At 40.4% G+C, this 56,241-nt stretch overlaps 2 protein-coding genes across 2 annotated transcripts; both read right to left on the reverse strand.

Annotated features, from left to right (window-relative positions):
• Positions 1-11,534: 11,534 nt before the first annotated feature.
• Positions 11,535-17,608, reverse strand: LOC107801645 (COMPASS-like H3K4 histone methylase component WDR5A). Its single transcript, XM_016625002.2, has 2 exons — positions 16,400-17,608; positions 11,535-12,123 (listed from the first exon to the last, which is right to left on the reverse strand). The coding sequence occupies exons 1-2, from the start codon at positions 17,048-17,050 to the stop codon at positions 11,797-11,799; spliced, it is 978 nt and encodes a 325-aa protein (XP_016480488.1). The 5' UTR covers positions 17,051-17,608; the 3' UTR covers positions 11,535-11,796.
• Positions 17,609-40,604: 22,996 nt separating this feature from the next.
• LOC107801848 (kinesin-like protein KIN-8B) lies at positions 40,605-48,490 on the reverse strand. Its single transcript, XM_016625249.2, has 16 exons — positions 47,813-48,490; positions 47,635-47,706; positions 47,335-47,451; positions 47,118-47,206; positions 46,313-46,457; positions 46,131-46,226; positions 45,599-45,690; positions 45,149-45,250; positions 44,917-45,063; positions 44,692-44,842; positions 43,453-43,515; positions 43,137-43,373; positions 42,596-42,700; positions 42,402-42,515; positions 41,548-42,147; positions 40,605-41,102 (listed from the first exon to the last, which is right to left on the reverse strand). Exons 1-16 carry the CDS (start codon positions 47,858-47,860, stop codon positions 40,809-40,811), a joined length of 2,472 nt encoding a protein of 823 aa, XP_016480735.1. The 5' UTR covers positions 47,861-48,490; the 3' UTR covers positions 40,605-40,808.
• Positions 48,491-56,241: the final 7,751 nt, after the last annotated feature.

Here is a 56,241-nt window from a genome sequence, read left to right on the forward strand (position 1 = left end):
CTTCGCTAATAATCTCGCTGGCGGGACCTTTAGGCTGAAAAACTCGGTCGAGGAGAAAGAGCTCGACGGGTCCTGCAGAGGCCTCAGTTCTCTGAGTGGAGTTTAGAATTTCTAAATGCCTTGGCTGACCGCCTGCATATAGGTTAGTAAAAGGAAAGAAGCAACAAAAGGAGCGGAGTAGTTCTTCCCTGATCCCGGGTATGTTAGGCGATGTTTTTGAGGTCAGGTATGTTCCTGCTATTTCAAGGCGCGAGCCCTAATGCGGCCTTCTGACGCGTTAAACCAGGCTCGACCGAAGATGTGGTTCTGCTTACCCTCTGATCACTTCGAGGGCGGAGTTGTCGATGCCGGCGACGGGTTACATGGTGAGGGATTTCCTCTCGTCGCGTGTACCTTTTTGTCGAATGCCTCAGTCCCACCTTTGTCGGGGAGTTTCACCCTTTTGGCGGAGTGGAGTCGAAATCGCCTCTAGGCAGTGCGCCCATTGTCATCCGAATAAAAACGTTCGCGCTTCGCAAACTCGGCGTTCCAGTCCAAGCTCAAGCGAGCTATGTAGAGGGAGTGGCCTTCCTGATTGTTGTGGCGATCGGCGTCTGGAATCCATCAAGGATTTGAGGTGTAGGAGTGATTTGGTTCGTTAGTCTGAACTGCCTTATCGGCTTTGGCCTGACGCCGTTGGTGTAGTTGGTCGAAACACATGCATTCATGAACACATGCTTTACTTGGAATAGGTTAAATGAGGGAGGGGGTTACCAACGCGTGAATATGAGGCCGAGGCGAAGTCTCGACGTCCCTTTCCCTGGATGCAAGGGTATCCTTCGGGTATATTCCCCGAACCCGCCTTTTCTTGGCGATGAGCGCTTTCTCTCTGTATTTTACGGACCTTTGAAGGGTGCCACCGCCCCTCTACTATCGTGGCCATACGTTGTGGCTTGTCGGCTTCGTTTTTCCCGATATCCTTCCTCCCTTGGAGTTGGATTCGAGCCTGACTGCTCGATGATACTTGGTGGCGACCTCTATTGAATAGCATAGTTGTTGTTCTTTTGGGCTGGTGATCCCGCGCGCCCTGTGGTTCTTGCGCTGGGCCATAGTTCTCTCGGAGGAGTCTTGGTCGAACAGGTCTGAGCCACCTGGCGCTTCCGGATTCGCTTATGGTGATCACGATGTTCGGTACAGCAATGCTGAAATCGCGTTCGGCTGGGCGGGGTTTCCCTACCAGTTGTGCCTTGTTGAATCTGGTTCCTTTGGAGGTTCCTCGAGGGTGTTGTCCTCGGGCCATCCCCCTGCTGTTGCGAGGTGAGTTGCTTCTCAAGTCGTTCCTTCCATTCGCCACGCATGGATGATACCTCCATCTGCTTTGTATCAGCTCCTTTGTCGGGGGTCTGCTTGGATATACCGAACCCGATGGGGTTCTTGGAGGGTTGTCCATGGCCCCAATTCGGGACTAGTGTCGGGTGTGAGTATCCAACCGGACCTCGGCTGGGTACATGATCGGGTTCCGCTCGAAATGCCCCGGAGTCGTTGGGCATGCTTTGCTTAGGCTTCGGGTGAGGGCCTGTGTTGGCCAGTCATCCGAGACCAGGAGCGATCTCATTTGTCTTATCAGGGGATAGGGTGCGGCTTCCCGCGGCATTTCGTTTCTTCATCTTTCGGCCTCAGGTGTATCGGGCCTTCTCGATACTGCTTTGGTGGCACCGGCACGCGCTTCCGCGGAGGACCACGCTGGTATAGTAAGCGAGTCTGTGAGGTCAGGTGCCCAGCAATGGCGTTGCGTCATGGTTCCTCTCGAAAGAGTTTCTTCGAACTTTCTCAACAAGACGGGCTTGAACCCATCGTCTCGGGTATCGCTGCCTCTGAACTAGCACGCGCAAGCGGTGGTGCGCCCGTAGGGATCCAAGGTCCTGTCTCACCTAGGGAGTTTCGACGTTCCGGGTTTCTACGAAGCGAGTTCCAGGACTGTTTCCTCGGGAGACGGTTTCTATAAGAGCTTCCACGAACCTGATTCGATCCTTTTGAAGAGGTTCCCAAGCATCCTCGCTGCGGCGGGGTCGGTTACCGACCCGTCGTTACTTGATCTCTCGGGTACTAGCTCATCGTACAGGGGTGTCTCCGTCGCTATTGCGTTGGGGGTCCCTGGGCGGCTTTGCAGTTGAGCGATAGCCAACTGTCGTACCTGCAACATTTCAAAAATAACATGAAGACTAACTTCATGTCCTACCCGGGCCGGGGTTTTTTGTGCTTCTTGTTGGCCGTTGTGTCGTACGCTCCTATCGGTGTGAGAAGTTTCGTCGACTCGTTGTGCGTCCTATGAATCTGCGTCCCCTAGGATTGGTCCGGGAGCGATATCAGGACTACGCTGTGGTGCTCCAGTTGGGATAGCCACGCCATTTTCCCCGTGATTTTTGAGGTTGTCGTTCTCAACTCCGTTTATTGAGCCGTACATTTTGGCCTGAAATGAAATGATCTTGGACAAGAATAAGTGTGAAAGATAATGTATGTTTGTGTGACGAAACCAACAAGAAAATAATCACTATTATTTTTAGCCCCACGATGGGCGCCAAACTGTTTACCGTGAAAATGGTAACAACAATTAAATTTGTAAATGGGACTCTAAAAAACGTGATCTATTCTCGAGCTAGTTGTTAAAGCAGTTAATGCTAAGAGCGCGAAGTATAAAGATAAAATACGAGTTAAGGCAAGGCAGTAATCAAACCAAAGGGGCATGTTGCCCGAGCTCGGAGATGGTCGATGGGACCTCGAGGTCGGCGTTGGTATCGATCTCGGACTATCGGGGATGGATGGGGATGGGATAACAGTTAGAGGTATGATTAAGCAAGGCTCTATATTGCCAATACTAAACGATACAGTGAAGAACAAGTAAGGAAATAACAAACACGAAGGAGGTCTCGAGCCTGCGAGGATGAACCACTAAGAAGAAAAGAGAGAGATATTATTGCACTTGTGGAGAAATGGAGCAACATCACCCCTTTACAAGATGGTATGGGTTCCTTTTATATAGGCGAGGGAACCCGGCATAGTACAGAGTGCATTAAATGTAAAGATACGGGGATGGGACGGCTAGACAAGACACCAGGACCTATTGATTCTAGCTGCTTGCCTCGGGAGTCCCCCGTCTTTGTAAACTTTGCTGGACCGCGGACGGATCCTTTAACCTCGGAGCCACTGCGGGACCGCAGATGATCCTCGAGATAAGGAGCCCGATCACGATCCCACAGCCTCGAGGTCCTGCCACGACATTCCGAATATACCTCCAGGGTGGGAGATGGGTTCCCCCGATTTCACCATACACAAGATGGGAGATTCTGATCTTAAAGATGATTTCGGAAGTGGAAAAATTGGTTCCAAGGTTTATGGTCTAGGATGGATTGTGGAATTTCAGTTTGCATTATGTTATCGGACCTATATGAGATAGGGTGACGGGGGATCACCCCCGGGTATGTGCATGGTAAGGTTACATAGCGATTTGATGGCTTTCGGAACAACTCGGGGCACGTTCGAGGACGAATGTATGTTTAAGTGGGGGAGGATGTAACGACCCGACCGATCGTTTTGAGCTTTTGCACTTCACTCGCCAGTTCTCGGGCATGACTAGCCCCGTGTGGCATATTATGACTTATGTAAGTCATCGATTTTGGTTTTCATGGTAATCGGAATGAATTTGGAAGAACACTTCTCAGTTTAAAGCTTAAAATTTGAAATGTTTGACCAAGTTTTGACTTGTTAGTATATGATCTCTAATTGAAATTTTTATGACTTGGTTAGCTCCGTTAGGTGATTTGGGACTTAGGAGCGTGCTCGGAATGTATTTTGGAGGTCCGTGGAAGGTTTAGGCTTGAATTGGCAAAATTGAAATTTTGGCATTTTCCGGTTGATAGGTGAGATTTTGATATAGGGGTCGGAATGGAATTCCGAAAGTTGGAGTAGGTCCGTTGTGTCATTTGTGACATGTGTGCAAAATTTCAGGTCATTCGGACGAGGTTAGATAGACTTTTTGATCGAAAGCGAAATTTGAAAATTTTTGGAATTCTTAAGCTTGAATTAGATGATGATTTGGTGTTTTGATGTTGTTTTGAGCGTTCCGAAGGTTGGAACAAGTTTGAACAATGTTATGGGATGTGTTGGCATATTTGGTTAAGGTCCTAAGGGCCTCGGGTGAGTTTCAGGTGGTTAACGGACCAATCCTTGGTTTTGAGTGTTAGCAGATTTTTGTTGGTTTTGTGTTGCAGAAGGTTTGTTCATCGCGTTCGCGGAAGGGCTTCGCGTTCGCGAAGAGTGTTCTCTGAGATGGTAAATTTTGTTCTTCGCGAACGTGAAGGTTGAGCTGAGTATTCATCGCGTTCGCGAGGGGACTATCGCGTTCGCGGTGGTTGAGCTAGTAAAGGTTCGCGTTCGCGAGTGGGTCATCGCGATCGCGTAGAAGGATTTCTGGGTCTGAGGCAATTGTGCTTCGCGAACGTGAGGGAGCTACCGCGTTCGCGAAGGGTTAAACCTGGGCAGTCAGTTTATATTTTTAAAAACGAGGGCTCAAGTCCAATATCACAAAAGCCATTGGAGAGCCCGGGAGAAGGTGAAATTTGAGGAGATTTTCAGTGGAGCAATTGGGGTAAGTATTCTTCACTCATATTTGGTTTAATTCCATGATTTAGTCTTGAATTTCATCATTTAATTTGAGGACTTAGAGTGAAAATTGGAAAAAAAATGGAAGAAAAGTTTGAGAATTCTTTTGGGGATTTGAATGGGCAATTGAGGTTGGATTTTGATGAATTTGTTATGGGTAGACTCGTGAGAGTGTAAGGATTCTATTGATGTGATTTTTATCGGATTTCGAGACGTGGGCTCGGGGGTCGGGTTTGACCAATTTCGGGATTTTCGATGTAAATTGATTATTTTCGGGTGGGCTTTGTTCCCTTAGCATATTTTGATGGTATGAATCTGATTTTGGTTAGATTTGGAGTAATTGGAGGCCAATTCAAGGGGCAAAAGCATTGCGGGCTAGAGTTTAGACCGGATTGAGGTAAGTAATGATTGTAAATATTGTCCTGAGGGTATGAAACCCCGGATTTCACATCATTGTGCTACTTTGAGGTGACGCTAATGCTAGATGACGAGTGTGGAGTCGTGCACCGTTGGGGATTGTGACTTGGTCCATCCTGTACGACTCTTAAGTTGCGTATTTAATTGAAATCTGTTTAATAGCATTGTGTTTCGAAAAGTATTGCTATGTTTTGGGCGGATTACCATATTTGGGCCTTGTGACAACTGTTTTGGACCCTTATGGGGCTTTTTAACAATTGTTCCTCACTGTTTTGACTTAATTATTGTACTCAGTCATGCTGTGTTTTATTGATTTCTTGACTCAACCTTATTTACTAAATTTTGATACTTTAAATGATATTTTGAGTTGAACGCCTTATTTTACTAATAGTCCAAGTGGCTTGTGAGGTTGATGGCTGAGAGAGGCCAAAGGCCTGATTGTGAGGTTGATGACTGAGATAGACCGAGGGTCTGATTGTGAGGTTAATAACTGAGAGAGGCCGAGGGCCTGGTTGTGAGAATTATATATTTATGGATCGGGCTGCACGCCGCAGCAATATATATATATATATATATATATATATATATATATATATATATGGATCAGGTTGCATGCCGCAGTGATATGTTGGATCGGGCTGCACGCCGCAGCGATATAGTGCTTGGGCTGTAGGAGCCCCTCCGGAGTCTGCACACCCCCAGCGAGCATAGTCGACTATATATATGGATCAGGCTGCATGCCGCAGCGATATATGGATCGGGTTGTGCGCCATAGCGGTTATTATATGCTACCTATTGAGCGTGAGTGTTGAGTGTGAGCACTGATTGCTGAGAGTTGAGTCATGAGTGACTGAGTGGCTTACCTGGGGGGCTATATATATATATATATACACATACGCATATGCGAGTGAAGCTTTGCCTGAGGGGCCTGTTTATGAACTTACTGTTTTTCACTCCTTCTGAAAGTGAGTTTCTGTTGATTATGTTGATTAAATTACTGCTTTCACTCATCTTCAGACCGAGCCTCTATTGAAAATATTGAACAAATGCTTTAAACAACTTTCATTTAAACTGAAGTTTTTACGAGGTGTTCGGAATTTAGTCACTGATTTGGCTTTGTTACTTCCTCCGAGATTTTTAAGTCATGAGATGGTTATGAATTTCTGTTTGTCGAAGGGTTGTACACGAACTATGTTTTACCCGAGGGGCCGATTATGATTTTCATCACTTTCACTGTATATATTTCATTAAACCTCTATTGAAAAGGTTGGAAAGATATTTTGTAAAGGATTTTACTGAAGTTGGAAATTTAACGAAATGATTTGTATGGTATCCTATTTTGGGAATATACTGTAACCGCTGTGGTGCTATGACGTGGTTTACGTGCTTTCTTACTACTCAGTCTTCATTTACTTTTATTACTTACTGAGTTGGCGTACTCACATTACTCCCTGCACCTTATGTGCAGATTAGGTATTTCTGATCTTGGTGGCAGATTCATCGGAGTGAGCAAGGTAGCTGTCTGGCGATCGCAGCCCTGCTTTTCTCCCTCCTTAATCTTCCTTAATGTATTCTTGTGATTTTTCCCGGTCATGTTGGCCTTTATGTTGTTAGACAGTTATAGTAGATGCTCATGACTAGTGACACCCTGATGTCGGGCTTGTGTATTTATTCTGCACTGTTCATTTAGACTTACATCATGAGACTATTGGTAAATAAATGGTATAAAAATGACGTTTATTGAATAATGGTTGATTCGGGAGTTGTGTCGACTGGCCTAGTTTTATGATAGGGGCCATCACGACCGAGTCGATTTTTGGGTCGTGACAAGTTGGTATCAGAGCCTAGGTTACATAGGTCTCACGAGTCATGAGCAGGTTTAGTAGTCTCTCGCGGATCAGTAAGGAGATGTTTGTACTTATCCTCGGGAGGCTGCAGAACCTTTAGGAAAAACTTCACATTCTTAAATTCTTGTCGTGCCTCCTTGATTCAGCTTGAAATGTAACTCTTGAATTTCCTTCCACGCGTTCGTATGCGCGCATGAGCACTCAGTATCAGATGTGCATCGATGGCTTGTGATTCCCTGATTAAGGGGCGAGATATGATTTATGTATGTTGATGTTGGGCCAGTCTGGAGGACTTGAGGTCGGGCCTTGCCGATAGCTTGAGCCATGAGCTGTTGATTTTGTAAGAGCGTGTTTCTGGATTTATATGCTCGATAGTGTCCCTATTAAGGGAAGTGGTAACGGGTAGTTACGTGATGGGTGTGATGTGACTGCGAGATGTGTTCGTATGATTTGAATGAGGCGAGAAGGGTTTGCTAGGGGGTAGTAAGAACTGTCTGGTGCTTGATTTTCATCGTGAGTTGATGTATAGCCCATGTTGTGGGCATGATGAAGGATCTTGTTCATGTTGTCTAGTTGGGAAATGGAGTAAATTTCATGTCGTGATATGAGTTCAGACTCAGGGAGGGTAAGCGACCAGGTAATAGTTATGATTATGGAGGAATATAGAGAGATACCAATTTGAGGTTAAGCAAGTGGATTATCTTCTGCGGAGTGTTCTGAAGTAGCGTGGTCCCTATGATGTTTGCTGTGAGTCCTCTCTTATTAGTGAAATTATACGTGTTGCAGTTTGAGTTTGGATCGCGTAGAAAAGTTGTCTTGACCGTTACAAGGGTGAACGCGAGGTTTGCAAATGATTTAAAGTACTAGAGGATCGGTGTTGCACGAGCTTATGAAGGACCGAGTTTAATCTCACTATGGTATTATGGCAGTAATAGAGTATATGCATTGTGAGTTATGATGTGTTTTGATCTATGGCTTTGAGCCAAGTGGCGGAGTCTACGATTGATCAGTTGATTGCACGGTTACATGCTATGATGGTTCCAGTTTGGGACATACTGGTGAATCAGTGATGGCTTACAGAGGTTGAGATCGAGGATGACCTGAATAAAGGAAATTTTTGATAAGGGTTATGATATGCTTCATGGGCGTATAAGAATCTATGGAATGACTTGAGTTGTTATTGGTGAAGGATGTAATGTACATGGAGCAGGAATCTATCTGGATGCATTAAGGTAGGGTTACTTTCTGCGGTATTGGAGTGCTAATGGAGCACAGATTGTCCGGTCTGTCTGATCAGTCTAGGTGAGGTTTGAGCAGAGTGGATGACTCTCGAGAATGGGTCTAATGGGTTCAAGATTTTTACATGTAATAATTGGAGATTTTCAAGTTGTATATTTGGCTAGAAATTGAGGTTTGCATTTGAGGGTGTCAAGACTCGTGGTATTTCTATATCATTTATAGATTCTACACATCAGTATCAAGAAGGTGAAGGTAATGGCTTAGATTCGCAGAAGGTCTCTTTAGAGTGGGTATCTTGGTTGTGGTACTTTTGGGGTGATTAAGAGAGCATTCAACGGCTTATGAGCCTTAGGGCGATGTGATTTTAAGCTAAAGTTTGTGAGGCAAGTTTTAGTTAAGGATAGTGGTGTACTAGCAAGGAAACGTATCAATTTAAAGGTAATTCGGAAGGAACACAGAGAATTAGGACAGCTTGGTAGTAGGTTGGATCGGCAGGGTAATGGATATGATCGGTTCTTGGGTGCTTATGATGCATTGGGTTCCTAAAGGTGTTTCGTGGCAATGCTCTTAGGTTTTGATGGTTTGAGTAGCTTGGTTGAAGTTAGAATGAGCCAATCCTGATAGTTCGGTTTTGTGCAAAGGGGGTTCGTAGAGTTCTTGATGATTTCTACCACGGTTAGAGATATATATTTTCTACTGGCATGAGGAGCATGAGATGTATAATGATTTTCTTCTATATGGGATCAAATGGAAAAGTCCTTGGCTGGTTGAGTGCGTAGTTGCTTGTAGCTCGGGGTGGATTATGAAATTCTCATATTTATCATTGGATGGTATGGTATATGCGGTATGTTGTGTGGGGTTGAGATTTGCATGTGTAAGGTCACTGTTCAGCCTTGAAAGGAAGGTCATAAATTCTTAGGCAGCATGGACAGCTTCAGATGACTAGACAAATGAGATCACTGATTGGTGTGGCTTGATGAGGGTATACATTTCAGAAAGGACGATGTGTTTGAGTTATGGATGCTTTATTGGTATTGCGGCACTATTTTGTCTGATCGGCTGCTGATATTCAAGGTTTGCTTGGTGGCACAGAAGGATTTTTAGGAGTAACCCCTAGTGGGATGATCGAGTAGTAGGGATGTTTAGATATTCGGGTGGTGGAATTGGGATCAGATATGGTGATTCGTGTGCTTTATGGATTTGGAGACTGGGAGCTCTCATAAACAGGTTATTTCGCGGTTGTGGACTGTAAAGAGGTGGGTAAGCTAGTCAGATGATAATATGTACTATGATTCAGTCATTGTGAACCTTCTGAGGGTTATTTATCTGTTGTGGGTGACCAGAGTTGGTGTGTGGTTCATTGGTAGGCCCAACATGGATGTGTGTTCTGCACCGGGTCGGAATTGTTGACTTCGAACTATTATTGTTGAGAGATGTGTCATTCGATTGTTGTTAAGCCTATCCGTGTTCTGGAGTGATCTATGAGTTACTCTTCTGTGTTACGAGGAGTTGTGATTTGTGGGTTATATGCGCATATGGTGCGATTCCATTTGAGCTTTTTAGCAGAATTCGAGCGAGACGGGTAATTGGGCGTTGCATGATTTGTTGCGCATTGGGTATGTTCTTTCGGACTGATATGGCATTGCGTCATTTGCTTCTCCATGGGTAGACTCGTGAGAGTGTAAGGATTCTATTGATGTGATTTTTATTGAATTTCGAGACGTGGGCCCGGGGTCGGGTTTGGCTAATTTCGGGATTTTTTATGTAAATTGGTTATTTTCAGGTGGGCTTTGTTCCCTTAGCATATTTTGATGGTATGAATCTGATTTTGGTTAGATTTGGAGTAATTGGAGGCCAATTCAAGGGGCAAAGGCATCGTGGGCTAGAGTTTGGACCGGATTGAGGTAAGTAATGATTGTAAATGTTGTCCTGAGGGTATGAACCCCCGGATTTCACATCGTTGTGCTACTTTGAGGTGACGCTAACGCTAGATGACGAGCGTGGAGTCATGCACCGTTAGGGATTGTGACTTGGTCCGTCCCGTACGACTGTTAAGTTGTGTATTTGATTGAAAACTGTTTAATACCATTGTGTTTCGAAAAGTATTGCTATGATTTGGGCGGATTGCCATATTTGGGCCTCGTGCCAACTGTTTTGGACCCTTATGGGGCTTTTTAACTATTGTTCCTCACTGTTTTGACTTAATAATTGTAGTCATGCTGCGTTTTATTAATTTCTTGACTCAGCCTTATTTACTAAATTTTGATACTTTAAATGATATTTTGAGCTAAACGCTCTATTTTACTGATAGTCCGAGTGGCTTGTGAGGTTGATGGCTGAGAGAGGCCGAAGGCCTGATTGTGAGGTGGGTTGCACGCCTATATATATATATGAATGTTGTTATAGAGAGGTCAATCTTAGATCTCTATTTGATCTACTGTGCATTTTCATGTGACCCAGCACATAATTCAAGTACAATCTCCACGAATTTTAACAATTATAGTTTCATCATTTATTGTCTATCACTATCAGCATCAACAACTAACCTAATTCGGATTCTGGTTAAATCAAATCCCAGGAATTATATTTTACTAAAGCTTCTGTCACATCTAATTGAAATGATTAAAAAGTTATAAAAAGAAAGAAAAAAATCAAGCGATGAGATTCATCTGGTAAAAGTTTACCACTTATCTAATCTCTCTAGACTCGATAACAAGTTGATTAGCATTGAAATAAGTTATATTATGTTCACTATGAATTCGAGTTAAAATAGCATACACCAAATCCCGATATACTATTATCAAGTTGTAATCACTAAACTACAAACTCGACTCAAAGTGAATATAAACCCGTCTATTAAAATTAATGAAGAGGATCACCAGATTGGCCGAATCACGACTACATGTCTACCCAAACCCAAAACATCTATAATCTCTTCTCCATAAATAACATTTTTTGCTTTCTCTCATTCTAGGTATATTAATTTAAGAATCCACCATTCTACAAAAATGATCACATGATACGTAGGATCACCAACCAGCTTTATAACAATTAACAAATACATATAGACCCCATTCGCAACAATTTAAAAAAACAGCACAACTTCATAATCTTGACTAAAAAGGAAGGCGTAGACCACAACTTGTTAACTTAGTAGTTATTATTAAGATTATTTAAGTTTTAACAACCAGAAATATTTTCCACATCATTTAGAAATCAGAATCCCAGAGACAGACAGCATCAACCTTAATCCTAAAGTAGCAGTCCGAGCAATAAAGCAACTCAGCCATTGTTATGCTATTGCATTTCTTTTACTCTAAGAAAAGCTCATTCTTATGGAGGTGCAAACTGAGTAAAAAAACTAGTATTATAACATAGTTCAGCACACAGCAATGAAGAAATTTCTTTTTTCTTTTTTTTCTTTCTTTCTTTCCTTTAGCATGGGGTGGCGGGAAAGGGAGGGGTGAGCGACTAAGGAAAAGTTTCAACTCTGATACAATTTCCATAAATCTGACAGACCTATTCATCTAGTTAAGCAAATTCCTGGAAGACAATAACTTGGACAAAAGCTGAAAGAACTAAATAACTACCAGGACTAAAAGATACATAGATTTTTACCTCATGTAGAGACTGATGGTAACCTACGCACAAATGCTTAAATCATATCTTCACTGTCTTCCCCCTGAGCCTGAGCCTGAGCCTGAGTCCAGACCTTCACTGTCTTGTCATTCCCAAGAGAACCGGAAGCAATCATGTTCTGAGTGGGGTGGCATGCTACAGAAATTACAGTATCAGTATGGCCTTCCAATTTTTGAACTATCTTCCTTGATTGAAGCTCCCATAGATAAACACAATTATCCTCGGAACCACTAACAATATATTTCCCATCTGTTATGGAAAATGTTGATGAAACGCAGTACTTTGAGTTAACATGGCCCGTGTAAGTTTTCAAAACTTTTCCTGTCGAGAAGTTCCAAAGCCTCTGCAAAACCAGGGGAAAAAATGTATATAAAGGTCAGGGTGCGCGTTGAGTAGCAGTTTCCTTTCTATTTATTTTTTGGAAAAGTAGTTACGCAGAAGTATTTGAACGATGAAAATTTTGCAGAGGCAATACAGTAGATACAGAGGTATACCGACTCATTCTCTAACCGATGGAACTTGTAAAACAGTACATATACTTCATTTTGAATTAAGCAATACCAAAATCTTCAATCAGCTTAAGTTTGAAAATAGTATTTGAATACTATATGGAACACATCTTCCAAGATGTAACGGTTCATTAGTAGAGGAAATTGTACTTTGAGAAGAAAGGAATGATGGAAAATTCTTGAAGCACCACATCAACTTTGTCACAACAGATTCACGGTAGTAGTTTGCTTTACTGAACAGACACCTTGAGGAGACAGGAAAGAATAAATTTCACAGATCAGAGACTGACCATCTCTCAAAAGTTGCAAGCAACCAACAGAAAAGACCATAACTTGTGTTTTCTCAAATAAACCAAAAGAGCATGTCTTGTGGTAAGATAAAAAGATGAGATGGACTCTCATAACATAGTTTATAGAGAAACCAGAATCAGACAAAGCTTGAATAAATAACTCCAACCATGCATTTCATAGATGATCAGAGAACCAAGGTGCGCAAAAGCTCAAGTGTGGTTTTCTCTTAGTTAAAGATCCTTTGGCTGTTATAAAGAACAGGGGAAGCAGCTTTTTCTCACGATACACGGTTCAGGAGATCGACAGCGAACGAAGGCAAATTGGAGGACACCGCTATGTATTCTTGAGCTTATTTGGAGCGAAAAAATGCAGATTGTTTCACAATAACAAGAATCAGTTTAGGAGTATTAAAGGATTGCTTTTATCTTCATTTCTCATTTTGGAGTAAAGTGGAGGTTCCCCTTTGCATGGATAGCTGGGATACATACTTTTGACACCATCTTACTTTGTCTGATATTATTGACATTTTACTTTATTCATCAAAAGAAGAAAAATTTCCACCTCATCTCCAGAAAGATGCAATGGAATTTTCAGGTTCTTTTTCAATCATCAGCTTTTCCTTCTAAAAGTCGACTTTTGCCTAAAAGATTATGCGCGAAGAAATATATGAACAAAGAACAAAGTTATGAAAGTACCTCAAGTTCATCTTTGTCGTAATTTATGACAAGCCACAAAAGTTAAATTTCTCCATATTGATATATCTTGGGCATTAGGTTAGAGAATTTGTTATGGAAGAGCCATAAGCATGAGGATGAAGCCCTAGAATGGAACAACTGATGAAGATTTCACAACCAAGATCCCTTTCGAAGGAATAAATCACCACAAGGACTAGACAGTAAAATGGAACAACTGGAAGCTGGTTTTTGGTTTTCGATAAGTAGACAACGAAGCTTGTATAGCCAATCCTTACGTGAGGTTATAGACATTCCAGCTTCGTTATAATTTATAAGTTGGGGTGAAATAGGCAGGGTATGGGGAGATCAAGGTCTGAGTAGCACTTCCACAATCATACAGAGAAAGAAGTTCATCAATAAATCCAGTCAAGTATCTCTTCATGCTACTTTTGAGATGTCATAATGGAGTTACCTTAAGACTTCTAACATGGTTGCGTGCAGCTTGATTACAATATCAAAGCTAATGATGAGTAATTGTTCCTTTAAGCATGACAAAAGCCAAAGACATATACACCATTTCGTGCAATGGGATATGCATGGATATGAGGATCAATTTGAGCCAGTTGGGCCAAATTTCAAAGGTCAAAATTGATTAGTTGGATCATAATCCAACCCCCCCCCCCTCTTCCCCCCCAAAAAAGTCTCTTTGCGTCAAGATGAGTTGAGTCAGGATGACTAAACAATAGGTCATAGCCCAATCCCCTAACATAACCCAACCCCCTTTTTGCTTCTCTCATTTTTTCCCTCCTTTTCATACTGAATAGGTCCATCCAAGGAAAAACAGGGATGAAATCAGCAATTTTACTTTTGGTACAACACCATAACTTTCTCAAACTCCAAAATCATGGCTAAGCCAAAAGCACTATTGCTGTAAAACAACATCCATTACAGGGAAACGAGCCGAACATCGTAAACTTTCTTCGATCAATCCAAAGAATTTAAAACAAATTCCAACAGATCCAAGGAGTATTAAGAACCTTCAAAATAGTCCCCAATATTTGCGTTGAAGCATAACCATGAAGAAAGTCCAACCAAGTTTACCATAACTTTCAAATGAACCGTATTACTCAAAAATCAAGGTTAATTATGGGATCAAAAGTTTGATCAAAACCACATAAAGAAGCACAACCCACTGGGAATAACATTGGTTTCATCGACGGGTTACCAGAAAATTCCAACTTTAGCGTTTCATATTTCTTGGTGAGAAAATAGAATCTCGATATTGGAAAGTCTAAAAAGGGCAGCCCGGTACACTAAGCTCCCACTATGCGCGGGGTCCAGGGAAGGGCCGGACCACAAGGGTCTATTGTACGCAGCCTTACCCTGCATTTCTGCAAGAGGCTGTTTCCACGGCTTGAACCCGTGACCTCCTGGTCACATGGCAGCAACTTTACCAGTTACGCCAAGGCTCCCCTTCCGATATAGGAAAACCTATGCTTTCAAAAAGATTTGTGAGTTTAGAGTGACAAAAGAGACTTCTGAAGAAGTAAAAGACTACACAGATCAGTGGTCTCTCTTCTACACGTGAGAATGCATGTGAAAGAAAGAGGTAACTTAGACCTCAATTTTGCCCTTTATAGAGCAAATGTGAGGAATTCGCCAGAGAGAGGTGGCGAGTAGTTGTGCTGGAGATCCAATAAAAAAAGTGAAGACCGAAGAGAAAGAAACCTATTTGGGTAGCCTTCACAAATTAATTTGGGCAACTTAGCCAAGCCCTATCTGTGGGATTATACTGGATTTGTTGTTGTTGTTAGCCTAGCCCAATCTGAACCGTCTTTTTGGCACGGATTAATCTGGGCATAGCCAATTCTGACCAGTGAATATTTTAGCCCTCGCCCAACCTATTAACATTTGGAGGGTGGGTTGGGCAGGCTATATTTTTTTGGATTGGACTTGACACCCCTATGCATGGCATACTTTAGTAGTCCTAGTTTCTCTTACCAGTTTCACTTTGTCTTCTCTTGAGTGAAGAATGGGTTATCTCAATCCCTTAAACTAAGAAATAAGACAAAATAAATATCTTAGAAATCTTGGACATGTTTTATGTCTGTGTTTGGATCAACTTATACCGGCTAAATAAACGTGATGAAATGCGTAATGCATAATACAGTTGTCAGACCTGCATAATGCAAAAGCCACCAGACTAGGCCAAAGGGACAAGTGGATGCTTTTTAGCAAAAGAAAACTATTGTGACAAACCAGATAGGCAAGAATTGCAAGCCTTTCTGATCCATTATAACAGGATTTCAAGTAGGTTTACCTCCCATCAACTCCAAGCAATAGAAATGGTTAAGTCGATAACTAACTAGACTAATCATGGATTCTTGATAAAATAAAATATGAGTGCAAAGTTAGCATACACCAAGGTATGTTCCATGCCGATTACATTTACTAATATAAATTTCAGTAGACATAAGTAAAAAGAAAATATGTCATGGATATGACATGACACAATAATCATTAACAAATTTCTAACCAATCAGTTAGGTCCTGGTTGTGTACCATACATCTTTTTTACTTTTACTATAGCTCTTTACTTCACTAAATGCAAGCAACAAAACTCTTCAGCAACTCTTAGCTGCCCCTAACAGCAGTTTTCAATGCCACGGAAAAGCACACAAAGAACTATATGTTGTGACTGAAGCACTTGATCACCATATCCATCTTAAGCATTTAATCAGCAAAATCTAATTTCGCCATAGCATAAAACTACAGAGCTCTTTTACCTTAATCAGTTGAAAAGAATCCAACTTTGGTGATTAACTCGAGTAACATGAACATGAGTATATGAGGATTCCCATAGAGCGAACTTTACAGTCTTTCAGACGTAAATCCACTTTCGACTCCACAGGAAATAACAAAAGAAAACAACTATCGGAGGTGGGCAAAGCACTTATAGAATCCACCTTACAACAAGCTGCATTGAAATAATTTCATCAAAAAGTTACTCTCTTTATTTCAAACAAAACCTACCAAAACTGAACCGTACATTACATCTTATTACTGAATAGAAAAAAAGGGTTCTGCATTCCCAATTGAAAGCCAAAATTCAGTATGTAAACAGTAATAAGAAGCAGAAACTTACCAGAGTATTATCCAAAGTGCCAACGAGTATAAATTTGCCATTGGGGGAGAACTTGACAAAACTAACAGGTGGATTTTCATCATCAATAATGGTCTTCATACAATGCCCAGTTGAAGCATCCCAAATTCTACACAACCCATCATAGCTACTTGACACAATCAACGACCCATCCCGATTAAAATTCACAGCTGTCACAGGATCCGAATGCGCCGGTAGCACCTTAAGACACTTCCCAGTCTTCACATCCCATAACCTAACAGTCTCATCAAATGAACCAGAAACTAACATGTTCGATTGAGGGTTATAGTTAACGCAGAACACATAGTTTGTGTGACCTGTTAGGGTTTTGACAGGGGAACCGGTGGTAACGTCCCATAATCGGACAGTTTTGTCGTCGGAGGCAGTTGCTAAGTAACGGTTGTCGGAGGAGAATGCCACGTCGGAGATGCCCTGTTCGTGACCTTCGAATTCGTGGAGGAGGGAGCCGTCGGAGACGGACCACGTCCGGGCGGTTTTATCGGCGGAGGAGGTGGCTAAGAGTTTGCCGTCGTCGGAGAATTTGACGCTGGAGATGGCGCGTTTGTGGCCGGAGAGCGTGTATTTGAGCTCGTAGGGTTTGAATGATTTTGGAGGCTCAACAATTGAAGCCATCGTGAGTGATGGAGAAGGGTTTTTGAAAGGTTAAAGGAATTAGAGGGAGTGGGAAGTTTTAGCGACTGTTAACAACAACGGGAAACTGAGATTTGCCGCCGTGGAGTTTAATGTTTAATGTTGCTGTGGGACAACCTCAGTCTTGGATAAATCCCCGGATAAATCTAGCTATCTGGGTTAGGCATTGCTCTCTCTTCTTTTTTCGTTGAATCTTTCTTCTTCATTTCCATAAAGGAAATATTAGCCCTTTCTAGTGGGGAATCAAAATAAACAAATTTAACAAGAGTATTTATCTGGCTTTTGTTTTTAGCAAGTACAAGTAGTTTATCACTCACTTGATATCTTTTCTCTAGTGGTGTATTTTATCAGCAAACTTCAAACAGCTCAGTTACCACTTAACAGCAAGGTGTAATTATCAACAATGCGAGAGTAGTAATTAAACGTTTCAATATTATGTCGATTACTTCGAATGAGACTACTTCAATCTCCAATAGTAGCAAATTGCCTAGATAGAACATATAACTCCGACTTTACATTACACAAGAGCATTTTTTAAAATAATTCAAGAGAAAAATAAAAGAATCAGAAAGGAGATTTATACGTGCATAATTTGAAAAGTACTGCTCTTTCCGTTTTAATTTAGATGATGTAATTTGACTATATATAAAATTTAAAATAAAACGTAGTATATATATGGTTCTAAAAGCTTAAGGGGCAAAAGCTTTGTGGGACCATGATATTTGTGTGGCTATAAAAACTTCTCATTGAGAAGTGGGTAAAATAAAAAGTTTAAAGTTAAGTTATTTCTAAATATATAAATATGTCATTCTTTTTGAAACGTACTAATAAGAAAAGTGTGACATTTAAATTAAAACAAACGAAGTATATGATTCTTGATCATTTGAAACACCTTGCTTTTGAGGATTTGTGTGCACGTCATCTTCGTCTTAAAAAAATTGTGTTTCTACAGAGTGAAAAACGCATATTTTTTTCTTTATTGTGACAATAGTAGGACTAGAGTTAAAAGAGAATTAGTGTTACACCCCATATTTTCGTACGTGAAAGTATGTCATAAGTAAATTGATATAAGTTCGGAAAATGAGATATTACATTTCGCATTTTCGTACATTAAAGTTTCGTCGTAAGCTAATCACGTAAGTTCGGGAATGAGATTATTTTGGGATTATAAGTATTACGTTATTTCAAACAAGTGATAAGTTAATTCGCGAAGGTGAGAGGGTCAGCAAATCGAGAAAAATGAGTTTCGTCGAAGTTTGGCAATTTGGGGATAAAATACGGCCCGAGCTAAAATACCCCGTATTCATGGACTAGTGTCATACAAGGTATCACATGACCATGATAGTAAAGTGTATGAAGTGTATTAAAAGTGAGTAGTATTTTAAGTAATTTGAGATAATTCTTAAATATGTGGATAATTGGGTAATTATAAATTTTTAGTGGGACATTTATTAAATAATTAAGTAATTAAGATTTGAATAAGTCTAAAGAACCTAAACGTGGCAGCCAGGAAAGCCAATAAATTTTGACTCATCAAATCACAAAGCAAGGTGGCATAATTTGGGCATTTTTTTTAGTCAAATCACCACACAAGTGAGGCCCACAACCAAAGACATAAAGACCCGTCATAATTCACATTTCATCTCTACAAGATAATAGACAAAATTAAGCAACAAGACTTCTCAAATACAAAGTAAGATATCACATGATTTGAATGCCAACGAAAGTTACTTCAACAATTCATACTAAATTGTATCTTAGCCACATGAGATTGTGCAATTTTAAGGAAGTACGGTGCAATCTTTCTCAAGAATATCAAATGAATTTTTTCCTACTTCGATCCCCATTACGTGGTATCGCAATTGACGTATGTTAGAGAGATTGTCAAGAGAATCGGCTCAGGTATGTTAAGGCTATCCCTTCTTTCCTTTTGGCATGATCCATACAATACAAACAAAATGAGCAAATACACAACTTTCATAAATGACTCTATTCGTAGAAATGCTAGAGATGCCTATGTTCTTGATTCTCCATGTGTCCTATTATTTTATCATTTGTTCATGGGTCTCAAAAAATACATAAGTTGATAAAGTTTACTTCATGATATTAATCAAAGGCATAATGGTCTTACGACATTCCGAAAGATTTTATTAACGTACTTCTCATGCATTGCATTCATATATACATGTACATTGACCCATGATCAGATGGCGTTATATACGCATATATATATATATATATATATATATATATATATATATATATATATATATATATATGTGTGTGTGTGTTACATGTATATGGGATATGGGAAAAGGTTACGGCATTATATATGCACCATCACCTGATCAGCTGGTATACGTTGATGATTTTGCCTACAGTGGTCGAGATGATATGATGGGATACCCTCATAGTCCTGATGATGTTATGAAACATGTACCTATGCATGACATAACATTCATACGCATATGCATGACACTATAATTATTTCATGATTTACAGAGTTATCTAGACTTACAGGTTGAGTCATTTACTCTATATTTCTTCCATGTTTGTTATGTACTTATTTATGTGCCTTAAATACCCGGTACATTATTTGTACTGACGTCCCTTTTGCCTGGGAACGCTGCGTTTCATGCCCGAAGGTCCCCATAGACAGGTTGAGAGTCCTCCAAGTAGGCTATCAGCTCAGCGGAAGATGTTGGTGCGCCCCATTTGCTCCAGAGTTGCTTATTTGGTTAGTATGATTTAGACATGCATTGATTGGTATGTCGGAGCGATGTCCCGGCCTTATGACGTTTATTTTCTCTTAGAGGCTTGTAGGTATATGTCATGTACGTAAAAGATTGTATGGTCTTGTCGGCCTATGTTTAGTGTACAAGTGATGATTTTGGTCTTATAAGCTCGTATGTCTTATGTATAAGTTGGTATTACATATTTGGTTCTAGCTATCCTATGGCAGCCTTTCCGTCTCATTTACCTATGATAGCATGATACGAAAAGATACGTTATGTTGGTACTCGGTTGAGTAAGGTACCGGGTGTTCGTCGCGACCCATCGGTTTGGGTCGTGATAAAAGTGGTATCGGAGCAGTTTTGTCCTAGGGAGTCTACAAGTCGTGTCTAGTAGGGTCTTGTTTATGGATATGTTGTGCACCACACTTATAAGTAGGAGGCTATAGGACATTTGGGAATGTCACTCTTTCTTCTTACTCTAGATCGTGTCATAGAGCTCAATTGTAAGAACTCAATTCCTAACTCTATCATATTCATAATGCGATGATGCCTACATCCAGAAAGACGGTTGGTAAGAGATATAGTTGTGGAAGAGTTGAGTCAGAGGAACTCGATTTTTGCATCATGCTTATGATGGATAAATTTGAGGTATTCAGCAGATCATGTGTGTACTAAGACGTGTAAGTTTCTTCATAAGGATCTTTAAGGCAAGAATATCTATCCACTCTTACGGTAAAAAGGAATAAGAGAATCGGAAGGTAGACACAAGTTTCAGCAAGTAAAAAAAGCAAGGTGAAGAAGGGTACGAGGTACCCAGTTAATGAAGATTAACAGTATTTATAATTCAAACAGAGAAATATAAGCATTTTGAGATACCTTCAATTGTAACAGAGGTATGTATAATTAGTCACACCCATCTCAATTATACTCCATGGGAGCTAACAGAAATAGTTAAGAGAAGGACGAATATCAGGAACCGGCTGGGGTTAGAGTAACCTAAAATGATGGTTGGATTGCTTGCATTAGTTGACATTTCCGAAGGATATTGTAAATGTGCTAGCAAAATCTCCTTGTGAGACACCCAGATGGTACACTCTAAAATAGTACATATAGACATGAGTATTCTAAAGATAGGCACTGGAAGCCTTGAAAGAATAAATGTTACCTTAGTATGGCTCCCGTCCCTAGTAAAGAAAGAATGTTAGGCAATCCGAAGAGCCAGTAGATGGAGCAAGGGAGCTAAAAGCAAAAGAATATCCTGTTGAAATTTTCAAAATAAAGTGTTAGACAGAAATGCTAGTAGGAAATGAGAATAGAGTTAATGAAGTGTTATGAGTAAGATGTGATGCATGGATGACAACGGTAGAAAAAAATGACGGTATTATAGGATATATAGTCAAGTTAAGGAAAAAACGAGATGAGCCAGTCCTTGAGACAACAAAAGAGTATATGCCATAAAGTTATATCCTCATTTCGAGAAATAAGTTCGTGACTCCAACGCGGCTCCCAGAAGGGAGAGTTAATCGCCAGAGTAATAGAAATCAGTATTGGCTGGTGAACAAGATAAACTAAACATGAATTAGGGGCTAAGTGATTTGATAATAGTCAGCATCATGAGAATTTCAGATTGCGTTCCGGTGATAATAGAATGAACCAAAGAAGAAGATTCATGAGGAATTCGGATAATGGTCATTCAGGAAGACGCTTCCCTAAAAGTAAGCAATGTGAGCAAAGTTAAGCTTAAGGGACTGTAGGTGCCAGTTACACTAGGTACTTCCCTCGTGAGTAAGGAAATTTGTTATCCTTGGTACAGAAGGATTAGCGCAAGGCGAGTGAGGGTTATTGATGATGTGAAAAGACGCCAAAGATGAAGAGGAAAAACATCTATAGGCAGGTCGTCGTAGCTCCATAGTACTCCCCTAAAGGAGAGAATATGGAATGGTGTGGCATTAAGTCAGAATTATGGGGTTCTAGTAATTATGGAATGGTAAAGGAAGAATGCGATAAAAATGAAAAAGGGACGAGACTGCACTTATTCAAAGCCTACAGATATGCTACGAGTCCAGAATATTATACAAACACGACGTCAAGGAAAAGAAGTAAGGGTCCCTGCCCAAGATGTTATTGATAGATAAGGAGTTAGTGCGAGACGTAAGTTAAGACAAAGGAAATAACCCAAGAAAGATTACGCGGAATATTGATATGAGAATGGGCCAACAAGTAGTTAGTAATTGATTCAGGAAGGCCTAGTTATGGCTAAACAGGAGGTTACAAACGAGTTAGCAGATCGTGCAAGATAAACATAATAAAACCCAATATGGTGAATTCAGTCTCGCAAATATGATATCGTGATCCTTGAGAAATATTTAGATAGGAGTTGGGGTAGTTAAAGGTACCATATGAGTATTATTGAAATAAAAGAGAAAGTCACTGGGAAGACAGTCAAAATATTAGTTCAGAAGCAGCCCGACAAGCACAAGGGCATGAACGTAAGCAACTACGGATAATTATAGGCAAGGAATGACATTAAAAGGTCTGTAATAAGCTCACAGCTTTACAAGAGTCAAGGGTTCTCCCTAAGTACTACAACGAAATACTAGCTGAGGGAATAAGGAAGAAGGTTTCAACCTAAGCTGGGCGACCTAAGGAGGAAATGGTCATATAGCAACAGTCTCACAACAACACTATATGCACTTGATAACTAGGGATTTTGATACATTTTATACTCCTTCTTGCTTAAGTTTTGATTAGAAATGTGTACAAAATAGTCCCAAAGGCTCACAAGTTGTGCTTGATTGTAGGTTTGATCAACAAATTGATAAGAAGTCAAATATCAGCTCAAAAGGAGTGAAACTTGCACAAGTATCAAGACAAGACAAAGCTCGGGCAAAACAAGGTCAGTGCGGCCGCACACCATTCTGTGCTGTCCACGCTCCATTTTATACGGACCGCACTAGAAGCCTCAGCGGCCGCAGTCCATTCTCTGTGGTCCATAATGCCCGAGTTCAGAGAGTTAGATTTTCAAGCTCAGAGCCCTAGTGCGGCCGCAGACCATTTTGTGCGGTCCGCACTAGCCCCGCAGGGGTATTTTTGTCCAGATTTTTCAGCTTAGTATAAATAGCTTCTTTTCCCATTTTTAGGGTATCAGATAGTTTTAGAACATAGCTGCGCTCGTGGGTTCGAATATTTTAGCCATTTTGGGCCATTTTATCTACATTTCATCATTGAATCTTATTGTTTATCTTAGTAATTAATTAATATGAGTTGTTCTTCATCTATTTCTTGCTTTTCTTCTTTAATTATGAGTAGCTAGACCCATAAGCTAGGGTTGTGGCTCAACCCTAGTGTGGGTAATTGATGGGTCTTGAATTTTAGGGCTAGATTGACTATGGGTGTTTGATATTTGGGCCAATTTTATGGTTAATTGCTGAATTAGTGGTTGCAAACACTAGTTTGTGTTTAGTTGACTAGGGCTCTTCTTGAGAAAGAGAGCCTAAGTCTCCGAAATTGGTTCAACAAGGAACTGGGGCGTACTCAAGAGATTGATAGCCCCAATTAAAGGGTTAAACCTCGAGAGAGTAATACCCGACTTGAACCGTGATTGCTTGTGCAAATTTGCATACCCAATTGGTCTTGAGAAAGTCAATTCGGGCAAAATTACTTGAACCACCGAGAGGTGTAGAGTGGGTAATATCATGCAACGGTTATATCATACTCCCCAATTATGTCAATCGTGCCGTAGATTCAATTACCCGTGAATTGACCACCTAGGCGAAAGTCACTACCATAGTGCCTTTTAAAGCATTTAAATAATCCTCTTTAGTTTTACTCTTAGCTTAATCTAGTTTCATTTACCATTATAGTTTGATAAAAGTAGAAGTAAATCAAAAACCCCAAAAATGATTAGAAGTGCAATTTGGAACACATACACAATCCTAAACTAGATAGATACTCGATTCAAAATTCTAGCTCTCTGTGGAAATCGATCTCGACCCTAAATCGGGTAAAAGCTGCTCCGACCCTCTCTTGCTACTCAATAGTAGTGCGGAGTAGGCTTCGATCAACTTTTTGGTGTCATTGCTGGGGAACTAACGGTTTTGGCTATCTATTTAGTTAGTTTTGTGTATTGTCTTCTTTCCTTCTTTGTTACTAACTTGTTTGTGTCATAACTCAGGTACCAAATGGTAGCGAACAACGATAATAACCCTCTTGGAAATGTGATTGCGGGGGAGGAGGTAGATGATGTAGGAGATGATGAGGTGCCTTTTGTACCTCAAGGACAACGTAGAGGCCGCCAGGCCAATGCGAATGATAATAACAATATTCCAGACCCTCCTCTTCCACTTCCAAGAGTGGCTCCTGGAGTGTTTCCGAACCAAGGCTATGCAAGTGCTATTGTCCCACCCCGAATCCGGGCGGGCAATTTTCAAATAACCAATGTGATATTGACATTACTAGAGCAGCGTGGGTACTTCACGGGCGCTGCAAATCAAAATGCTTACAAATATCTCAAGGGGTTCGTGGATACATGTTGGAGGAGCAAGCAAACTAATGTGTTCGAGTATGCTCTCCGGTTAAGACTCTTCCCATTCTCCCTTAGGGGGAAGGCATTGGATTGGCTCGAGCGACTTCCCAACCATTCCATCACTACTTGGGATGAGTTGGCGGATAAGTTCATTGCTAAATATTTCTCACCGAGGCATATGGCGGCATTGCGAGATGAGATATTGGCCTTCAAGCAAGAGCCCACAGAACCTTTGCATGAGATTTGGGAGCATTATAGAACAATGGTGAAAAAATGCCCCAACAATGATATGATCGAGTCTATGATCCAACAAACTTTCTACTGGGGCATTAACACCACAAACCAATGCATAGTGAACCAACTTACCAGGGGCAACTTTATGAAGTTGTCATATGATGAGGCATGTGATATACTTGATAAGATGGCTGACACTTCTTCTGCATGGCAAAGTAGAGCCAATGTGCCTCAAGGTGACCCCACGGTCACTAATTTGCACAAGGAATTACATGATCACGGGCAAGCTATAGCTGAGCTGACAACTACTATGAACCAATTGGCAAATGCACAGTTGCAACAAGTCCAAAATTTCTCGCCAAGTGAATGACATGGAGGGTGTCAATATGCTTGTCAACAAAAGAAGGCAAAGAAGTCAACAAAACCAAGGGAACTTTGAGCAACTTGATGATGACTGTGATGGATTTCAAAATGATGGTTATGATGAACAAAGAGAAGAGGTTCAATACGTGAATAATTATCAAGGCCAACGGGACAACTTTTCCAACCAACAATGGAGACCTCAAGGCAATTGGGGCAATCAACAACAAAACAATGGTAATTGGGGGAACAACAACCAAAACAACAACTGGGGGCAATCAGAAAAATAATTAGAGTAACCAAGGGAATTGGAATGGTAATAACAACAATTGGGGTGGCAATAACAATCAAGGTGGATGGAACAACGGAAACCAAGGAAACCGGGGGCAAGGCTTTCAAAGGCCCTCAATGTACCAACAACCGAACAATCCACCCCCATTTCCATCCCAAGGTCCTAGTTCTTCTAGCAATGATATGGGTAGAATTGAAATGATGTTCGAACAGATGATAAAGAAGAATGCGGATTCAGATGCTCAGTTGGCTTCCCATAGTACCTCTATCAGAAACTTGAAGGTGCAGTTAGGCCAAATCTTACAGTCTTTAAATACTCACCCTAAGGGTGCTCTACCAAGTGATATGGTAGTGAACTCGAAGGGTGGGAACAACCATGTTATGGCGGTTACAACAAGAAGTAGGAGAGGCGGTGATGTGAATGCCTCCAAACAAAAGCAAATCTTGGATGATGATGTTGAGTTGCAAGAAGATGAAGTCCCTTTGGTAGTTGAAGATGCGGTTGATGAAAATGTGAACAAAGAAGTGAGGATTGACATTCAAGATGTCGAGGTGGAAACTCAAAATGATGTGAACTCGTCTAGGGAACACATAATAGACATGCTGGAGCCGGTTGTGCCAAAAGCCAAGGCTCATTTGCCAAGGCCACCTCCACCTTATCCTCAAAGGCTCGCAAAGTAGAAAAGTGAGAATCAGTTTAAAAAGTTCATTGACATGATGAAAAGCTTGTCCATTAATGTGCCTTTGGTGGAGGCTCTTGAACAAATGTCGGGCTATGCAAAATTCATGAAAGACTTGGTCACAAAGAAGCGTTCTATGGATTGTGAAACTATAAAGATGACTCACCAAGTTAGTGCTATAGTGCATTCAATGGCCCCGAAGCTTGAAGATCCCGGTGCTTTCACCATTCCTTGCACCATTGGGAGTGCGGATTTTGCTAAAACTCTATGTGATTTGGGGGCTAGTATCAATTTGATGCCCTATTCTGTTTTCAATACTTTGGGTATCGGGCAGCCGAGGTCGACTTCTATGAGATTACAAATGGCAGATAGAACAATGAAGAGACCATTAGGTATTATTGATGATGTACTTGTCCGGGTGGACAAATTTATCTTGCCAGCTGACTTTGTGATCTTGGACTGCGAGGTGGACTATGAGATTCCTATCATATTGGGAAGACCTTTCCTAGCTACGGGGAAGACAATGATTGATGTAGAAGCATGGGAACTCACGGGGTGATGAAAAGGTGGTCTTTCATGTGTGCAAATCAATGAAGCAGCCCAACAGTACCGAGGTGTGCTCTTTTGTTGACCTCATCACATCAGTGATAATTGATGACACTAGTGCAATGATCAATGTGGAGGACCCATTGGAGGCTGTACTATTGAATCTTGATGTCAATGGGGATGCAAGCCGGGTGGAGTGCGTGAATGCTTTACATGAAATGGGCTCTTATTATTATGAGCCTAGGAAATTATCTTTGGACCTCGAGAATAGAAAGACTCCACCAACAAAACCTTCAATTGAGGAGCCTCCGTTGTTGGAGTTGAAACCACTGCCTCCACACCTCAGGTATGAGTTCTTAGGCTCAAATTCTACTTTGCTAGTTATTCTTTCTTCTTGTCTTACTAACTTACAGGTTGATGCCACATTGGCGGTGCTTCAAAAGCGGAAAAAGGCAATTGGGTAGACTTTAGCTGATATTCGGGGGATAAGCCCCACATTCTGTATGCACAAGATTATTATGGAAGATGATGCAAAGCCTTCCTTGGAGAATCAAAGGAGGTTGAATGAGGTAATGCAAGAAGTTGTGAAAAAGGAGGTGATCAAGTGGTTGGATGCCAGGGTTATGTACCACATCTCTGATGGCTCTTGGACTTCACCGGTGCAATGTGTACCGAAGAAGGGTGGTATGACCGTGGTTGCAAATTCACAAAATGAGTTGATTCCTACCAGAACCGTCACCGGTTGGAGGGTATGTATGTATTACCACAATTTGAACAAAGTGACCCGCAAGGATCACTTTCCTTTGCCTTTTCTTGATCAGATGTTAGATCGACTTGCTAGGCGTGCCTTCTACTGTTTCTTGGTTGGGTATTCTGGGTACAACCAAATCTTGATTGCTCCAGAAGATCAGGAGAAGACCACATTCACTTGTCCATATGGCACTTTTGCCTTCTCTAGGATGCCTTTTGGGTTGTGTAATGCACCGGCTACATTTCAGCAGTGTATGATGGCCATTTTCACCGATATGGTGGAAGACATTTTGGAGGTGTTCATGGACGACTTTAGTGTTGTGGGGGATTCATTTGATGAGTTCTTTAAGAATCTTGATAGAGTTCTGGCCCGTTGTGAAGAAACCAATCTTGTCCTCAATTGGGAGAAATGCCACTTTATGGTGGAAGAAGGAATTGTTCTTGGGCATAAAATTTTGAAACATGGCATTGAGGTGGATAAATCAAAGATTGAAGTGATTTCAAGGCTCCCTCCCCCTACATCTGTCAAGGGAGTTCGAAGTTTTCTTGGGCATGCGGGGTTCTACCGGAGATTTATCAAAGACTTTTCGAAGGTAGTGAATCTCTTGTGCAAGTTGTTGGAAAAAGATGCTAAGTTCGTGTTTGATAAAAAATGTATGCAAGTCTTTGAACTTCTCAAGCATAAGTTGACCACCACTCCAATCATTACCGCGCCTAATTGGAGCTTACCCTTTGAGCTCATGTGTGATGCGAGCGATATTGCGGTTGGGGCGGTTTTGGGTCAAAGAGTGAACAAAATGTTTCATCCGGTATACTATGCGAGCAAGACAATGAATGATACTCAAATGAACTACATAGTGACCGAGAAAGAACTTTTGGCTATTGTGTTCGCAATGGAAAAATTACGGCCGTATCTTATGGGTGCTAAGGTTATTATTCATACCGACCATGCCGCACTCCGGTACTTGATAACGAAGAAGGATTCCAAAGCTAGATTAGTGTGATGAGTCTTGTTACTTCAAGAGTTTGATTTGGAGATTGTGGACCGGAAGGGTAGTGAGAACCAAGTGGCGGACCATTTGTCCCTCTTGGAGGAGGAGGGGAGGCCTCGTGACGGCCTAGAGATCAATGATTCATTTCCCGAAGAACAACTCCTTTCGGTGTCGATGAATGATATGCGATGGTTTGCCGATGTTGCTAATTTCCTTGTAACTGGTATAGTCCCGTGTGAGATCTCTTTTAACCAAAGGAAGAAGCTCAAATAGGATAGTTTGGATTTCTATTGGGATGAGCCGTACTTGTTCAAGATTTGCACGGATGGGGTGATCCGACCGTGTGTCTCGGAGGAAGAGCAATTGAGTATCTTGGAGTCTTGTCATCCCTCTCCCTATGGTGGCCATCATGGCGGGGCGAGGACGACTTCTAAAGTTCTTAGTTGTGGATTTTATTGGCTAACTTTGTTCAAAGATGCGGGTGTTTTTGTGAAGAGATGCGATGAATGCCAAAGAACGGGTGGAATTTCAAAGAAAGATGAGATGCCTCTTAATACCATCCTTGAGGTTGATATTTTTGATGTGTGGGGCATTGATTTCATGGGCCCATTTATTAGCTCTTGTGGGAACACTTACATTCTTGTGGCGGTGGACTATGTTTCAAAGTGGGTTGAAGTCATGGCTTTGCCTAACAATGAGGCCTGGAGTGTTGTTGCATTTCTCAAGAAGAGCATTTTTACAAGGTTTGGTACTCCTCGTGCAATCATAAGTGATGGGGGGTCTCATTTTTGCAATAGAGCTTTCGACACTTTGCTCTCAAAGTATGGTGTCAATCACAAAGTTTCTACCCACTATCATCCTCAAGCAAGTGGTCAAGTTGAAGTCTCCAACAGGAAAATCAAAAGCATATTGTCAAAGACGGTCAATGCAAATAGGACCGACTGGTCAAAGAAATTGGATGATGCTCTATGGGCTTATAGGACTGCTTACAAGACTTCGATTGGTATGTCTCCATATCGGTTGGTGTTTGGGAAAGCTTGTCATCTACCGGTTGAGTTAGAGCACAAGGCCATGTGGGCTTTGAGGAAGCTAAATCTTGAGTGGGATGTTGCAACCAATCTTCATGTGGAACAGCTTAATGAACTTGATGAATTCCGATTCCATGCCTACTCCAGTTCATCCTTGTACAAGGACAAGATGAAGAACCTTCATGATAAATATGCTTGTGGAAAGGAGTTTAAAGTAGGTGATTTGGTTCTCTTGTTCAATTCTCGATTACGTCTGTTTCCGAGAAAGCTTAAATCAAAATGGAGTGGATCGTTTGAAGTGGTGTTGGTGACCCATTTTGGTGCTCTTGATTTGAAAAACAACAATGGAGAGGTCTTCAGAGTTAATGGGCATCGGGTCAAGCATTATCTTGGAAAAATTGATGACAACCACGTGGTGGCACTTCTTCATTTCAAATGATGTGATGGTAACCTGCGTCGTGCCGCGACGTTAAATCAGGCACTTCTTGGGAGGCAACCCATGTGTTTTTCTTCTTGTTTTATTTGATTTTTCATTGTAGTGTAGGATTGATTTTTTGGCTAACTGGTTGTGAGATGTTACAGGATTGTGTTGGTGCAGTGCAAGACATAGTGGAAAAAAGTGTCAGGTCTTTGCAATGCGACCGCACTATATTTAGTGCGGACCGCACTGGTGAAGGGTGAAATGTTGACCTCTCCGAAGTTTTCCACTGCGGCCGCACTACATTTTGTGTGGTCCGCAGTGGACCACTGCGGCCGCATGACATTTTGTGTGGACCGTAGTGTGTTGCCTCCTCAAACTTGGAAGTTGATGTGCAGTGCGGACCGCAGTCCATTTTGTGCGGTTCGCACTGGGTTGGTAAGCTGGGCCCCAGGTCCTTTTCTATAAATAGGGCCTGAGGCCCTCCTTGTACACTTTTCGAACCTTTGAATCTCAGCACTCTAAAATCATTATTCAACATCTCTGTTGCTCGTAATTAATCATTTGGACTTGTTAGTCTTCATTTCATCTCACATCTGGTAACTCTACTGCTGTTTAATTGTTTTAATTTCGTTATTTTCCTTCCCTTTTTTGTTTTTCTTGTCTTTCACCCTATTATTCCCGTATTTTCTTCAATTGATTAGGTAGTTAAAAACAACGGGCAATCACTTAGGGACATTATTTAAGTGCAAAATTGGGCTTAAAATCAAAATTTATGAAACCCTAACTTAGTGCCATAGCTGGGCACTCAGTGCGGACTGCGATCGATTCTGTGCTGTCCGCGGTGCCCTTGTGCGGTCCGCAGTAACATTTTGTGCGGACCGCATTGCTAATTGTCCTGAAAGCTGAACTTTGGGGACTGCGACCGCACTACATTTTGTGCGGACCAAATTGGTCCCTGTGCAGCCGCACTACATTTTGTACGGTCTGCACTGCCTGGATATAGAGAGTGGGTAGTTTGAACCCCACCTCTATGCGGACCGCATGGCCATTTTATGCGGCTGCATTGACCTCTGTGAGACCGCACACCATTTTGTGCGGTCCGCACTATGTGACTTCTGAAAATTGTCTGCAACTGTCTGCACCTTTTCCTTCCTGTTCTGCAACTCTGTTTCTTAACTGCTTGTATTGATACTAACAAGTTTTTTGGATTGTGTTTGCAGACAATGGTGAAACAACGAGTTAAAGGTTCTAAACAACCAGGCAGAGGTGAATCCTCCTGGGGAGGGAAACAGAAAATGGTTAAACTCACTCCCCAAGCCAGGTAAAACATCAAAAACATGAGGAAGATGATTAAAGTTGCTGATAGGGCCATTGACATGTTTGGGAGTGAGTACGAGCCCTTCCGGGAGATATCTTCAGACTCAATCCCAGAATACATCCCTAACTGGCCGGAGAGAAACAGACTAAGTGACACTCCTCCCACTTCCCCCGCTGCCCAAACATTAGTAAATGTGTCTTCTAGGTCGTCTAAGGGCTCAGCTGAAGGCGGTAGGGATGAATACTCCACCTCTCCCACAGCTTCATTATCTGGAGAGGGTGCAGTAGGAGACGATGAGGAAGTAGGAGGTGAAGAAGTAGTTGGAGAAGAGGGTGAACCTCAGGTTGGCGGGGTGGCTAGAACTAGGAAACAGGAGGTATGGCAAGACCGGTTCGTAAGTGAAGTAGCATATCACAAATTCAGGGAATGGTGGCCGGTGAGGAAATTAATCCCGGAGCGGAGTTTTGTTGATAGAGATCTACTGCCTCACAACCCCAACGTGAGGAGGCAGTTTAGGGAGAGAGTTGGCTGAGAGCATTTTCTGGATGAATGTGTAGATGTCAATGAGCACTTGGTCAAGGAATTCTACACCAACGTTGCCCACATAAAAAAAGGCTCCAAAGTGACCAAGGTGCAAAACCTGAAAGTGCTATTTGATGAAAAAACCATAAATGACTACCTTGGCTTTGATGAGGAGGATGAGTCACTATATATGGCAAAAATAGAATTGGGTAAGGAGGTCCGTCCCTGGATGGCACAGTACCTGGCAATCCCAGGTACCACCCCCAATTGGTTGACTACGGGTGTCAAGATTCTGAGACGTAGTTTGAACTTCGAGGCAAGGGGGTGGGAAACATTTGTATGTAGCAGGTTGGACCCCACGACTCATGACAAATCCCTCCATCTTCATCGGGCAGTTTTGGTGGCTTCAATCATGGCGGGGTACCCAATCAATGTGGGAAATATTATGTCGAGGATAATCACAATAGTGGGCAATGAGCATGACAGAAATTACCCTTTCCCCAGTTTTCTGACTATGTACTTCCGAGACCTAAAAGTTGAAAAGAGGCCATTCGACATCAAGGTCAAAGCGAAGGGCCTATTTTCTTGGTACAACATGCAGGGGGATGACAACCACAAGAGCAAGAACTTCAAGGGAACAACTACTGCTCCAACTAGCCAGTCTGAAGAGCCAGTTGTGGTAGTGGCTCATGCTCAGCCTGCCTCCACTTCTACTGATATCCCTCCTGGCCCATCCACCTCAGCAGACCCAGAGATCCCTTCTTCCCGTGCCTATCCAGTGACTACCCATCGACTGAGCTAGGCTCTTCTCAGTATCAACAACTGGATGCAGACTACGTCATCCAAGTTATCTACCCTCACTACCACAATAGAGGCTCAGTCGACACCTCCACCTCCACAGGTCCCCCAGTCTATAGAGGATGATCTCAAGGAGATTTTAGCCAACCAAAAGAAAATCGTCGACACTCAGAAGGTGCTCACAGATGCAGCTGCTTCACACAACCAGGCTCTCAAGGAGCTTGCTAAGGATCATAAGAAGTTGAGAAAGACGTGGGCTTCCAAGGAGTTCGTAAAGACGCTGAGGGTTGATGTTGACAGAATGAAGGCAGATCATCTGCCTTTGGACTTATTGCTATAGGACCCAGTACCATCAGCTCATCCCCAGCCCGAGCAGTCCTAGAGGCCTCCCAATAGGAAGAGGATGATCCCCATAGCGGACGATGAAGTCATCCAGTTGGCATACCAACTGGAGGCCTCCTCCAGTCAGTCACAGGATGCACCTCAGGAGCCTGTCCAGGCCCAGGTCCCAACAGCACAGCAGCAGGCCACAGGGAACCAGTCTGAGGTTTCCGAGCACAGTGAGGACCCAGGGACCACTCAGGAGCCCATGCAGACAGACAGGCCATAGGGAGTCCCTATATCCTTTTTCCCTTTCTCTTTTTGGTGCTTTATTTAGTTTAGTTGGCATTGGGGCAATGCCAGCTTTCATTTGAGGAGGTAGGCCCTACTTTTATGGATTCATTCGGATGATTGTATATATATTTGATACTTTTTATACTTTCCTTATCTTTTCATCTTTGGGTTTTATATAATTTTAACATTTCGTTACATTTATCGCACTTTTATTTTACTTTGGGTTTGTATATAAAGTTATGCTACATTGTACATATTCATCTCATCTATTATATATTCGACAAATCCGCTCTTGTATATATTCATTTTACTTTTTGCAACTTTTTGTTCTTAGCTTTTTATTTATGATTCGTAGCTTCTTGTTTTGAAAGTTTGTAATAAGCCTTTAGTTTTTCTTAATGCCACGGTTCTTTCCAAAGGTGGAGTTTTATGTGAACCGGGTGGCTCTTCCCAATGAAGGATGGCGTGACAACCTTCTTAAGGGTTTGAGTCCGTTTTTCTTTTTTGTTTTTAGTAGTTAGTAGTTAAGGGTGCCTCAATCAAAACTTCACTTGGGCCTAGCACATTTGCCTTTGATCTTGTGGTCAAAAACAAATTGTTGTGTTTAGGATGGTAAAAGTCGAGACCTTGAGACTCTTGTGTTGACTAATAATCATCAAGTGGTTTTTCGGGACCAGTGTGTGCTCAAATCTTATCTAAGGTCGTTGTGGGCCCCCGACTCTATGTCTTTAGCGACCCCATAGCTTGTGTGGTGAGTAATTGCATTGCAAGTCCAAGTCCCGAGCCATTGGTCTAGAACTTGCTCTGAATATTTGTTGAGGCAAAATCCTAAGTGAATTTTGACTTGAGACGTGATTATAGGCTCTCCTTGGTCCAAATGATAGCTTGAACAATTCCATAACCTACCAACGATAAGATCCCTAGTCAACCCTTTTGAGCCTTAGACCTTTTCCCTTCAAGACCCATAATACAAGCCTTTACCCGTTCTAAAAGATACCCTCTATTGGCCGCCGATCTTTCCTTTAGCACATGGCAAAAGTATAAGTTTGGGGGGAGAGACGAGGATTGCAACAAAGTGGTAAAAAGGCACAAAAATAAAGAAAAGGAAAGGCAATAAAAAAGAAAGAAAAGTAAAAAGACAAAAAGAATGTTTAATATGAAAGAGAATAAAAAGGGATTCAAGAAAAGCAAAGAATGAAAGGTGTGGAAAGTTGAAAAAGGAGAAAAGGTTTGAAATGTATAAGAAAGAGTGACAATGTGTCTCTCTAACCTCTTAGAAAGAAGTGAAATGACTCAAAGAATCAAGTGAAAGTGTGCCAAATGAAACAAAAGAAGTGCTTAAGGGAAGATGGAACCTTCTTAGACCAAACATTTCCTATCCTGAACCAAAAGCCTTCACAATGTCTCCACAAAAGCCCTATATGATCTTGAGTTGAATGAAGCTTACATTAGTGGTGATTCACATAAGGGGCAAGCATATGGTACTTAGAGCCAGACTTGTGACTTTTTCTTGAGAGAGATGAGTGGATTTCCAATAACCTCGTTCTGAGTGCCACTATTCTAAAGGTGAGGTTTGCTTAGGGAGAGTTGAAGATGTGTGAGTTTGGGTTCCACAATAACCAAAGTAATAGAAAGCGTTTTTTGATGTGTTGAGTCAACTCTTGATGCTCCTGTGTCGCACTTAATCCATGGAGTTTCAAAGAGTAAAAGTTGTTAATGATTCATTTGTATTGAGGGCAATTGTTAGTCCCAATTGATGCTAGATGAGGTTACTTTAAGACAGCTGAAATTTTCTTGGATGTTCTCTTGAGGGGTGGGTCTTATTTTGTTTACTTGAGCACAAGCAAAAGCTTAAGTTTGGGGGAGTTGATAACTAGGGATTTTGATACATTTTATACTCCTTCTTGCTTAAGTTTTGATTAGAAATGTGTACAAAATAGTCCCAAAGGCTCACAAGTTGTGCTTGATTGCAGGTTTGATTAACAAAGTGACAAGAAGACAAATATCAGCTCAAAAGGAGTGAAACTTGCACAAGTATCAAGACAAGACAAAGCTCAGGCAAAACAAGGCCAGTGCGGCCGCACACCATTCTGTGCGGTTCGCACTATGAGGTTCAGAGAGCATGACATTCAGGCACAAAGGCAATGGGGCCACACTAGGTTTTGTGCGGTCCGCACTAATATCAATGCGGTCGCACTCAATTTAGTGCGGTCCGTAGTAAGGAGTATCAAAGAGTTGCCAAATTCCGAGTTCAAGCCAATGCGGTCCGCGCTCCATTTTATGCGGACCGTACTAGAAGCCTCTGCGGTCGCAGTCCATTCTCTGCGGTCTGCAGTGCTCGAGTTCAGAGAGTTAGATTTTTAAGCTTAGAGCCCTAGTGCGGCCTCACACCATTTTGTGCGGTCCGTACTAGCCCCGCAGGGGTATTTTGTCCAGATTTTTAGCATAGTATAAATAGCTTCTTTTCCCATTTTTAGGGTATCAGATAGTTTTAGAACATAGTTGTGCTCGTGGGTTCGAAAATTTTAACCATTTTGGGCAATTTTATCTACGTTTCATCATTGAATCTTATTGTTTATCTTAGTAATTAATTAATATGAGTTGTTCTTCATCTATTTCTTGATTTTCTTCTTTAATTATGAGTAGCTAGACTCATAAGCTAGGGTTGTGGCTCAACCCTAGTGTGGATAATTGATGGGTCTTGAATTTTAGGGCTAGATTGACTAATTACCCGTCAATTGACCACCTAGGCGAAAGTCACTACCCTAGTGCCTTTTAAACCATTTGAACAATCATGTTTAGTTTTACTCTTAGCTTAATCTAGTTTCATTTACCATTGTAGTTTGATAAAAATAGAAGTAAATCAAAAACCCCAAAAATGATTAGAAGTGCAATTTGGAACATATACGCAATCCTAAACTACATAGATATTTGATTCCAAATTCTAGCTCTCTGTGGAAATCGATCCAGACCCTAAATCGGGTAAAAGCTGCTCCGACCCTCTCTTGCTACTCAATAGTAGTGCGGAGTAGGCTTCGATCAACTTTTTAAGAAAATGACACCTATTGTGGCTAATGAACGGGAAGTTAAATCAAAAGTTATATTCAAGATCATATGAGTTGTATGGAATTCCAATATACATGGGCACCAAGATAAGCTAAGTAGGCATGCAATAAGGAGGTAGAAAGACCAGGAAAAGTAATAGCTTACGTTTAAAGGAAGCTGAGAAGGAACGAAAGGAATTATTAGATCTACGATCCAGAGTTAGTTACATTATGAATGCACTTAAGAGTTCGAAGTATTATCCATGCAGCATATATATTGACAATCATGCAGCCGTAGAAGACTCCCGTATAAGATAAAAGAAAAAATTAAGTCCAGATCATAGACAAAGGATTGAATCGTTAGAAGATCGTATATTCCATAGCGTCCATGAAAGACTAAAGTAATACCATGAGCCACATATCGGAAGATAGCTTAAGCCAAAATAAAGGTTGATCAGAGGGAAGAGGAAACTAAAAAGTTACATCAACGAAGTAAATCAGGAATCTGATGATTGGACTCAAAAAATTATAAACCTCGTGTGAGAACATTGCAGGATTACTCTTAATATCTGAGGTACAAGAGGGATAGTACAGTCGACATATTCTATAACGGCCCTATGTTAAATTTAACCAGTTAGAATAGTACCAGCCTCGTAAGAAGTCAGCATAAATCTCCCACCGGATTGTATATGCACCAAAGGTGTAAGTATTATAATAGAGCTTCAAGTTATGGACGTGAATTATACCTATGTGGAAGGGAGGTCATGAAAGAGATAAAAGATACAATGCGAGGTTTTAAGGCAAGTAAGTTAAAAGGTAAATAACGTACGAGGTACTTAAATGCAGAAGGTTGTGAATAGTCCATACTTCGGATAGAAGGCTAGAAGCGCTGGGATTCAGTATTGATAGCGTCGTCGTCAGTGGAATATCTTCCAACCTATGGTTTCTAGATATCGAGGAGGCTAATTAAGAGAGTAAAGAAGAATTAGATACGATGTGATGTCTCGCTTGATGTTCCAGAATGACATAAGGAAATCTATGATGCAAGCAAGTTGAAGGAAGGTTGCGAGTAATATAAATAGATATATATAGGACGCAAGCTAAAGTATGGTAAAGCGACAAGGTTTTAGGAAGACAGGAGTAAGGATAAGAAAGGGTGAGTGAAAAGATGACAAGAATAGATGAGTTAAGGATAAGAAAGGGTGAGTGAAAAGATGATGAGAATGGATGAGTTCTCGGGATTAAGCCCATGAAAACAAGAGAGCTGGTGGGTTCTCTAAAGCTCAGTATATCCTGAATAAACTCAAAGGAGTCTAAGACTAGTAGCATTTAGAAGAGATGAGATGCTGCCATGATAGTAGAATAAGGGTGTAATTATGATAAATAAAGGATGACGTGTGGGCCTTCGTTTGAGTAATGATTTGAAAAAGAAAAGAAAGGGATTTCATGAATTTTACAGGATTAGATAACCCACATAGGATGAATCATGTTAGGATGCTATGAAATATGGTTATGAAAGCATGGTATTGCCCCCAGATGGATCGGTCTAATCATTTCTGATGTTCCCTGATGGGACGTGAGCCCTAACAGTAGTATTACATAAGAGGTCAAGTTATCAGTGGTAGATTATAGATCAACATTGAGGTGAATCAACAATGATGGATAAAAGTTGCAAAGTATAAGATGAGATTAGGGCATCAGTCTTAAGATGAACATCAATGAAGAAGCATTAAATGACTTAGATTTATACATACATGATAAGCAGCAACGAGAGTAACTTGGATTTTGGTAGTAGACCTCAGCTTTCGATAAATCGAAGTAAGAGTTATGATATAGTATGACCTACCTTGATGCAGTAAACTCATACGAATAGATAATCGGATCTATGAAATAAGGTATAACAATAATCGTAAGTTCGACAAAGTACCGAGCAAAAAACTTCAGTATACCTATAGATGCCCAAAGGGATGTCTTGTCAAGCTCTGTATATGTTTACAAAGTGAGGCACAGAGATTGGCTAAAAAATGGAGAGTTATAGGCGCACTTACAAGGTCAGAGTCGTACAAGCTGTGTGATAAAAGGTAGCAACAGTTACGAGATTGGAAGGATTCCGACCATAAGTCATGAGAAAGAGGCCTAAATGGGGGAATGCCCTGGCCTTTGGAATTATTCACAGAACAGTTGCCTAGATGGTAAGGAGAGTACTAAAGTATTCCGAAGGCACAAGTCATAAAAATGATAAGTGCATCAGTCAACATTCGAGGACGAATGTTCCAAAGGGGGGAATGATGTTACATCTCATGTTTTCGTACGTGGAAGTACGCCATAAGTAAATTGATATAAGCTCGGAAATGAGATATTACAATCCACATTTTCGTACGTTAAAGTTTCGTCGTAAGCTAATTTTGTAAGTTCGGGAATGAGATTATTTTGGGATTATAAGTATTATGTTATTTCAAACAAGTGATAAGTTAATCCGCGAAGGTGAGAGGGTAAACAAATCGAAGAAAATGAGTTCTGTCGAAGTTTGACAATTTGGGGATAAAATACGGCCCGAGCTAAATATCTCGTATTCATGGACTAGTACCATACAAGGTACCACATGACCATGATAGTAAGGTGTATGAAGTGTATTAAAAGTGAGTAGTATTTTAAGTAATTTGAGATAATTCTTAAATATGTGGATAATTGGGTAATTATAAATTTTTAGTGGGACATTAACTAAATAACTAAGCTAATTAAGTAATTAAGATTTGGATAAGTCTAAAGAACCTAAACGTGGCAACCATGAAAGCCAACAAATTTTGACTCATTAAGTCACAAAGCAAGGTGGCATAATTTGGGCATTTTTTAGCCAAGTTACCACACAAGTGGGGCCCACAACCAAAGACATAAAGACCTCTCATAATTCACATTTCATCTCTACAAGATAATAAACAAAATTCAGCAACAAGACTTCTCAAATACAAAGTAAGATATCACATGATTTGAATGCCAACGAAAGTTACTTCAACAATTCATATGAAATTGTATCTTAGCCATGTGAGATTGTGCAATTTTAAGGAAGTACGGTGCAATCTTTCTCAAGAATATCATATGGATTTTCTCCTATTTCGATCCGTCGTTACGTGGTATCGCAAGTGACGTATGTTAGAGGGATTGTCAAGAGAATCGGCTCAGGTATGTTAAGGCTATCCCTTCTTTCCTTTTGGCATGATCCATACGATACAAACGAAACGAGCAAATACACAACTTCCATAAATGACTCTATTTGTAGAAATGCTAGAGATGCCTATGTTCTTGATTCTCCATGCGTCCTATTATTTTATCATTTGTTCACGAGTCTCAGAAAAAACGTAAGTTGATAAAGTTTGCTTTATGATATTAATCAAAGGCATAATGGTCTTACAACATTCCAAAAGATTTTATTGATGCACTTCTCATGTATTGCATTCATATATACATGTACAATGACCCATGACCAGATGACGTTATATACACGTATATATGTATATTATATGTATATGGGATGTGGGAAAAGGTTACGGCGTTATATACACACTACCACCTGATCAGCTGGTATACATTGATGATTTTGCCCACAGTGGCCGAGATGATATGATGGGATACCCTCAGAGGCCTGATGATGTTATGAAACATGTACCTATGCACGACATGACATTCATACGCATATGCATGACACTATAATTATTTCATGATTTACAGAGTTATCAGACTTACAGGTTAAGTCGTTTACTCTATATTTCTTCCATATCTGTTATGTACTTATTTATGTGCCTTACATACTCAGTACATTATTCGTACTGACATCTTTTTGCTGAGAACGCTGCTTTTCATGCCCGCAGGTCCCGATAGACAGGTTGAGAGTCCTCCAAGTAGGCTATCAGCTCAGCGGAAGATGTTGGTGCGCTCCATTTGCTCCAGAGTTGCTTATTTGGTTAGTATGATTTAGATATGCATTGCTTGGTATGTCGGGGCCCTGTCCCGGCCTTATGACGTTTATGTACTCTTAGAGGCTTGTAGGCATATGTCATGTACGTAAAAGATTGTATGGTCTTGTCGGCCTATGTTTAGTGTACAAGTGATCATTTTGGTCTTATAGGCCCGTATGTCTTATGTATAAATTGGTATTACATGTTTGGTTCTAGCTATCCTACGGCAACCCTTCCGCCTCATTTACCTATGATAGCATGATATGAAAAGATATGTTATGTTGGTACTCGGTTGAATAAGGTACCGGGTACTCGTCGCGGCCCATCGGTTTGGGTCGTGACAATTAGATCACTTATCATCATGGAAGTACCACAACTAAGCTAACAAACTAGATTAAATGACAGACATACAAGTCAAGCGATTTAACTAGTAGACGACATCTTAAACTTTGGTGATTAATTCAAACTTTTCTTCGGGCTATCATCTGCAGAGCAGTATCTTTCAAGTATCAACGACCAAGGATAAAAGAGTAACCAACACTTCCGTAGTACCTTTTTATGATATAAGACCAATAGCAGAACTCAAACGCAGTAACTTTTTAGCAAGTCATCGTGAATTCTCCAGGAGCCTTGCAGAAAATTGGGACTCAGCGACTCACATTCAACTGCTTCATCAACTGCTAGCAACTTCCAAATATTCTACACTACTGCAGTATGCTAGCAGTACCACAACTACATTCTTTACTTTACTTTTCTTTTCTTTTTGAAACAGGAACTACATTGTTTACTTCCTTACAAGAGTCGTATGAATCGAATATTTGTGCCAACTACTGGATCCACTAAATGGCTATAAAACCTTTAATACTACCTATAATATGTACAATTGGAGGGACAAATTGAAAAAGGAATCAAATGAAAGAATGAAGGATTAAATAAATCTTGGTGGCTGAGCTTCTAGGCTATTAGAACTAAATGAAACTTGCTTGGTTGTATCATAGGAAGGAAGCATCTGCATATCTCGCAGGTTAAATTGCCCAAGTTTGGGGAACACGGGATTCGAGTTGATTGAGGCAAAGTTCTGGGTTAAGGAGCTACTATGAAACCGACCTTGGCTTGATACCCTGTGAACCATCATCCGTCCATGGTGAAGGTAATCATTGCTACTGATTTCAGCATGGTGGTTTGGGTGTATTTGCTGGCTCATAGAGCTTGACCGGACATCCTATGAGCGAGATACATGAGCTTAATAAATGTATAAGCCAGAAACGAAACAGGAGAAAAGAACATTGAGAGGCACATTAGCTAAAATATACAGACAGAGGGAAAAGAAACAAAGACAGACGGTTTTGTACTTCTAAACAAAATGGTCTGTAGTTCTCAATACAAGGTTTTTTTTTTTTAATAACCATGGTATCCGGACCAGCTTGCACGCACCTCGACTAATTCCACGGGATACTTCCCACTTCCCACTTCCCACTAGCAATGTGTCAGGCAATTCTATCCATTAAAGCTTGGACAGATGGGAAAAAATCACCTCGTGTTTTTTGCCTCCACTGGATTTGAGCTTGAGACCTCATGGTTTTCACCCATTTCACTGATCACTAGGCCACACACTTGGGTGCATACAGAGGTATTCAGAATGCAGAATGATTGGTTTGAAATAATACCTGTTGGTGCTGCTTCCGCTGCTGCCTGAAGTTCACATGGGAAGGTGTCATTGACATGCCACTTTCACTGCATGAAGAAAATTGGTTTATTGTTGGCGGATATGAACTGCAAAACTCAAGATGATGCCTATCAGGTTCTCCATGAAGTGAAGAAGTGTCATCTCTAAGCAAACTTTTGTCTTTGTTCAGAGCCGTATTTTCTGATGGAGAGTACTCATACAAATAATTAGAACTGTGGTCTTCGTCCCTGCAATGGATATATGGTGGTCTCTGATTTCCCAGGGAAATTGGCCTAGGACAGAAGTATTGATCAAGTGGCAAGCTGGCACCAAGTTGAAAATTTGGGGGAGAAGAAGATAAGGTAGTATATGTTCCATTTCCTGTGTTTGGTGACTGTCTTCTATCAGATAATTGAATTTGGGCAGTCATTGTCCAGTCTTCAATAGTTATTCCTTGTTTAAGGGCAAGATCTGTTATCTGCTTTTCATCAAGGCCTAAACTTAGGAGCAAATTCCACAGATTCTTTTGTGCTTCCCTTTGATTGTGGATTATTTGATCTCTCATTGCAATTTCAAACTGAAGTTCAGTATTAGCAATTCCCTACATTTATTAGTAAAAATGTGAGATTCAAATAATACATCAATTTTAAGTCAAAATTACGATAAGCGATTTTGCATAATCTTTTTGTTTTAATTGGGCTTGCCGGTACAGAGATAGCAAAAAAATGAGCAAAAGCATGAACAGGAAAATGCAAAGAACAAAGTGCATCTTGTGGTGGAAAGAGAACTGGGTAATTGATATATCCTCTTTGGTGGGATTAAACTAAATGAATAAAAATTATAGTATGTGTTTACCAGTAGCCTGTATTGACTCAGAACTCTCAAGTAAGTCTTGTTTCCGTTGTTGCTAATGGCTTCATCAATCATAGCTTGGAGTTCACACCTTCGCTTCTCATTTGCTTCAATTTCCTGCATGATTTACAACTACTGATGTGTTAAGAAGAAAAACAGAAATCAGGATAAAACCTACATCAGCAGTACTAAGCCACCTTCAGATAATTGTTACTGAGCTCATCATTGTCGCGAATATTATCAAGAATGACTTGGCGCCTTGATCTAAGAGCCCGGAAAACTGCCCCATCCTTTTCAACGGCCTGAAAATAAGGAAATATCCAATAAGAAACTCTTGAGCAATTTAATAGGATATCTTCAAGAGAGTTAAGGTCATACAGAAGGAGAAAGACAAGACATTGTTAGCAATCTTTAGGGATTGAAGAGCAAAATTCCAAAGCACTTTGAATTAGACAAGAAATAAAGGAATGAAATAGAAGCAAAAGAGTAAGCACTCCACTTTCAAGATCAGAGTTAACTGACATCAGGGAAGTGATCCTCCAAACAGTAGTGTGCAGTCATACCATAGGGAGCACTAGACATGTAGTAGAGACTTACGAAGAAAATGGAGTTGCTGATCTACCAAAGATACAAATCTTTGTGTGCAAGATAGGTAAATGTTTGGTTAACACATGTTAAGTGCCAGACAGAAGCATATAGATGTTTGGGAAATAGATGGTCCATAGAATGATGCATAACCTGTTGTTTCGCAATTGCATCATCAAGATTTTGGAGTTCATTACGGTTGCTAATGTTCATCTCCTCTATCTCAAACAAAGCCTTCTGTAAATTTATCCTCTCCTGGACATTTTCACTGGTTTCATGGCTCAATGTGTCCAACCAAGAAAGCTCGTCATCTGACGCTTTTTCAGTAGGCTTAGCACTTAGTTGTGTTTCTTTGTCAGCTAATTCCTTCCTCAAATGGCTGACCTCATTCTATAGGGAAAAGCAGCTCTTGTAAACATGCATGATTTTAACGTCCAGGAAACATGTTAAAAAATGTCAACTTGCTTACTTGAAGGCTATCGATCATCCGTTGGTAGTCTGAAACATGCGTATTGATTGTGCCAATATTTTTCTGAAGAGCATAACAACGCAGATCAGAACTGATGAGCAACACCTACTGGAATTTGTATTAACTTGTGAAGATAACTCAAACATGACAGATCAATTTTTCCAAGAACGAAACAGGAAAACAGCTGCAGAAGATATGACATAATTTGGAAGGGCAACACAAATCACATAGCATAGAAAATCTATGAGCAAAGCTAAAAGTATAAATTAGGGTACAGAATATGCGGATCTATACAATCAAATTCCAAGTTGAAACCAGACTGAACGAAGTACTATGCACCCTGAATTGCATTTTATAATGCCCAATTCAGCATGGTGATCAGCAATAGGCTCATAAATGAAACAATTCAGTCATTATCCTTAGAGTAGTTACTGAGACAAAAAGGAAATAGAAGACCTTCAATTGGATATCAATGCTTAACCATAGGTCACACAAAGAGGATTGGGCCATATTAGTAGGCAAATGGCAATGAGCTTACTCAAAGATCACAAAAGAACATAGTAGATTTAAAAGGAAGTCAACCATGTGCAACCGCTATACCTTACCACAACCTTAGTTGTCCCTTCACCAGAAGGATAGCTACATGAATCTGGTGATACATTAAACCTTGCTAGTACCAGGCAACCATAAAGGACTAAATTTTAATTCCTTTTTTAAAAAAAATTTTCTTATACGAATCTGGTGATAAAGTTAACCTAGCTAGTACCAGGCAAACCATTAAGGACTAAAATTTAACTTATTCTTTTAAAAACTTTTCTTATAAGCTCTGTCCTTCTTCCTGCACTATTCTCATTAGTAACTGCAATTAGCATCATTCCTCTGCAATACCAAAATACAAGGCCTCTTTCATACACTCAAGCCATCTTAATGAATTTATTTCATTGGATAAACATCAGATTAATCACCTATCAACTTTACTTTTCTTATTACACCACCTTCCATCCGTCCATTCTCTATCCAAGGGTAACTATAGATATTACTTCTTTATTGCGAAGTGCCAATCTCTGCATCTTAAAACATAATTAACAAAGAAGAATACTTTTGTTTCTACCATGGAAAGATCTCTATAATAGAAAAAGTATTCGACTTTAACTATGTACTGACTGTTGATCTTCTTCTAGTATTACTCTAGTGTCCTACCGTCCTTTGTTACACTAGTACATCATATTGGACTCTAACCTGAATGTGTGTCTTAATTTCCTTTGCTCTGTCAGCATACTTTAAGGTGTTCACAGTATGGTGATACTGACTGACAGCTGGTGATATGGTGGCAATCATTATTGTTTGGGAATTACCACTCAGACCATCTTTCAGAATCCGTGTCAATTTGCTGCAAGAAGAATCAACTAGATTAGTTAACATTAGGTAAAAGATTTCACAACACAATAACAACCATTCAAGTACCTATTGCGGTAAGGAACATAAGCTAGACCCTTCTTCTGTTGTTTCCCCAGAGCATTTATGCAGTTTGCTAAAGCAAGAAGAGATCGATTAATGTTAGCGCCATCTCTCAACTTTTGACCTCCACTATTTGTTTCAGAAGCTCGTTCACTGTATCAAAAGGTTTGCACATAACTATCGCCTATCTTTTGCTCATGCATGAAAAGAAGAAAAAAGAAGGAAATATTGGACAGACCTTCCAGCAAGATCCACAAGTGCCAGTTTTCCTCTTATAACCTGATTAGAGTATTTGTCTCGCTGTTTCCTAGTCACAGTAATCTCCAACACTGCATGAGAGCTGCTCAGGAAATATAAGTAGTTCCGTATCATTAGCAAGGTGATATGACAAAGAAATTGAGCTAGCAGTAGATTCCTCTTGATCTTTACAACAAAAAGCAGAACTATCAAGAACCACCACCCTTTCTTTTAGCTGTATGTATTCTCAGTGTTTCAAGTCTGATAAACAATGGTAAGCTTCACTTTTTATGAGCTATAGCAATGTAAGAAGTCTGTGTTTAAGTTTTCTTCACCAAGGAATCACGAAAAAAGGAGAAGGAAAATAATATATTTCAGTTTGCTGTAGAAAGCTAACGAGGATTTGAGGGAAACTAGGATACAACATTAACAGGAAGTCAATGTTACTCACCGTGATGAAGTTTCATTAACCTCTGTGCTATCTGTTTTTCGCCTGCTGTTCCCCAAAGTTAAGAGCTCAAGGATTTTATCAGCTGAATTAACCTAAATACAAGTATCAGGGTCAAGAACAACGGGCAAGGATCTTGTATCACTAGAACAAAAGTAATTAAAAAGTAAGTCATTTTCTAAAGAAAGGGTGAGGCCAAAGAGCATGTGATAAGACAAAATAACCAAATCAACATATGCAGAGAGCATTACAACTGGAGGAACTACATCTTTTCATGTCGGACTTAAAAATGACTGGAAAACTAGGGTATTAAAGGACTTGGTGCACAGCATCTCTAAGGCACCAAGAAAAATCATGAATACGCTGTAACACTTTAAGATCTGAAACTACTAACTAGACCCATTGGACTTCATAAAGCTACTGAATTAGAGGGGGTTCTTTTAATTGGAAAAAAAAAAACTTGACAATGCTACGTATGACGATCTAAAATGTGGCAGTCTCTGGAAAAAGATAAAGTATTAAAATATAGACGAACCTTGATACATCTAAGCCCAGCAACCACAATTCCTTGCTCTGGGTCCTCTCTGAGCTCCAAGTGACCTGATGACTTCTCAAGTAAGTCATATATTACCTGCTTTCACCATATTTAGATGTCAAAAAGCATTGCCTAGACCACTTCAATCGAGAACTGCTTATACCATGCAAAAGACATCAAACCTCATTGTAGACTTCAAGGTAGGAGCAAGTAACTAGAAACACGTCAGAGCTTTTGTCATTCTTGATAAGATCGAATATCGTGTTAAGACTCAGAACCATAAGTCCAGGGTCATCTTTAGTTCCAGCCATTGTATATGTTTTTCCGCTGAAAAACAAGCACTTGTTTAATATTAAGATTATCTAATGGAAGCACTCCAAGCCTCTCCAACTAGAATAGGAAAAATAAAAAGATAAAGTACAAGAAGAAAATAAGCCAAGAAAGATGAGCTAATAACTTCCCTACGTTCAAATAAACCCAACTAGTGATACTTTTGTTAGCCCACCTAGAAGCCAAAAAGGTGTGTCTTTTCTTAAAATCAGCAAAGAGTATATTAAGGGACAAGCACCAAGGAGACAGAGGAATAACTCTTTTAAGACCGTTGATATGCTAAAAGTAACTCAATATTTATAATTTCCTTTCAACTTCAGAACAATAGAAACCTTTATTAACCAATCTCTGCTTTTCATTTAGTTTCCTTGCTCTACATCAATCTTCCGATGCTATTAACCTATCAAATTTCCCCTAGATTCAAAATGATCACTGTTGTAGCATTTTGCATCTCAACTTTAGCCACACTCACCATATCGTTGAAAGAAGATCAGACTGGTGGTACTTGATGCTAAGACAGTTAATTCCAGCGATCAGTTTTTAAAAATTTCATACCACAAGGAGGTCTTTGGCCTATATCCTGACCCCAGAAAATTAATCAGAAAGGTTTAAAAACCACAGAGACGTCAAATGTTCTTCATTCAATGTTATATATACCTGCCTGTTGAACCATAAGCAAAGACAGTTGCATTCAGGCCTTGAATGACCCCAGCAATTGTAGACTGAATACTTCTCTCATAGACGCCCTGCGTTTTACAGTATCAGAGTTTAATTGGCGACATCAAATGCAAAGGCAAAGGCATGTAAACTGGCATCATTCATAAGTAGCCAAATCTACAAAAGAGAAATGACACGGATAAAACGAAACACTTGCCAAATTTGTGGATTTAGGTCCAAATGCATAATCAAAAGCATATCTTCGTTCTTTGCTACGATTCTGTATGCGATCTAAGTAATCCTTTGACAGGTCAGGATCCAATATAACAACCTCCTACAATTCATCATTGTTATCACTTATTACCAAAAATAACGCTCAGGTAAATCAATCAAATCCACAATGAATAAATATATAACGTAGAAGTTTCTGCAATAATCATGTTTCAAAGAAAATGACAGTGACTTTTAAATAGAACAGTAGAAAATGATTCGAGAATAACTGAATACACAAAACTACCTTATCATTGTTTACTCTAACTATATCACGACCTCCTTCTCTATCCGTCAGTGGCCTACATTTCACCGCTACCTACATCCACCAGAATGATACAGACTAAGCAAAATACACATCAACAGTTCTAGCTAACGATTCAAAGCCTGTAATAGTAAAGCAGTTTTGAAAATAAAAACGTTACCGTAAGGGTAGTGGCTTTCCTTGTAGCTGGAGCTCTAATGCTTGGCATATTTAGCGAACATTTGCCTCAAAGCTTCACCAAAGCTTTGAGTATTACACAAGCCGAACAAGACGCCTTTTCAATTTTCAAACCTATTTCTAATTTGAATTCGGACGATGAACCACTACTTCTAGTACACAGATATTACTACTACTAACAATCAAAGACAGTCAAATACAAATAGCAGCAAAATCGGCAACCGCTGCTCATTCAAACATAAAAGACGACCGGCGAACAGCCAGATTTAGGGAAATGAAAATCTCTCGAGAACCGAACGGGAAAAGTGTGTAATATATGTCTGAGTATAGATGGATGATTGGGAAGGAAGATCAGAAGGGAAAATAGGAGGGGGTTTCCTCGAGATTAAAGAAATGAAAATTCAGGTACACCGCCATTTGCATTGAGATATCAATGTTTGTTACTCTCCCGAAATTCGTTACATATTTCATTTGAAACAGTAAATTTAATTTTTAGGAAACAGAAAGTGACCCCCACGCCAAATATGAAATTAGAATTTTAAATTCAAAATACTAATGTGTCAATAAATTATTTATTAACAGTTTATACTTTTATTAAAAAACGTACTATTCAATTACAAATCTAAAAATACTTTCGTGCTATATAAATCCTTATTTTTATAGCTCTTTAAATGTTGCTGATATCATTAAATATGGTGATGGGATTTACCTTCAGGGTGGATGGGGGAGGAAAAATTCTATCCTCCAATTTAGTTAACGATAGTGACCCTTGATCGTTACATCTTGTTGTGTTTGGTTGAGACAGACAGGGTATTTGTGGAATTTTGTGGGCTGGAAAGATAATACAACAAAGTTCTACGATGCTTCTTTTACAGTGAAGTATTTACTTTTTGGAATTATGTGTGGACATAGACCTTTTTGAGTTTAGCAAGAAAAGTTTCTGATTATAAAATGATGATGAGAACCTTTTTGAAGCTTAAGAATATTTGAATTTAGACCCACAAGCTTTTAGCTTCAAGTTTTGAATACACGCTGATTCACTGAAGTCAGATAGATTTTCTTTTATTTTTTAAGAAAAAGGAAGGTGTGCGAGCCACAACTGCAAAAGAGATCAAAGACTAGTAAAATCATAACTGTTAGATCCAAATCGTGACTTTTGTGACTCGAAATATAATTACTAAGTAGAGGAGTAGTGTTTATTTTTAAGTCCGAGGAATCTCATTTAGATTGCGATACACATACCTGTTTTTTTACTGAAGCATTAGTACTCCACGGCATTTCTTACCTCATTGGGTACTAGTAAGGGTGTCTAGCGGGTGGGCCAGGTTGGGCCGGGTAGGCAAATTTTGGAACCGGACGGATTGGGAACCAGACCAGTTACGGGTTCGGGTTCATCCGAGTAAAAAATGAACCGTACGGGTTACAGGTACAAGGGGCCGGGCCGGACCGGGTTAGTGTAAGTTTGATTTTTTTTTTTTTTTGTATTTTATATAACTATTGTAAGTTATATTAATATAAAGTAAAAAATATGAATACAATGACGATGGGAAAAAATTGCACTTATAAATTGCAAGTGCTACGTTTATTTCAAAATTACAAAATTGAAGTTTTCATTTAACAAGTAAATTAACAAAAAAAAGAGTAAAACTAATTTTTCATGCATAATAATACTTCAAATTAATCTAACAAACTAAAACATTAAGCATAAATACGTCTAATAATTTTAAAATAACACAAATTGTCTCAAATCAACTTAAATACGAATTTCCGGAGGACGCTCAAGACAACTCTTCATATGCCTCCTTAAACTGCATGTGCCACACTTTGGACGAAGATTTAACACTCGACCACAGTTCTTGCACTTTACTTTCTGAACTTCTTCATTTTCTTCTACCACCTCAAAGTGTTCCAAAACATATGAGCGCACTCTAGAAGTACGAGACATGATTTAACTTGAATTGAGAATTTGAGTTTGAGAAATAAGATATGAGTGAAGAAATGAAGAAGAAGGGGAGGGGTGTATTTATAGTTTTTCAAGGGTTAAATTTGTAATTACAAGAGTGTTAATTAAAAAAAAAAAGGGCCCAAAAAGGGCTAATTGTGCAAATCAGCCGTTGGGCAACAGCTCCTTGGCAGGTAACCGTTGCCAACGATTAACATGGGCTGCCTAATCAACAATTTTAAAAATAAAAATGTCACGACCCAAACTGGAGGGCCATGACTAGCACCCGACCACATTTGCCGAGCACCAACGTACATTTCATCTAACCTTCATTATTATCTTTTAGGGCTGACGAGATCAATATAAATGGTAGACCTGGATCATGGACAACCAGCAATAAAATATGACGGCATGAACATACATAGCAGGGGATGACCAGACAATCAAGAAACTACATATAAGGTATGAGCTACCACGCTACTATGAAAGACTATACAACAAAAACTAGCCGACAAGGCATACCAAACTATACATGAGTCGACACCTGTCTATGAGCCTCTAAAGGAACATAAGTGCTGCAACATAGCCGGAACAGGGCCCCGACATACCCATAATGTCTATAACAAAAATGCATACCAAGACCAAGGCAAGTCCGGAGAAGGGATCTCGCCAATCACCGCTGAACTGGACAGCCTACTGTGGTGGGGGAGCTGCACCTGCCTGTCTATCAGGACCTGCAGCACGACATGCAGCGTCCACAAATAAAAGGACGTCAGTACGAATAAAGTACTGAGTATGTAAGGCAGGGAACCATAAATATGATCAGTAATGTAAGCAAGGATAGAGAATATACAACCTGTAACATCTTAGTACCTCTGAGGGCTACTTACATGAAATGCATGATACATATGTATAAATACATAAACCCTTAAAACATTCGCCTCTGTGGGCATCATCATCATCATATCGTACCAGCCATAATAGGCTCGGTAAAAAAAATGTACCCGACCATCATAAGGCTCGGTAGAGTCGTACCCGGCCACGTGGAGCTCGGTAAAACCCAACTGATCAGTGGTTGCACAATAGGTGTCGTACCCGGCCAACTATAGCGTGGCTCGGTAGAGTAAAATAGATACATATATATAATGCATGCTCGACTCATGGAATCACATTCTAAACCTTTCGGAGTGACGTAAGGTCGGTATCCTCTGTACACGTTATTAGGACTAACTCTTCACTATGAACCTTATAAGAATCAGGAAGTACCAACAACATTGATAACATAAGAATAAGAGAAGCAACATTAACATCAATCGTTCCATAAGAGGGAAAACAATGTAAGTACTGCTAGCTTCTAAGAGTAGAGTATCGTGGAAGCTCGTTCATTACATTATGTACAAGCGGAGTCGTGCAAAAGAAGGAAAGGGATAGCCTCACATACATTGTATATACTGCCCCAATCTCAAGCTATGCAATTGTCAAAACTCCTTAGTCTACAATAAGAGAAACGATACTATCGTTATCATTTAAGCGTCATAACTATTATGTATCGACCACAACCTATTTTACGATGAAACGGACAGCACCTCCCCTATATATATGACCTCACACCATTCAAAACAGTCACCAAACAGCCCAAACAACATCAATAATAAACATATTGAGCCTCCCAAATTAGTCCACACACAGCCTAATCACTCCATACATACGACGACTACCGTAGTCGTGTCAAACAACCTGGAAATGTTACGAATAACTATCAGCCCATAACCCTACATATATATGGTGTTTCTCCACACCCATCCTCCTCCAAAACTCCACAAAACAGTAGTAAAATACGCAGCCCAACAACAACACAAAATAGTCCACAAAACAATAACATTACTACCAAGCCTTTCGATATATATTTCACAAGTTCTAGCTTCAATAGCTTAGCCGCAACTTGGATAATCTTAAATACATATAGATTAAGAGGTTCCTTACCTTTATACAGAAATAAAAACTCCAATTTAACCTTAAATTTCCATGAAATATCCCTCCAATGCTGCCACAACAACAAAAAAGCGAAACTAGCGATCAATTAGTGTTTTTCGGCACTAGAATCACTTTAGAAGGCTTGAAATCACCTAGGATTGATATTAAGAACATGAGGGAGTATTTACAGAACATAAAACCTTTAAAACAACCTCCCACATGAGCTGGAACGACACAAAAATGAGCAACAACAAGAAGAACAAGAGACTTACTAGCGCCACGGAATTCCCGACACTTGATTTGTGTTGTTTGCCCTTTTTTGGGTCTTGAATCTTGAGAGAACCTTGAGAGGATGTTTCTAGGGTTCTAAGGTCTGAAAATAGTGAGAATAAATGACTTAAAACGGGTTGGAGGCATCCTATATAGGTCCAAATATCTTAAACCGCCTTAGCGGGCCCCATAGAGAGGTGCTTGGCGCAGTCTCGCGAAAACGCGAATATCTCTCTACTCCAAGATCGTATCGATGAACGGTTTAATGCGTTGGAAACTCGACCCATAGATCTTTAATTTTGTTGGTAGATCACCCCGTAATTCCTTGTAAATTAGGATAAAAGATTAGAAACATTTGACCTAATGTTTAAGTAAAATTATGAACCTAAGTTGCGACAACTTTTGTCGACTTTTGTTTCATAACTCGTTTGACTTCAAGACTTATGATACGGATATTATATGATCAAAATACCTTAATAAATGAACTCTTGAGTGTATTAAGCACCGCTAGATTACTTGAAAATACGAGTTACAACATCCTTGATTCATTTAACTTCTAATATTTGTTAATCACCCTTATACACTCTTGTATCACTTAAGACCAATAGGATTGACTTCTTATCATCTCAAAGATAATTCTTTCGTGGATTTATGTTAACTAATATATGGCATGAACTAACACATGTGGATATGGGTTGTAACACCCTCCCCCCCTTAGGAACATTCGTCCTCGAATGAAAGGGTTTATGGGGAGTTTAAATCATCGTGGATTCCAATGGAAATTTCCGATCAACTTTCCCCTATAAAATGGTCACTAGCAAAACTTGCAAGTAATTAAGCCCAACATATGGCTTCACAAGGCTACACAAAGCATTATGCGTATTTACATTATCTACATATCACCATTTTGTATTAAGGAGGAGTATTCTCAAATTATTGCTTACCTCATAGAGCCGTTTCACCTTCCAATGTATCATGTCTTCCACCAGCATCCTTGTTATCTTCATTCTGGAATAAGTAAGGGTATTTAGACTTCATCTCCTCTTCTGCTTCCCATGTCATTTCTTCCATATTTTTGTTCCTCCACAATACTTTGACGGAAGCTACATCTTTTGTTCTCAGCTTGCGGACTTGCCGATATAATATCGCCACTGGCACTTTTTCATATGATAGGTCCTCTGTAACTTGTACATCTTTGATAGGGATGACTTGAGAAGGGTCTCCAATACATTTTCTCAACATAGATACATGGAATACCGGGTGGACAAATTCCAATTCGGATGGCAATTCTAACTCATAAGCAACCTGTCCAATTCGTCGAAGAATTTTATACGGCCCGATATACCTTGGACTCAGCTTACCTTTCTTCCCAAAACGCATAATACCCTTCATTGGTGAGATCCTCAGGAAAACCCAATCACCAACCTCAAACTCTAGATCACGACGTTGGACATCAGAATAAGATTTTTGCCTGCTTTGTGCCGTCCTCAATCGCTCCTGTATCACTTTCACCTTCTCAATAGCTTGGTGAATCAAATCTGGCCCATATAATTCTGTTTCACCGACTTCGAACCATCCAACTGGTGATCTACATCTCCTCCCGTATAGTGCCTCTTATGGGGCCATTTTAATACTGGAATGGTAGCTATTATTGTAGGCGAATTCTATGAGTGGAAGATGGTCATCCCAATTTCCCTTAAAATCTAGAACACATGCTCGTAGCATATCTTCTAGTGTCTGAATGGTACGTTCAGCCTGTCCGTCAGTCTGCGGATGAAATGCAGTGCTGAGATTTACTTGTGTGCCTAAACCCTTCTGGAAAGACCTCCAAAAGTTAGCCGTAAATTGAGCTCCTCGGTCTGATATAATAGATACGGGCACACCATGAAGCCTAACAATCTCCTTGATATACAACTTCGCATAATCTTCAGCCTTGTAAGTTGTCTTCACTGGCAGAAAATGGGCACATTTTGTAAGTCGATCAATTATCACCTAGATGGAGTCAAACTTATGATAAGAGCGAGGTAATCCATTAATGAAGTCCATATTAATCACCTCCCACTTCCAGGTCGAAATCTCTATATTTTGAAGCAATCCACCGGGTTTCTGATGTTCTATCTTTACTTGTTGACAATTGGGACACTGGGCTACAAATTCTGCAATAGACTTCTTCATATTATCCTACTAATACTGCTCCTTGACATCATGATACATCTTTGTCGAGCCGGGATGGATGGAATATCGGGATTGATGAATCTCATATCTTCTCTCGCAACCCTGCCACATTAGGCACACACAATCGGCTCTGGTATCTCAGTGCCCCGTCTTTTCCAATCCCAAAAGCCATACTTTTACACTGTTGAATGCTTTCTCTTAATCGTACTAAGATAGGATCTTCATATTGTCGTGCTTTTACCTCGGCTACCAAAGATGATTCTGATGTATTATGTACAGTAACACCTCCGTCATCAGAGTCTAACAATCTGATTCTCATATTGGCTAGCTGATGAAGCTCTTTAATCAACCCCCATCTACCTGCCTCAATATGTACTAAGCTTCCCATTGATTTACGACTGAGAGCGTCTGCCACAACATTGGCTTTACCGGGATGATACAATATCTCGACGTCGTAGTCTTTCAATAATTCAAGCCACCTACGCTGCCTCAAATTCAACTCTTTCTGCTTGAAGATGTATTGTAAACTCTTGTGATCTGTGTAGATGTCAACATGGACGCTGTATAAGTAGTGCCGCCATATCTTCAAAGCATATATTACTGCAGCCAATTCCAAATCATGGGTTGGATAATTCTTTTCATGCTTCTTCAATTGTCTTGATGCATAAGCAATCACATTCCCACGCTACATCAATACGCACCCCAAACCTATACCTGAGGCATCACAATATACCACATAACCTTCTGTTCCTTCAGGAAGAGTGAGCACTAGTGCAGATGTCAATCAATTCTTCAGCTCCTGAAAACTACGTTCACAAATGTCAGACCACTGGAATTTGGTAGCTTTCTGTGTTAACTTAGTCAATGGTGATGATATAGAGGAAAATCCTTCTACAAACCGCCTATAATATCCTGCTAGCCCTAGGAAGCTGCGGACTTCTGATGGTGTTGTAGGTCTCGGCCAATTCTTTACTACATCGATCTTCTGAGTGTCGACACTAATACCCTCATCAGATATCACATGGCCAAGGAATGCTACTGAGTTCAGCCAGAATTCACATTTGGAGAGCTTAGCATATAACTTACGATCCTGAAGCGTCTGTAATACTATCTGCAAGTGGCCCGCATGTTCCGCCTCCAAACGAGAATACACTAGAATGTCATCAATGAATACAATCACGAACACATCAAGATAGGGTCTGAATATAGTATTCATGAGATCCATAAAAGCTGTTGGGGCATTAGTTATCCCGAACGACATCACCAAGAACTCAAAGTGCCCATATCTTGTCCGGAAGGCCGTCTTTGGAATATCCTTCTCCCTAACCCTCACCTGATGATACCCTGAATGTAAATCAATCTTGGAGAAATACTTGGCACCCTGGAGTTGGTCAAACAGGTCATCAATTCTTGGAAGTGGATACTTGTTCTTTATAGTAGACTTATTCAACTGTCGATAGTCGATACACATCCGTAACGACCCGTCTTTCTTCCGCACGAATAGGACTGGTGCACCCCAAGGTGAAGTGCTAGGCCTAATAAAGCCCTTATCCAGCAAGTCCTTCAACTGCACCTTCAACTCTCGCAACTCTGCCGGGGCCATTCTGTATGGAGGAATAGAGATCGGTTGAGTGTCAGACAACACATCAATGCTAAACTCAATCTCCCTTTCGGGAGGAAGGCTTGGGAGTTCATCTGGGAAAACATCTGGGAATTCGTTGACCACAGGGATTGATTGTAAAGTAGGCGGTTTCGCCTCCGCATCCCTAACGCGAACGAGATGATAAATGTAACCTTTTGAGATCATTTTCCTTGCCTTAAGATAGGAAATAAACCTACCTTTCGGTGTAGCAATGTTCCCTTTCCATTCAATGACGGGTTCACCCGGAAATTGGAACCTAACCATCTTCGTACGACAGTCAACATTTGCATAGCATGAGGCAAACCAGTCCATTCCCATTATCACATCAAAATCAACCATTTCTAACTCAAATAAATTTGCCGAGGTTTGACGACTACAAATCATCACAGTGCAACCTCTATATACCCTT

Source organism: Nicotiana tabacum, chromosome 3 (assembly GCF_000715075.1).
Source record: "Nicotiana tabacum cultivar K326 chromosome 3, ASM71507v2, whole genome shotgun sequence".
NCBI classification, from domain to species: domain Eukaryota; kingdom Viridiplantae; phylum Streptophyta; class Magnoliopsida; order Solanales; family Solanaceae; genus Nicotiana; species Nicotiana tabacum.

What these genes read in the sequence shown, in the direction of transcription:
- LOC107801645 (XM_016625002.2), bottom strand. Translation starts at nt 17,050, where the DNA reads ATGGCTTCAATTGTTGAGCCTCCAAAATCATTCAAACCCTACGAGCTC. An exon ending in GCACTTTGGATAATACTCTG is followed by an intron (nt 12,124 to 16,399) that starts GTAAGTTTCTGC and finishes CTGGTTTTGCAG; the next exon opens with AGGCTTTGGAACTTCTCGAC.
- LOC107801848 (XM_016625249.2), bottom strand. Translation starts at nt 47,860, where the DNA reads ATGCCAAGCATTAGAGCTCCAGCTACAAGGAAAGCCACTACCCTTACG. An exon ending in GGAAAGCCACTACCCTTACG is followed by an intron (nt 47,707 to 47,812) that starts GTAACGTTTTTA and finishes TGGTGGATGTAG; the next exon opens with GTAGCGGTGAAATGTAGGCC. An exon ending in TCAGTAACAATTATCTGAAG is followed by an intron (nt 42,516 to 42,595) that starts GTGGCTTAGTAC and finishes TAAATCATGCAG; the next exon opens with GAAATTGAAGCAAATGAGAA.